This window comes from Bos indicus x Bos taurus, chromosome 17 (genome assembly GCF_003369695.1).
Source record: "Bos indicus x Bos taurus breed Angus x Brahman F1 hybrid chromosome 17, Bos_hybrid_MaternalHap_v2.0, whole genome shotgun sequence".
Lineage (NCBI taxonomy): Eukaryota > Metazoa > Chordata > Mammalia > Artiodactyla > Bovidae > Bos > Bos indicus x Bos taurus.
The window spans coordinates 12,704,777-12,766,269 of NC_040092.1; the positions used below are offsets into that span (position 1 = coordinate 12,704,777).

The 61,493-nt window shown below is 50.1% G+C and overlaps 1 protein-coding gene and 1 long non-coding RNA gene across 5 annotated transcripts; one reads left to right on the forward strand and one right to left on the reverse strand.

The window, feature by feature from the left end:
* Positions 1-6,391: 6,391 nt before the first annotated feature.
* TBX3 (T-box 3) lies at positions 6,392-19,763 on the reverse strand. Of its 2 annotated transcripts, XM_027566688.1 has the most exons (8): positions 19,213-19,763; positions 17,305-17,572; positions 16,342-16,401; positions 15,936-16,082; positions 13,614-13,690; positions 12,361-12,518; positions 10,277-10,953; positions 6,392-8,472 (listed from the first exon to the last, which is right to left on the reverse strand). In XM_027566688.1, the coding sequence occupies exons 1-8, from the start codon at positions 19,599-19,601 to the stop codon at positions 8,002-8,004; spliced, it is 2,247 nt and encodes a 748-aa protein (XP_027422489.1). In that variant the 5' UTR covers positions 19,602-19,763; the 3' UTR covers positions 6,392-8,001. The 2 variants fall into 2 exon arrangements, with proteins under 2 accessions (XP_027422489.1, XP_027422490.1); XM_027566689.1 differs by lacking the exon at positions 16,342-16,401 and having other exon boundaries at positions 8,002-8,472.
* Positions 19,764-22,617: 2,854 nt separating this feature from the next.
* On the forward strand, positions 22,618-46,915 carry LOC113907478. Of its 3 annotated transcripts, none has more exons than XR_003515201.1 (3): positions 22,618-26,620; positions 44,265-44,358; positions 45,841-46,915. It is a non-coding gene; the product is annotated as an uncharacterized LOC113907478 (long non-coding RNA). The 3 variants fall into 3 exon arrangements; XR_003515199.1 differs by lacking the exon at positions 22,618-26,620 and adding an exon at positions 28,310-28,414; XR_003515200.1 differs by lacking the exon at positions 22,618-26,620 and adding an exon at positions 41,062-41,382.
* The last annotated feature ends 14,578 nt before the right edge of the window (positions 46,916-61,493 follow it).

Here is a 61,493-nt window from a genome sequence, read left to right on the forward strand (position 1 = left end):
CCCACCCTGGTCAACACATACACATCTATCTTCCACAGTTTAGGTCCCTGATTCCACCAAGTGTGGTTTTAATTTAAAAAAAAAAAAAAAAAACATGAAAAACTAAGCCCTTAGCAAGATCTAAATAAAGATGAAATCTGCCAACTCCCCACGATGTACATGGAGGTGGCTCTAAGGGGGTGTAGATGCAGGGGGACCCCTAACCTGGACCCCAGTGTTCTCTCCCCAAAGGAGACTCCTCTGCGGCTCCCCTTGCCCTGGATTTTAAGGTGGGAGGAGGGTGTGCAGTAAAAAGCAATTTTGTTTTATGAAAAGTGGTTTCCTTTTATTACCTGTGATAGTCGAATGGGGGGTGACCTTAGCAACAGGAAATTAACACAGAATTCATTGGGAGTGATAATGACTGTTCATAATCATTGGGTTGATAAGTTAATATCATTAATTAGTCAGCTAATTAGACGCTGCCTGAAGCCTTCCGGGTCTGGAGGCTCAGCTTCAAAATAAGCCAGGATACAGTGTCCTTGCCGAAGGGGAGCAAGATGGATACACAGAGAGATGGAGCTGGTCCCCAAAGCTACATTCCACATGACCAAAACCAAACTCTCCGAACAAAACCAGAGTCTCTAAACTCTGGAGGTTTTCCTCCCCAAACCCACCCCCTATTTCTTTTTGTCCCTCAAGCACCGAGTGCACCTTAATTTGCTTGGGTTCATATATCTCTGAGAAGCTGAGGAAACTGTAGGGTTTCCTCCCTTAAATCTGTATATATATATACAAAGTACGAAATTTTTGTATATGATTTCTGGGGATCTGCTGAAGTCAGGAGTCCAGGCCTCCAGTTAAGAGCCCTCACCCTAAAGAATGCCCAGTAGCTAAACGATGTGCGCTTTCTGGAGAAGGGGCGCCGGGGCAAGGCCTGGTGTTGATTGGGGCACACCACTGGCAGCCACACGACAAACCGGCTCCTACCCTGGACTGGGGCGTAGGAGCGACTAAAATAACGGCCCGCGACAACTGGCGCTCCTCAGGAGCTCCTGAGAGAGGGGTGCCTGGTTCCGGCACAAAAAGAAAGGGGGTGGGGAGTGACATCGAATATGCCGGTGCTGGGGACTAGGGTGGGCGGCAAAGCGCAAAAGCGGGAGGAAGTCAGTGCCCCGAGCGTCAGTTCCGTGCCTGGGTGTCCTTGACACTTCGGGGACCTTGAAAGGGGCCAGGGGGCGCCCCAGCCTGGGCCCGCGGCGCCGGCGGGAAGAGAGCCTAGACGGGGGGTGGGCTGGCGCGGGCCCGGAGAAGCAGCCCTCAGCTCCGGGTGCCATTCGCCAACCCGAAACCAGAGCCCGGGTCATTAGCGGGAAACCGAAGTGGCGCGGGGGATCGCATTTCAAAAGCTCAAATAGACTGACTGACTCGGATCGTTGGACTGGGGAGGGCGAGGAGGTGTCGAGAGCCGGACGGCTTGGACAGGGCCAATGTCCCTTCTCTAAGTCTCCCCCGTACCCCACACTCTCACCCTCACCCTAACCCAGGACTGGCTCGAAGTTGCAGGATCCGAGGGACACAGGCCGCCAGACTTCATCCCAGCCGCGTGGGCAGAAAGCGCCTTGCACCTGGGGCGCACGGACGAGGGGCCCTTATTCCCTACCCAAGCCCAAGGTGGGGGTGCTGTGTTCACCCGTCACCCCCGCTCCCCGCCACGTCCTCGCCTAGGTTCCATCCAGACCCCGGCCTAGGTCCCCCGGGTGTTTGGGGCCTCCAGATGCCCAGGCTGGGGAGCCTGGGCCACACAGTTCCCTAAGCAGACACCCCCTTTCCTGAGCGGGACCGCGTCCTCGGTAGCCCCCTCTCCCGCCTCTCGGAGGATCTATCTCCCCACCTGCCAAGCCCTCGGCTCCCACCTGGGACCAATGAGTTCAGAGAACGAGAGAAAGTAAATTTGCTTAAGTTCCTGGAAGCTGCTCAGGATCGAACCAGAAAAGAAAAAACGATGCCTGCGCAGGGAGTGTCCCCACCTGCGGTCCCCGGCTTCCGCGCCTGGGCAGATGGAGCACCGCGAGGGCTAGGGACGCAGGTGAGGACCCGAGGGCGGCGGAGAAAAGCCGGAGTCTCGCCCTCCCACCCGGCGGGAGAGGGAAACGAGTTAGCGTGGTCACCCCGGCGCATGACCGCGCGATGGTAACGCGCTGCCCCTCTGGATCCGGACCAGAGCACGGTATCTACTTGCGTGCCCCGCCGCGTGCGTTTGTAAGTGGGGGTTTGTCCCCATTCCACCTTCGCTGCATCCGCCTGGGAACCATGGCCCCAAGCGTGGGGTCTCCTCCCTTGACCCGGGAGACAGGGCCAGAGAATGAGACCCCGAGATAGAAACTGCACTTTCGCCCTGCCGGACAGACGCCAGAACAAATGTAAAACGGTCTCTCGTCTGAAAACCCGGTGAGACACACACTAAAATCCGACACACCCGCCCATAGATTTCTCTACATCCGGGATATAAGCACACCTCCACCTGAACTAGATAGACTGAGTAGTTCAAGTGGATTCCGGGGCCCACTTGGTCTCAAATGCCGGCTCACAGTTTCCCCGGGCGCTCCCGGGTCAGTGCTTTCACGGTTCTGAGCCTCCGTTCCCCCTACTTCGTAAAACAAGGCTTAAAGGTCGTCCGCGCACACCATAGGGTTAATTGTGAGGCGGCGTTAAAGGCGATCTCTTTTGTGGGGCGCTGAACCCAGTGCCTGTCTCTTGCACGTGCCCCGGTCTGCCAGCTCATTTTATTATTGTTGTTTCGTGTACTTTGAACGCCGACATCTGCAACATATACATCTTGATTATACGCATCTTGATTATACAACAACCAAAGGCATCTACATCCGGAACTGTCTTGCGCAGCAACTTCGAAATACAAATTGGAAGAGACGTCTCCTGGTAGGGCACGTACAAGTCCACGCGGACGCACACGCATCTACTTCTAACACCTGTAGCTCCTGGCTCCAGAATGCCCAAAGAATTACCCATAGGTACGAACTTTCTAGAGTTCTGTATCTAAGAGCCAGGTCGCGATCGAGGCCTGGCATCTGCACCCCAACAGCCACTCTTTTGGCTGGCTGCCGTGAGGTCAAAATTGGAAACCAGCGAGGCAGAAAAGCGCACGGACGCGAAGCGTTTCAAGCTTCTCGCAGAGCCCAAAGGCGGCTGCCTGTCTGCTGGCTTATGGGAAAGGTCAGCACCAGGGTTTTCCTTCTTGGATGGAATTTTTGGAAGGGCCTACCCGCCGGGAACTTGCCCCACAAAAGAAGGGTGGGTTCTAGGACAGCTCAGATTCAGAGGGAGGCTCTACACACAGACACACACACTAGCACACGCACGCCCGTGAGCGCACACGCGGCTCCCTCGAGCTTGGTGGGACCCGGGAGGAAGGAGCGCAGGGTCGTGACCCCGGCCTCTGCTAGAGCGCGCCCTTCGGCCCCTGCAATTAGCGCCGGGAGGTCAGCAGGAACTCGGACGCCTTCACCCGCGGCTCAGAGCACAGCAAAAAAAGAAAAAAAAAGAAGGGAGAAAAAAAAAAAAAAAGAGCCTGCCCCCTCCCCCGCCGCCGGTCTCAGACGCCCGGGCGCAGCCAGGCTTGGAGCCGATCTTCCCAAGGGGCGGGGGCCGAAGGGCTCAGGCTGGCACCGGCATTTGTCACCTTAAATCTACAAATCACGAAATCGCTCGGCCCAGCAGGCTGCGGTAGCTGACCCCAGCCCAGGCCCTTTACGGACTGCTGCTCCCACGAGCCGGGTGCCTTTCGTCCCCGTAGAAGCGACCAGGGTAGAAACCAGAAAAAAAAAAAAAAAAAAAAAAAAATCCAGCGTTGTAAAATAAGGAAGAGATACTGCACCAGGCACAAGGGAGTTGCATCCAGGGGAGATTCTGAGTGGTGTAGACTGGGGAGCGGGGATCCTTTCTCTCTTTATCTACTGATAAGGAACTCGGGTTATGCCCAGCCCTACAGGGTCGGAGGAACTAGTGGAGGTTTCTACACGGATCAGCAAGGTATTTGGTGAGAAAATAATGAGAGGGTGTCCCCTTCACTGAATTTCCGAAGGCTCTTGGAAACCCAGAGTCGGGAAGGACTGTTTTTCTCATCTGAGGCCCAAACAGGAGTTAAAGTGATATTCAGGAAAGAGATGAAGGCGGCTTCTTCCGATGCTGGGGGGGTGGGGGGTGTGCTGGGGGGGTGGGGGGTGTGCTGGGGTGGGGCCCAGAGAAGGAGGAGAGCCCGGGCTGGGGGTGGAGAGGATGAGAAGGGGCAAAGATGAAACACCCCAGCTCCGGAACCCGGGAGGCTCCGGGGAGTCGAGGAAGCGGCCGTCACCGGGGCGCATTCGTGGGCCAGACAGATAGGTGGCACTCGAAGCCCGGGAAAAAAAAAAAAAGGCGAAGGCGCCGGCCCCGAGTGGCCTCCGCAGCGGCCGCCGCCACCATAAAGCCCGCGGCGAGATTGCGACCGGCGCCAGGTGAGTAATAGGCAACGAAATCCACAGAGATTGCGAGCCGCTCACCCCCCGTCCATCAGCGCCACAAGAGTTACTCATTAACATCACTATATACAAATAAGATACACGGGAGATTAAATTAAAAAAAAAAAAAAAGGAAGCACTGGGGTAGAGAGGCTGACCACACGTCTGAGCACCGTCCGAGAATTTGGGGGTGGGGTGAGGAGGAGGTGAGCAAATCGGGACCGAGAAAGGAAAGCATTCGTTCCCTCCTTGAGGCCGAGGCTGTTTTCTGCCTCTCCCCACCCGGGTTAGGGACAGCGCCTCCCGGGCACCCCCAACCGACTGCCACTTTCCCGGGGCGCAGGCACTGCGCTTAATCGTTGGGCCAATAAACAGCCCCGGTCAGCTGCAGCTTCTGCGCGTAGGGCGCGCGCCCTGGAGATCTTCGGGCCCTTCGGAGAGCTAGCGCCCCAAAGGCCCCCAGGCCCCGCAAAGCTCCCCCACGCACCCACCTCCGACCCCGGTGGTTTTCCCTCCCACCCTGGGAGACAGTGCTGGAGAGGCTGTGGGCTCCCCACGTGCCTGGTTGGAGATGGAAGGGGCTATGCCCCCTCTCCAAAAGGTCTCGACCTCGATCTCCTTCCAAGTACAGGATGGGGTGGGGGGTGGGGGGGTGGCGGTTCCTCCTCGCCGGCCATTCAAGAGGCCCCGAAGGTGACAGGGACTTGGGGCCGGGCTGGCGGGCTCCAGGGAGGTGGGGGGCGGGGGCGGGAATGGAAAGGCAGCCGCCAGGCAGGCTCCGGCTGCGTCCTCACGTCAAGGCCCCCCGGGGCAAGAGACGGCCTGGAGGACCTTTCCGTCCTCCAACCCCTGCGACCCCCACCCTACCCCCCGCCCGCCCCAGCACGCACGCACGCACACACACACACACACACGCACACACACACACACACACACACACACACACACACACACACACACACACCTCCGAGGCGAGGCTGGGGGTGGGGAGGCCAGGAGACCAAAGACTGTCACGGCCTCACCATTTTTTATTGAATGTTTCAAAGATAAATCGAACTTCAAAAGGCAACTCCCCAAACAGCCCCGGAGGCTGGTTGGAGGGAAGAACTGGAGGAGGGTGTCAGCCTCCTGGTGACTTTTCCCTCAGAGGGGGGTCAAATATGTGCCCTGGAATTACCTTTTGGAAACTGCCCTCCTCCCTCGCGGGACACAAAGTTTGCGCAGAGCTGGCCGCGCGTCGCACGCACAGTCCGGGCTGAGGACTCGGAGGGGGTACCTTGGGTCAGCCTAGTCCAATTTGAGACACCGGAGACTCCAGGGGACGTTCGAGTTTATCCCTTTCTCGGGCGGCCTGGAGGGTTGCTCCCTTGCCAGGCCGGGGCTAGCCGCGGGGAGAGTCTGCTAGATTTTTTTATTTTTTCTTTTCTGCACACTGGGGCAAGAAAAAATTGACTTGGATGGCTCAGATTGAAGCGCAGAGAAAGAGCGAACCCCAAACGAAAACGTTCGCGGTCCTCGCACTCATTTTTGATCGGATTCGGCTGGGAAACACTGACTTAGGGAGCGAACATTCTTTTTCCATTAAAACTTAAGTATCTGCAATTGCGATTCTATCCAATTCTCATCAGCCCCCCTTCCGCCTCTCGTTTTGCTTCCTAATTTCAAGGAAAAGTAATTTCAGATTGAAGCGGCTCCCTTCCGCCGGCCGAGTAAGGGACTTTTGTTTTTAGCTTTGTAACTTGACTGACATCTCTTTTGGGTTCAGTGGGGGCGGTCTTAACTATTTAAAGGCAAAGAGAAGGGGCTAAAAAGGAAGCTAGGGAAGAAAGACTTGACTCCACTTTCAGGAAAGGTCCCTAAAAAAAAAAAACCAAACACTTAACAGGAGGCCCAAAGACATTTCAATAAAAATTTATTGAAATTTCAATGAGATTTTTAAAGGGGTGGGGGGAGATACAGAAAACCAAAGAACTCATCAACAATTATAACACAAAATATACCTTCATGAATTTTTGTCTTTAAACCATCTCTCAGCACCTGACTTTTTAACTGTGAATATATGTCTCTAGAGGCACCAATTCAAAACATCAACACTGAGGACAGTAAGTAGTCAATTCCACTTTGTTTTGAAGAAATCAGAGACTAGCAAATACAAATAGGAAAGAAAAATTAGAAAGTCAAACCACAGCCTCTGCACTCTCCATCCCCCCACCCGCCCCAAGCAATCTCAAAAACACTCTTAGGAATTTCAGGTGGGGCTAGGAAGTGGCACCACCTCCCCAGTTTTCGGTAAAATGGCAAATAGCACTTTCCCCCAGTTTTGGACATTAGAAAAGAAATTTTCTTTGCAGATGACTCTTTTGAAAACTATGTTGGTGTCGGTGCAGAAAGTGTGTTTTCTACTTTTAAAAGCGATCCTGTGACCTTGAAATAAAACTGACTATAGGAAAACAAAACCACAAAACCTGACAGCTGCAATCCTATTTACATAGAGCTATATACAATGTCAATAAATTAAAGTTTAATTTTCTGAGCATTCATATTCCACCTATTTACAAGAGTTATCAAATAATTACATAAATACTTTGTCTAATAGTCTCGCTTCTTCTTTATTTTTTTTTTTAAAAACCTTGTTATTGCATATACAGGAAACAGAAAAGAACTGCCAGAGGGACAACATGAATCCTGCTACAGAACTTAGATAAAATAAATTCATTTTTGGTATCTTCCCCATCCCTTCCTTTTAAGCCATCCCCCTTAAGGTTGTCAATGTTCTAGGAAAAGATAAGGGGTCATATTTTCTCTCTAAAAGCAAGCATTCAAAAATAAAACCCACAAATACATTACTGTGGAACATGCAAGAGACCTAGAGCTCTTAAAACATCACAAGAATTATTAAAAAGACACAGATTTCCTTAATAGAGACTAAACAAGAATGGCAGAGACTTCCCTCCCCAAACAATGCTGCCCAGTAATTTATTTAGAACTGATATGCACGTCACTAGAAAGTTTTTAATCTTCACGAACAGAATCATGTTAATGTATCCATTTGTCCCCAGTATTTTTTTTTTTTTCAATTTTGTGTTTCCACTTGGGACGGTGAAGGAAAAAAAAAAAATATATATATATATATATATATATATCTTCACTGGGGGAGAAACTTTTCAACACCTCCCCTCCTGGGGCCTGGCTACCTCAGATCTTCCCACAGCTTCCAGAACAGCCCCCAAGGAGTTGCTCTGGCCGCCAAGGCTTTAACTCCTACCCCCAACAGCTCAATGCAACTGGGACGTTTCTGAGCCAGATCCCGGATGTATAAACCACAGCCAAGAAGACAGGGCCTGTTTCTAGCACATTCTCTCCAGGGAGTCCAGCACCCCTTTCCCAGACAAGGCTGCACAAAAAAGGGCTGACCTCACTGCACGCCCGGGGTTTATGTGACATCCCACAAAGTGCACTGCAGACTGGATTGGACTGGAATGAAGAGACTTTTCTGGGGAGGGGTTTACGGGGAGGCGCTGCGGGACCTGTCGGGCTTGGCTTCCAGGCCGCTGACCAACCGCTGGATGTTCTGCAGTTCGCTGGTGGCCGCCTCCTTCTCCGGGCAGAGTTTGGGCGACAAGGACACGGAGCTGGAGGAGAGCGTGGAGGAGCGGCTGTTGAGTTCCGAGCCCGAGTCCACGGCCACCGAGGCCGGGCTGGCGGCCAGGGCGGCGGCCTTGCCGTCGAGGGGGCCCGCTGCGGCGGCGGCGGCGGCCATGGACGGCAGGGCGGTGGTGAGCAGGCCGCTGCTGTCCGGCACCGGCAGGGGGATGGAGTACGGGCTGTAGCGCAGCCGCGGGCGCATGGTGTTCAGGTTCAGGAAAGGGTGGCGGTGCACGGAGCTGGAGGCTGCCGCCGAGGAGGCGGCCGCCGCTGCGGCCATGTACGTGTAGGGATAAGGAAACAGGCTTCCGAAAGGCGACATGGCCAGGCCCTGGGCAAGGAGGAGAACAACAGGACAGAGTGAGCAAGCGGGGCCTGCGCGGTGGGGAGGAGCCGACCTCATCCACCACCCCTCCTCCACCCCCTACCATCCCCTCCGATGAGTCCTTAACCTCACTCCCTGGGATGGGGGGCGGGGGTGGGATGGGGAGCAGGACGCTCCAACTTCTGCGTCTAGACCCAAATCTGAGCTGTGTTACTCTAAGCCAAAGTACTCCCTAGGCCTCAGCTTTCTTGTATGGCAAAAACGGAAAAGTTCAACACCTCGTATTCTTTCGGGGGACTCTGTGGGTATGAAATGAACTGCTGCCGCCTGCAATATGCTTCACATAAGGTGCTTGGCCATCAAGACTGCTGGAAATTCTCCCATCAGTCAGTTGTTCCACCTGTTAAATGGGGCTACAGTCTACCCCACAAAAGTAGCTGGCTGAAAACCAGAGGGCATAAACTATTGGACATATATTTCCACCCCCCCCCACCCCGCCAATTCTTGTTGCCCCACCTCACAGCCCTTCCACTCCATTCTAGAAGTTTCTAAAAAATAAATAAATCTGGGGAAGATCCTTAAGCAAAAGGCAAAGGGGTGAGGGTAAGTTGGAAGGGGAGAGAGTAAAGGGTATTTGCTATGAACAGAGATGGAGAAATCATCTAGCCCCAGATATGCTGGTGGAGCCCCAGATATTAAAAGTGGAGAAACTGAGGTAGGCCCCAGTATAGGAAGTCACTCAGCTAGCAAGTGGCAGAAGCAGAATTCAAATCCTGGGGCCCTGGCTTGGACCCATTGCCTCAGTAGTACTGTTACTACTTGTTGAGCCAGGAAGCCCCTCACCCACCTGTCACCTACCTACCAGTGATGGCTCCAGAAAGGGCTAGATCAAGAGATGGGAGGGATGGCAGAAGGGCAGAAGCCAGCCCTTTTCTGGTTCCCTCCTCCCTGGAGGGGAGGAGGCAAAAGGCAAGGGCGTGCAGAAAACCTCATAGAATCTTTTTGCCCAGGTTCAGAGCACTTCCAGCCGCCTGAAATGTCTCCCCACAGCTGCCCGGAGTCCCTACACAGCTGTCTCAGCCTTACACAGGCTGCTAGGCCTGCCATAGCCCCAGTCTGTCCTCTGACATTTCCCACGTGTGCACAAACTATTAACCCTTTGGGAAGCAGCTTGGCCTGCTTGCAGTGAGGGATGGGAGGGGGCAGGGAAGTAGCTTCATATTGGAGGGTACAGACTCAACTCATCTGCAGGGAGTCAGTTCCCATCCCCAAGCCATGATCTCTCCCTAGTCTTGGGGGAGGGCTGGCTGTAAAACATTTAAGAGACATTTCAACTCTGAAGCTAAAATCACAGCCCCTGGAAAAGGCCCCCAGAGTCTGAATGCCTAGGGCTAGAGACTCATGTCTACCACCTACCTACCAGCTGTGTGATCTTGGTTAAGTTACTCAACATTTCTGAGCTCTGCTCTTTCATTTAGAAGGTGGAGGTGATCATAGGATCACCGAAAAACAGAATAGATCAAGCACTGAGAAGAGCGTGCCTGGCACAAAGGAAATGCTGTGGAGAGTTATTATCTATTATACCACCTAGTTACTCTGCTAGACACAGCCCTTAACTTAGGGGGAAAATTGTTTTCTTAAGTTTTGAGGGGGTGGGTGTGAGGTTATGATGAATCAGTGAAATAAGCCTTGCCCCTAGTAATAATAATAAGTTATTATTAGGCAGGGAGACTTGGTGAGGGTCTGGTTCTAAAAGGCAGGCAAAGGAGAGTGCATGGAAGGAGGGGCTACAGAGGCAGCTGATAAATACCTGAGAGGCCAGAACGTGCTGCTGAAGATGGAAGGGCAGGGTGGCCGACGCCCCCGACAGTCCCTGCGCCGCGGCAGCCGAGGCCATGGCCGTGGAATCCAGGCCCGAGACGCCTGTGGAGGCCCCGGACACGGTGGCCAGCAGGGGCCCCATGCCTGCCGCCATGCTGGAGAAGGCGCCCCCCATGGCGAACTGGCCGGGGTGCAGGAAGAGCGGGTGCCCGTTGAAGAACTGCTGGCCGGCCAGGCCAGGGGCGAAGCCGAGGCCAGGCAAGGGGCCCTGGCCCAGGTGCGCGGCGGCTGGGTCCGTCTGCACGGTGAGCGGCGCGAAGGCCTCCTTGCCCGGCAGCACGCGCGCCTCCTCGGCGGCCTTGGACGTGGCCGCGCTGTCGCGGCCCGGGCTCCGGCGCTCCTCGGCGCCCAGGCCGCGGGTGCTGGACGAGATGGTGGCCGGGCTGTGGCGCGAGTCGGGCGACGCCTTGTCAAGCCGCCCGCTGTCCCGGGCTCGGCCGCCGGGCTCCGCCGCGAAGAGGTGCGCCTTGACGGCCGGGCTGCCCTTGTCCCTGCACGGATCCTCCGACGTGGTGGTGGATATCTTGGCCGTGTCACAGGCCTCAGGGCCGTGCTCCTCTTTGCTGTCAGCCTCCGCGTCGCTCTCCCCCTCGCTGGGACACAGATCTACCGCGGGAGGGGGAACACAAGCCAGGCGGAAGGGCGTTAGCTCTAAAACCTGGGCCAGCACAACTCCAGTGCCCCACTTGGAATCCCCAGCTCGGCCACTTCCCAGCTGTGCAACCCGGGGAAAGCCTCTTAACCCCTCTGCACCTCAGTTTTCTCATCTGCAAAGTGGGAGTGTGACAATACCTCAGACTTCGGAGGAAGGGTTCCACCAGCTAGTCATGTATTTCAAGTCTCTAGCTAGAGCCGCAATCCTCCCTGCAGTAGTGAATTTTACTATTTTATACATGTGGACTGATCTCCTACTAGGTCAGACAAAGCCTTTACTGGCCTTTCCCCCCCACTGGATTGCAAATTCACTTTAAAAAAAATAAAAACTGATTTACACTAAAATTCAGGGCAGGAACACTTTCTAGTTACCCGCTTTGTTCCCTGAATGATTGATTTCAGTCCCTTCCACAGATTTGTGGACTCTTTCAGGAAGATTTGTTTGGAGAGAACCCTGACGTCTGAATCGGCAGTGGCAGACTTGAACACCCATCCCCCAACACACACACTCCCCGGAGCCTTCTCTGTTTGCCTGTCTCTGCAGACAGAGATGGGTGATGGCTGAGGGAGGGCGGGGGGCTCACTGCCTGGAGACAATCATAGATTTTCTTTTGCTCTCACCACACCCTCTGTGGGTGTCCTACCAGAAAAAAAAGAAAAAAAGAAAAAGCGATCCCATTTTGTGTTTAAAGCTTAAACAGATTGAAGACATAAAGGACTTTCATTTTATTTCACTTAAACAGGTTTCTTCCCCTTGAGAGCATGTGTGTCTTTCCAAATAAATAGTTCTTGCTCTTTAAACACAGGAAATCAACTGAGGATCCGAGCAGCTCCTCCCCTTCCACCCCTGCCCTCCCCAGCTCCCACTCTCAGGGCTCCATCTCCTATCATAGGTCTAGGGTGGCTCTAGAGCTGAATTTTTCTCAGCCCCCTTCCCTGTTCCAAGTGGCAGAGAATCTCCCGTGCCCCCCACCCCGACCCCCCGCCAGCTCAACATGTTTTAAGCTAGAGTTCAAAGATACTAAAAAAAAAATCAGTTGTTACTTGGTTGGAGGTACAAAAGAGAGGGCTGCTCCAGCCCCCTACTCCCAGAGGGGACACAGGAACAGAGAGACCACCCCCTCATCCCTGCCAGACCAACGTCTGGGAGAAAGGAATCTGAGAGCTCAGACTAACTTTGAGGGGCTGGGGACACCCCTGATCACCCTTGGTGAGATTTGGCTTCCGTTTTACAAACTTCTAGAAGGATCTAAAGCTTTGGAGGGGCAGGTTCCCTGGTGGATGCTCCCAGGTCCCAACTCTTCATTCAAACCTCCAAGACCTGGAGAAATCTGAGACGTCAGAGGTGGCCAGGCTCACCTTTGAGGTTGGATGTTCCTACTGTGGACACGGCCGGGGAGGAGGACTGGGCGAAGCAGTTGAAGGCGGCCTGTTCGCTGGAGGACTCGTCTGAGGTGCCATTCTCCTTTTTGTGTCTGTCATCAAACACCCTCATGGACTGCAGGGTGAGTTGCTTTCTGTGGCAGAAGCCGACACCCGGCATTATAGAGGATGTTCCCCCCTCTCCAAAGCCTCACCCTCTCCAAAAGGTTTGGGCACACACACCTCGCCCGGCCTGCCCCCAGGATGACACCAATTCCCAGAAATCTCTGTGCCCCGGGGGGCGGCCACAAGGATCCAAGCATTGTTCGGGACCCTGGGACTGGGCTGAAGACTGTAGCCCAGAGGGAGGGAGGGAGGAAGAAGGCTTGTATTCAAGACCAGAGGGTTTCCCTAGGAAAGGGGCACTGGCTGGGGCTTGCTCTTTAAAAGCCAAGAGCAAGAGGGGAGATGGGAGCTGGCCAGATCGGCTGAGCAGCCAGCCTCACAGACCAACGAGAACAGAGGACTCAAAGTAGTGAACACAAACAGCAGACCAGCTCTGGACTGGTTGCTAAGATTGGGAGGAAGTGGTTATTTCATGGTGTACTTTACTGTAATCGTTTCACCAACACATTAATCGGACTGAAAAAGAATCTAGGTGAGAAATTATTTTTTAATGCCCACCCATTCCCCCAGGGGATAGGTTAAAACTTGGTGCTGATTTTCTAGATTTTCAAAATTCTTTGAAAGTGAGTGGGGAAGGGGAGAGCTTCTTTTATATGCCATCCAGCTGTCAGCTTAATGCAAAATGATACATGTCCCCACAGAAGGAGGGAGCCATATATGTCTCCAGGGGCCTAGGTTCTGTCTGAGAGTATTTGTAAGACAAGATTGCAAAAATTCCACAGCGTTTTGTGAATGGCTTAGTCCTTTCCTGGGACTTGCCCAGAATGAACTTAAATTAATTAGGAATTAATAGGGGTCTGTATATAATCTGTTATTCCTGATACTTTTCTTCCAGAGACATCTATGGGGGTGGCCTAGCTGACCTTCTTTAAGGTAATATGGAGGAAGAAGAAAAAGTAGTGTAGTGAAATCTATAGACTCTTGATCAAGGGGGAGTAAATTGTTTTCTACCCTTCCACCACCCTTCTCAAGAAAAGGGCCTGCATCCCACTTCTAACAGCTGAGTCCTAGGTCTCAGAAAAGTGATTTTCTAAATTGTGTGAGAAATGACTGCCACAGCTCACCTTTTTTCTCTCCTGCCATTTCCAGTGTCCCGGAAACCTTTTGCAAAAGGGTTGTTGTCTATTTTTAACTGAGTTATCTAGAGGAGGAGACACAAGCAAGAAAGAGATATTGGCTTCATTTTCTAGAATGTTCCCAGAGGTTGCCCCCCAACTCAAATGATCCATGCGAAACCTGACTTCCAACCGGAGAAGTCATTTGGATATGCCAGGTTAAAGAGAGAGAGGAGAACACAGCAGAAGTTTGAGGGGGCCCGGGAGGAAAACCAAAGGAACCTGTGCGATGGCTGGCATTGCCTATTGCTATTGCTAAGTCACTTCAGTCGTGTCCTGTGCGACCCCATAGACGGCAGCCCACCAGGCTTCCCCGTCCCTGGGATTCTCCAGGCAAGAACACTGGAGTGGGTTGCCATTTCCTTCTCCAATGCATGAAAGTGAAAAGTGAAAGTGAAGTCGCTCAGTCATGTTCGACCCTCATCGACCCCATGGACTGCAGCCTTCCAGGCTCCTCCGTCCATGGGATTTTCCAGGCAAGAGGACTGGAGTGGGGTGCCATTGCCTTCTCCGTGGCGTTGCCTATAGGAGGGCAAACCAGGGATTCTGGGCTGCAATGATCCTGCCTGGGCAGCCAACCACATGGGCTTAGAAATGGAAAAGTTGTCAAAAGGGTAACCTGTGGATCTTAAAATTATGCCTTCATTTTGATTTTTTTTATATATAGGGCAATTGATCATAAAATATGTTATGGTATATTTCCTGCCCAAACACATGCACATACATTCACACAGCACACCTTCCAACTTTTTCTGTACATCTAATAAAATGATTTATGGGATTTCACTACCTTTGTGCTGGACTGGGTTTGATTTTTTTTTTGCTGGGTGGGGGTGGGGGGGACGTGTTTGAGGAATTACAATATTGACAATTACAGATTTAAAAGGACCGAATGACTGCTGGAAACATTTGTTTTCATTTATATGCCCCTGCCACTGCCATTAGGTGGAGAAGGCCCGTGGCTGCTTTGATCAAAAATGCTATATTTTATTATTCCATTAACAACTTAGATTCACAGGGTACTGGGTCCAGAAGGAGTGTGCATTTTACATGCTAAGGAAAAAGTCGGATGTCGTCTCTCAAATCCCTTTCCTGGGATAGAGGCAGAGGAAGGGGATGATGTACACAGAGTTCGCTGGAGGTGGAAAAAGGGCCCCTGGATGGATTCTTGTTCTTGGAGTCAATTCCTGTTTGTACTTCTTTCAGGGAGAGGAGACCTTGATGTCTTTAGTCTTCAGATGAAGGAAACATAACTGCAACACCCCATCAGTGGGCCACAGAGGACCCACCCATAGTGAGAGTGAAATCAAAATGTAGGGCGGCGTTGTTTGGTGAGCTGGATTGGCACTGAGGACCAGGGTTCAGAAGTTGAAGAGGGGTCCTCAGGTGCCCCCCCCACCCCGCCCCCCTACCCTCACCCCTACCCCCAGTAACTGCCTGCTAACAGCCATGCTGGAGACTGGTGGCCTCGTAGCACTTTCTCTGTGTTGCTCTGTGCACACACCCATGACCTTCAGGCCACTATAGCTTACATACCAGGTGCTGTCTGCTCTTCCATTTGGGGGTACTCCTAATCCCCGGCCTCAGGCCCAGGGAGGGGAAAAAAAAAAAACCTTCAAATGAAGTGGTAACTTTGGTCATCTCATCTCAAAAGCCTCAGACAACTCAATTAGCATGACCCTGTGATCAGAGTAGTTTTTTTCCAAACACACACATACACACACACACACCATAAAAAACACAGCAGCATAAAAGGTAATAAAAACCAGACCAGCTACTCGAGATTTCTGGCTAGGGGAGAAAATCTGGTCTCCGCTGAGACTCCCCTCCCAAGATCCCTACCGGCTTTTGCCTTCAATTTTTAGCTGGTTCCTTTCTAACCTGATTTCTGGATCCTTCTTCCTGAATGAAAAGAGGAGGAATCTTGAAACAGGGGAAAGCTCGGGGTGGGGGTGGGGCAGGCAACCTTAAGGTGGTTACAGGAGTTTCTCACTGGCAGTGTTAGTTTGGCTTTTTTTTTTTTTTTTTTCTTCCACTCAGCATTGGATCCCTAGCTGGTTAAGTTTTTTTAGTTTTCTTTCTGCCTCTGCTATGTGCCACTGCCCCCTTCCCCCCAAGCTCCACTGAAAGTCAAATCACAAAAGAAAAATCAGACTCCCATTGCAATGCTCTTATAACTTTCTCATCCTTGCCCCAAAGCAGTTTAAGGGATGAGAGTGGGGGTGGGGAGGTGTTAATATCACCATTAAAAAGGAAAGCGACTTTGGTTACCTTATCATTCTGGTATGCAGTCACAGCGATGAATTCGGTTTCGGGGAACAAGTATGTCCGAAAAGTACTATAAGGAAGTTTTAAGATGTCATTGGCCCTCACGATGTGGAACCGGGGCTGGTATTTATGCATGGAGTTCAGTATAGTCTGCAGGGGCCGGAAGAGGAGAGAAACACATCACAAGAGGATTTATCGGAAGACCAATGGGTTCCTAGGACCCCTGCCAGGCTGACGTCTACCCCACCAACGGCACCAGGGAGCCCACCTTCTCGGAGTACCTCGGTGGGAATCTTCAGCTCCCCACATGTTACATTCTGGAGAATCCAAATTGCTCCTCAGTTTCCAAAGGGTGCCCTCCCCCCACCACCCTCACCATCTAAGTTTGCTTTGTTGAACCCTAGCCTACCTGAGTACCAAAACTATAATTCCCCTGCCACGTTGCTTGATCACTTGGGAAGGCCAAAGTCTTAAAAGATAGAGAAAAACATGCATTTTAATTTACAAAATGATTCAGTCCTTTAAGCGCCCACTAATTGATGAGCCCAATCCACTTAAAGCCCTGAAAGGCTGAACTCTAGAGAGGAATATTTATGCCTTAATCAAATCAAGGGCTTCAAATGCAATTCCTGCTTGCTGAAGATATGTCCATGCCATTCATGTCTTCCTGGGCCTAATCTTTCTGCTTATTCCTCACTTATCACTCTGTTTATTTTATTGAAATGTTGGGGAGGCGTAGGGGCAGGGGGCAAAAGGTCCCTTGCTTGACTTTTACAAGCAATCTAAGTCTCTGGAAAGTTTCTAGGGACTCCCGCACTGAATCCATATATATACTTGAAACACACATACAATTTTTGTACCGGGAGATCTAGGTCTCATTTCTGGTAAACCTGACCTTCACCTGAGCCAGATTCTTTTTTAGTCCAAGGGAAGAAAATCTTTCAAAATCTGTACCCACACCGTCTCACCAATGGAGTCGAGGTTTCAAACCTTAAAACCCTCCCAAACAATACTATGACCGGTTTCAAAATAGAAGTATGATATCGTAAAACAAATCCTTTACGAACACCTAACTTTAATTTTCCATCTTCACGATGGGTTTTTAACTTTCCTGTCAGGTCAAGCAGTTACCAAGACCTGGCCTTGCCACGGAACAGGAGCCGATAAAGTTCTCTCGCCCCTCACTTATTTTAGAACGCCAGGCCTTGTATTATCCGAAGAGAAACACCCCGGAATTCTCTGTGGATCGAACAAGTTTGCTATGCTTTGTAACTGAGAGCGAGGGAGAAACTGATTTTACCTGGAAGCGGAAAGCACTGCCTTTGCTAGGGAGAAGACAGGAAATTTTAGGAAGGCAAGCAGTGAAACTTACAAATCCGTGCTTGTCCGAAATGTTGTTGGTGAGTTTCAGTTTGTGGAAAGTGACAACTTTGGACATCCACTGTTCCCCAGTAGCAGGGCTGTCCGGGTGGATGTACATTCTCTTCGGCATTTCAGGATCAGCCTTTCCTGCTACCATCCACCGGGAATTGTGAAATTTATAGCGACAGTCATCCGCAGCGATAATGTCCATCAGCAAAATATATTTGGCTTTTTTATCCAGCCCAGAACACCTTACTTTAAATGGAGGAAACATTCGCCTACAAGGGAGAGAAGAGGGAAGAAAAGAAACGGGGAAAAAAAAAAAATCACTCAGAATCTTGGGTTTGATCCTCTATGCTAAAATACTTCAATTAAATTTAAAACTTTCTGTTACAAAGGATGATCTTGCACTGGTTCAGAGTATGACGACTGGGTGCAAAATTGCTTCCTTCAGCAACAGAAGAATTAAATACGCTTCAATGTCTCTATTTTAAACCGCCCAAGATTCAAAACAAGTAAATAAGGGGCACTGGGTTTCTCTACATTGTCTAATAATTTCCTTGTAATTTTTTGGTCCCCTGTGTGACTTTTTAGGTTGCCCTCCTTAGAGGTAAATTTTTGCTTATGCCTTTTCCTGCCGGGGTCTAGTTCTAAACAGCTTGGGGCAGGATTTTAGTCGACTTTGGTTAATCAAGGCTAGACTTTTCCACCACCCATGGATGAGAAAATGTTAAACGTATCAAGAAAAGAAATATCAAGTCGGGACCCCTCTCGGCTGTGGCACAGTAATCCCGATGCTGGCGAAATGAAACTACTTCGGTGAGCTCTCGAAAGGAATTCTGTAGACTGGGGTGGACTCAGAGGCCTGATCACCAGCCTGCCTAGCGCGCTGCTAACCACATTACCCCCACTGCTCGGGTCCAGACCCAAACTACAAGACTCCACCACCAAACTGGTCTTTATTTCCCTGAAGTGTTAGCATTCTGTACTTTTGACTTAAAAGGGAGCGGGGAATGCATCACTATGAAACTGTCTTCTGGGCTGGAGGATAAGTGGCAAACTTTGGCCTCGTTCAGCTTGGAAAGACACAGAGAGCTAAAGACAAGAGGAGATTTTCCTTTTATGCCTTCAACTGTATGCCTTGATAGACTTCAATGTCATTAAAAAAAAAAATCAGTGACTTTAAATGACAGGCACGCTTTGGTCAGGCCAGGACCTCTATAAACAGTATGTAAAATATAGTCACATACGAAACAGCAGTACGTGTCTCCCTTCTGGCTCCTTGGGTCTGCAAACACAATCTGAATCATCCAGAGTTGCCTGTTGAACTCTCCCTTTGATTACAGACACACGAAGCAGCATGGACAAGCCCCAAATCCCCTTCGCTTTCTCTCTAAACCTGGCAGGGGGCAGGCTCAGGCCCCCTCCAGATCCAGAAGCTAGGCTGGAGGGTTGAAAGGGCAGGGCAGTTTCAGCCAGGCCTCCCACTACCACACAAACAAAAAGAGCTGTTCAGTGTAAATGAAACAGACAAAAATACAACATCTACAAAGACACAGGGATGGTCCAGAAAGGTTTGCACAGTGAGTTTTCCTGCAATGGGGGTACTTTTCTTTCTTCCTGCAGAAGGTATCTGCGTACCACTGAAAAATTCTACCTATCCCATAGAGAATCCGGTATGCAGACCAAGTAGGAAAAACCACCCGCTGCAGACGCCCAGGTAAGCTGAAATTTCCTATCACTGGGGCAAGGCCGGGGAGGTTTCTGTACACAGTTCTGGGCGGAGGGGACTAAGTTTTCCTCTAAGTCAAATAACTGGTAAACCGACTGTTCTGGGAGAAGATAAATATAAGGAGAAAAGAAACCTCCAGTCGCTTAGGGGAGTTGTGGGGGCGGGGAGGGTGCGTGGCTTGCTTACCTTCCCGACTTGGTAATGACCATCTCCGTGCCCCGCTTGTGGAATTGATCCCAAAGTTCTTTGGCCTCCAGGTGTACCTTGGGGTCATCTTCTACTTCTTCTTCGGGTTCCATGGTCTTCAGGGGCCTCAGATGGGTCTGAGGTCCCAGGGACGAGAATGGGATGCCGGTCTCGGCCGCCCCCACCAATTGATCCATGATCGGCTTGGCCAGGGCGCCGGGCAGCGAGAGCGCCGCCGCGCCGTTGGGAGGCAGCGTCAGAGCGGGGAAGAAAGGCGGCTGATGACCCAGCACCGCGCTCATGGCGAAGTCCGGCGCCCGGTGAGGTAGGAACGGATGGTAGGCCATGCTTGTCCCAGGAATGACCGGATCTCTCATGGAGAGGCTCATCCACTCCAGGCGGGGCGCTGGGCTCCAGCCGGGGACAAGTCCGCAGCTGCTGTTTAGTTTAGTTTTTTTTTTTTTTTAACAGCAGCGCATAGTTTGGAGGGGGGAAAAAAGCGAAAGAAAAAAGGCGGTGGGAGGATCACAACGAAAGCACCTCAAAGTGAAGAGTGGGAAGTGTCTTTGGGGCAGGGGAAGGCCGCTTTTAAAGAGGGCAAGGCGAGAAATCAGGAGACATAGTCGCTTGGGTGACTGTCCCGGTGTCTGGCGTTTCCAAAAAGCCGCTCCTGGAAGTCGGTTTCCGAGGCGAGGGGAGCGAGCAGGGTCTGGACTCGCGCCGGAGCCCTGCTGCTTGGCTCGAAATAGACACGCCTGCCCTGGGTCCCGGCGATCGCTCCCCAGCCCCCAGTTCTTTGTTGCCAATGCGGACGGCTCTCCTAGGAGACTTTTTTTTTTTTTTTTTTTTACCTTTTCTTCTCCTTCTTCTTCCCCCGCCCCCCAGTCTCTAGCCTTTCCCTTTGGCTCGAGGGAGGCGTCTGCAGTTGCGCTAGACCGACTGGAACTGCGAGCGAAGAGAGAGGGAAAAAAAAAGAAGTCTCTCTCCTTAAAAAAAAAAAAAATCTCTGATGGAAGCCCTCTTCTACCAGCGCTATCAAAACTTGAACTGCACGCGGGCTTCCGTTCGCCCTTCTCCTCCGCCTTCCTCCGCTCCGAGCCTCCGGAGGGTGTCTGGTTTTCAATCCGAATCTTGCTGTGTGTGCTCTGCTCCCGCGCCTCTCTTCCTTGTCCTAAAACGTGAGCGAATTCCCTTCCTAAATCAGCGTCCAGACGCGCAGGGCTGGGAGGATTTAGGGGGGGAAGGAGGAGGGGAATGAAAAGAAGGGAGAGAGAGAGAGAGAGAGAGAGAGAGAGAGAGAGACCGGAGTGGGAGAAGGAGCGCCAGGAGAGGGAGGGAGCGAAAGAAAGCCAGCTAGAGCTCCTCGCCACCCTCCTCCGCCTCTAGAATTCCCCGGGCGTCTGCTCGGCGGTCTAGAAGGTCGGGCTCTGCTGTGGGCTGCGGGGAGCCGGAGGCCTCTTGATTGGCTCTTTGACGCTTTCGGACCAATTGTGTTGCTGCATAGGCGTGGTTTTCACAGGTCGAGTGCTGGGGGATAGAGCCGAGTTATAAAAAGAAGGTGTCGGAAACTGTAACGTCGCAGCGCCGCAACGGTACTACTGCCTGTCCTGTGAATATGTCAACATGATCAGAGGGAGGGCGGGGAGCCACTGGGGAGCGCGCGCACCGAGTCGCCTCTAGGTGGCTTATCGAGAGATCGCAGCAGCCCCGGAGCTCGCTCTCTTGCTCGCTCGCTCTGGCTCAGTCCATGTCTGAAATGCCTCAGTCATCCAGCCCGGGATCGAGGGAGGAGGCTGGGCAGGAGGGAGCACGGGGGAGGGAGGCGGGAGCTAGCGAGCCTGGCCAGGAAGGCGGAGAGCGCGCAGGGCGCCGGGCAGGGGCGCTCGCCTCTCGCGCGCTCGGCTCGCTTCTCCGGCCGCCGCGGGCGTTTCTCTCTCCCGCTCACCCTTTTAACTCGGCTCCGGGCGAGCGGAGCGGACGGCCCCGGCTCCCGTGAGCTGCCATCCGGCCGCCGGGCGCCGCGGAGAGGCGAACGCCGCCGTCTCCAGGCTTGTGCGCGCTCTCCAGCCCCACGTGGAGCCAAGCTCTTCCCGGCCGCCGCTCAAGGGCTCCCGAGCTCGGGTATTTCTCGTTGCCGGGCAGCAGGGCTCGCGCGCGGGCTCCCGAGCACGCGGGTGCGGCCAGATCTCAGCCCACGCGAGGGGGCTCTCTCCCCACCGCGCCCCACCCGAAACTATGCGCGGAGACCCAAACACCCCCAGCACATTTGTACGCGAACACGCGGCAGTCCACTAGGACTCAGCCACCCGCGGAAACCATATACACGCAAACACTGACCCAGCCTGCGCTGTAGCCCCTGGTCTGCGCTCAACTCACTCCGGAGGCGGATTCGGGCTTTTTTCAAATGGATTTACCAGCCCTTTTAGATAGATCTCGTCTTCCATTTGGACTCGGGCTCCCGGTTTTCCACCTGAATGTGTGTGAGAGCAGAGAGGGTATCTGAACAAAGTGAGCACAGCGAGGGACTAGGTTCTGGGCCTGTCCGCGTCCAGCCGTCGCCCTCCCCTCGGCGGTAGGCAGGGTGAGGAGCTGCTGGAATGGGGTGGGCGAGCTGGTGGGCGGAGGTGCTCCAGGCCCGTTATCTTCTCCAGGCTTCGCAATTATCTCTTGGTGCCTCAGTTCTTTTCTCCACCCAGAGACTTATCTCGCCATAAGTCGGGGGTGAATTTGTAAAACAAATCGTGAAACGCCCCCACCCCAGAGGCGAGGTGACTGGCTCCAGTTCAGGTGTGTGTGTGGGGGTGGGGGGTGCTCAGCAAGGGTGAAGGGGAGGGACGCAACAGGATCTTATCCATCAGACGTGTCGCCGAATTGGTAACTGTTACCGCAGGTCCCTGTCCGGGTCAGACCCACATTTCCCAATTCTAGGGGCCATCGCTGCTTAGATGGAGGGACGTCTTGGGGACAGTATTCTATTACCCTTCCTAAGCTGGGAACTTTCTCCAGTGGAACCAAGAAAGGACTAATTGCGGGGCCTAGGGGGTTAAGAACTCCCAGGCTCGGGTTGTTCTGTGTGTGTGACTGTGTGTAGGTAACCAGCAGAGCCCTTTCTTACATTTTGCCTCGTGTACCCCCTAAACCCTCAGCTTCCAGACTCCGAAGTAGGAGCAAGTGGGGGTGGGGGGTGGGGAAAAATGCAGTTCCATTGTGGGCCAACCGCGCGGAGATAGGGGCGGAACTTTTGAGGCGACGAGATTTTTCCAGCCTCGCATTTTTGACGCACATGGTTAAGAGCGCTTGGCGCCAGCGCTAAGAATTCCCTGAAGTCACCAGAGAGAATAAGAGTGGTTCTGCGAACTCCATCTGGCTTGCCATCTCGCCCCTTTCTCTCCCTTTAGGTCTGTCTTTCTCCTGGCCGGTCTCTCGGTCTCTCTCTGCGGTGGTGGAGCAAGAGCGGCGGGGGTCAGGGTGTCGGCTCAAGATGCCCCCTCCCGCGTCTCTGGCGGCCCGACCCCAGAGGGTGCGAGAAGCCCAGGCCTTTCCCCTTCTGACACCGACCACCGAGGTCACCTCAGGGTTTTCACCAGTCTCCGGAGGCTGAAACCCGCCCTTCCCCCACTCTGCTGGCCGCCGGAGCCTGGGGCCGCACCGCTGTGCTTCCAGCAGCGGCCCCAAACCCGGGGTCTGGTTTTGCCTGCACTCGCCGGCCAATCTCTGCTCCAATGCACCGAAGAGAAGGAAAGTAATTCTGCAAGCACGAGATGACCCCCAACACACATCCACATCCACCCAATCGGTGTTCTAAGCGTCCAGATGCCCAGGAAGAGAGACATTTTACTCGGTCGTCCGCATGCTGGCCTCGCTTCGGTTTTGGACTGTGGGAGGGGAGCTTGCTGATTTCACTTGTAAATATCTCAACTTGCCTTTGGCCTCAACGGTGGAGGTGGACTTAACCACGATTTCGGCCCCTTCTCTCACGTGCCTGTTTTTGCCCATAGCTCCACCTTAACCCTGGGGTCACCCCAGTTGCCACTCCTGACCCCCCATTGCCACTCCAGCCCGCCAGAGAGGAAGGCGGGAGAGGAAAGTTTGTGGGGTTCTGAACCGAAAATGTCGACATCTTGCTAATGGTCTGCAAACTTCCGCCAATTATGACTGACCTCCCAGACTCGGCCCCAGGAGGCTCGTATTATGCAGGGAGGCCGCAGTAACTGGGGATCAAAAGCGGGAAGGTGCGAACTCCTCTTTGTCTCTGCGGGGCCGCCGCGCCCCCCTCCCGGTGGGTGATAAACCCACTCTGGCGCCGGCCGTGCGCTGGGTGATTAATTTGCGAACAAACAAAAGCGGCCTGGTGGTCACTGCATTCAGGTTAAACATTGGCTAGCGCGTTCCGAAGACTTGTGCCATGCCTGGCGGCTGGGACAACTCGCAGACCAGCGCGCCACGGGTCCGGGCTTTTAGGCTGTAGCCAAGGGCTCTACCATGGTTATTTTTCCCCTCCTCCATGCAGACCCCTTCGATCTTCTCGGTCTCTCTCCCCGCCTCACGTTCAACAAAAGACAGACGGAGAAATACTGGAGCAGCCTAGCCTGACCCTGGGCAGAGCCTGAGAAACGGTGCTTTAAAAGAGCGGGAAAAGGGGGCCAAAATTTGAATCCAAGAGGAGGCGCCGAACTTCTGGTGTCCCTACAATATTCCTCCATCTATATTGCAAAGAGTATTCACCTAATTGTAGGCCTGATTTTTTTTTTTAATTCTCTCCAAATCTGGGATGTCTGAAGTGTTTAAGGTGAAGAATAGTATGAATGAGGATTTTAAAGTGGGCAAGGGGCGAGGAGGAGCCTCAGAATAAATGTTATATGTGCACACGCGCGCACACACGCACGCGCACGCAACCAAATCTTCTATCCCCAGGTCAGGCCACGCAAGAGGCAGAGAAGCCCCCTTTGCCGAAGAATCCCCCCCAGGAAGCCTCTGCAGCTCCCACTTTTCCCTAGGGCATCGTCTGCCTCCCACTCTAAAGGGGGGCAGATCGACCCTTTTGTGACCGAATGGTGTTTATCTGGAGTTTACAAAACCCGGGGGAGGGGCGCGGTGGGGTGGAAGGAGAAAGGATGGTGGATAGGCGGGGTCGTTTACTTTGGCAAGTTTGCTGTAAATATTCTTTTCAGCATGTGTGAGGTCTGGCGAGGGACTATTACACGCTTATTCCCCCTTAAACTTTCGCCCACCGTTTGCTGCGCGGAGCTGTTTTTCAGTCCGAGGTGTCGCTGAACTGGGAACTCTGTTGACATAAGGACATCCAGGGGTTTCTCCGGGAGGGTCTGGGGCCTAATTAAGAAGTTTACTAAGGAGGTCGGTCAAAACGTAAACTTTCTCTGGGGAGGGGCTTTCTGGGTAGAGACAGCTCCCTGTTTCTGGCCAGTGCCCCTGCCCATGGGATCCCAGGCTCTTTTGATATTGACAGACGTTGAAACTGACTAGGTGTCTGCTTCAGGACTCCCATAGTCCTTTGCGTTCAATTCCCCAAACCCTGGAGGTGATTTTTTTTAGCGGGCACCTCAGGGAGGCAGCTCCCCCGAGGTGAGGGCCTAGGTTAAGTTCCTCTAGCAGATAGCAGCCAGCACCCTCCTTTCCACATTAGCACCCCTGTGCTACCCCAAACCCTGACTCTTTCACACGCAGCTCTGAAGTCAAAGGAGGACTTCACGGACCTGGGAGGCTTGGTTTTCCTCCTGGAGTTTCGTATCTTTCCCCGCCTTCCCCCTGCAAATTTGCTTTAAGAACCTAGTGCCTCTCAGGTCTGGAGGCTTCAGGATCAGTCTTTTTGATGGAGAGTCAGTTTCCCCATCTTTCTTTCCCTCCAGAGGTAGGCACAAGAGTCTTGGTTGGACCAGACAGGACACCCATTTCTGTTTCTGTTTCTCTTTCTTCTGCTTGGGCTGTCCTCTCTCTCTGTCCATGTCTTTCAAGATTCCATGACTGCAGATCTGTGTTTTTTATTCTGTTTTCTTCTACTTTCTCTTCTCTTCCTGGCGTCTATCTTGTTCTCGGCTTCTATAACTCCTCAGCCTCTACCTCCCAGCCTTCACTTCTCTCATTATTTTTTTAAAAATTTTATTTACTACCTTTTCTGTTCGTTCTTCTTCTCTTCCCTTCCTATTTTCTCTGGCTTTCCTGGTCCTCTCTGGATTCTCTTCTGCCTTTCTATGTTTCTGTATTGCCTCTGTATCCACCCCCAACTCTTCCTCTTTTCCAGAAATCAAGACAGGCTGGAGTTAACCTCTCCCTGGGGTTCAAGCAGACACCTTCCCCTCATATTCCTGGCCTGGATGATAAGGTGTCCTCCAAGATAGAAGAATGCTGGGCCCATTTGTGTAGATTTGAAGTCTCGCTTTCTGCGTTTAGTATTCCCCAAACCACCCTTCGCCCAGGGCTGGCCTCTCACCTCTGTTCCAATGCTCCGATCTCCCATCCTTTCTCACTCCCCCTCCTTTCCAAGGCTGGAGCCCAGGGTGAAGGGCACCATGGCAGGTTCTAAAGCCCCAGTTCCTAGCCTCTGTCTGGCCCCAGCAACACAGGTCTTTCCTGTAAGGCACATTTCCCTGTCCTCTGACAGCCCTCTAAATTATTGATCAGGGCGATTCAGTGCAAGAGCCTGAAGCGTGTGTGTGTGTGTGTGTGTGTGTGTGTGAGTGAGAGAGAGAGAGAGAGAGGATTGTCAAAGTTGTCTAGCTTGGGGAAGCAGTATTTTTAGTACAGAGGTTCACTTTGGCGCCAGTTGGTTTATGCTGTTTCTAGAGCATCATTCGTTATATACTTAATCCATGCTTATCATACCTCCCTTTAATGTAAATATGTTTTTGGCAGAGGCAGAATGAAAAGATTTCACCCTCTGCATTATTCTTATTAGCACCCACCTTTCATCAAAGCAGATCACTCTACAAAATGGCAAATTTGTAAACGGCCAATGATTTAGAGAAGTTGGAAGGGAAGCAAGGAGGGAAGGATGAAGGAAGTAGTGTGTGTGTGTCTGGGGAGCGTGTTTCTTATACATCTGTGAAAGGTTTTTCCCCTCTCTCTCTGTCAGGAAAAGGAACTAATTGTGGTTTCCTAATTTCAAACCAATCTACATCTTCAATACTCTCTTTGTGTGTTTTACCCCATTACTTAAAAAAAAAAAAAGAAAGAAAGAAAGAAACGCGAGATAATGCAATGGATATTTCATAGTCCAGTCGAAATGAGTTCACTGGGAAGAGGCTGGGAATTTTTCCTCTCATCTTATCTGATCCAGCATCTGCAAGGCGCAGAGCCAGAGCTGACTTCGGCCTCAGGCACGGGGCACTGTTGACCACCCAAAATCTTTCTTCTTTCAACATCCTCTTTCCAGATGTCTCAGTCGAGACAGGTAAGGGTGTCAATGGCACTTCAGCAATATGTCCTAAGAATGTAGCCTCAGGGAGTGGTGGGAATCTCGGGGACAGAATATTTCAAAGGGTGAAGGGAAATAGACCGATGTATTCTCCAGTCCCCAACTGCAGACTAGGGGTGTCCACTGACTGAACAGGAGCCCTTAATTCTGTGACTTTCTGCTTTTGCTACTGTCCATTATTTCTGGTGTTGTTTTAGGTGCCCCGGGGTGGGGGGCAGTGGGGTCTTGCCCTTCGAGGGCAGACAAGGCGGAGGGAACAAGAGACTGCGTAAGTGAGAGGGCATGGCAAATCAGATAACTGCTACTACTGTGTGGGAAGTTGACAGGGCAAAGAAAGATCAGCTCCTCTAAAGCTGCTGAACTAAGTGTCCCCTAGTAGCCTCAGACACGTTTCCTCAATTTGAGCACAGTATCCATTACTATTTCCCATACTGGGTTTCAATTAAAAAGGGTGAGAGCGGAGAGGGAAGGCAGGAGAGGAAGGGACCAGTGAGCACCCAAGTGTGTGTGTCTGTGTGTGTTTTTCCTCTTTTCTTTCCATTTCTTTCTTGGAGCCTCTCCACTGCTCCTCAACAGCCAGCCAATCTGCCTGTGTTCCTAAAGGTAATGCCTTCCTGTCTCCCAAATCGAGTAGGTGAAGAGACAGGAAAGGAGGTAACACCGACAGAATCTTTTATCTCCAGGGAAGCCCGCAAAAGATATAGTTGTGTGTGTGGAGTGCCTTTGGGAAGGACTTTGCCTTGCCTATGTAGGCATGGGGTTTCAGATATGGGAGGGATATAGGCACTGAAGGTTCCAGCCTTTTCTGTCATATTGGAAACTGATCAAATCCCTCCTTCCTTGTACAGTCTTATGGGCAACCTACCCTTTTGCGGTTCTAAGACACAGGGTGTTTAGCAGCTGGTTTCACCTGCTTCTCTGGTATGCCTGGCAGGTAGGGGGCTTGCTACCCCAGCTTCCAAAGCCAGGATTTGGGTTGTGGATGCAGGGCCCCAACTCTAGGCCTTAGCCTGGCTCTCACTCTCCCACCGAACACACCTCTCAGAATTTGGAATCAAGCACCAGCTCCTTTTCTGCGTCTGTGTTCTCTGATCACTGACCCTCTACCAGGGCCACTCAGATAACTGGCCACTAGCTGCACCTCTGTGTCTTAATTACCTGACAGTCTGGGGAACCTTTTCCTCCATGTCAGTAATGACTAGAGACCTCAACAATGGGACCTCATTTTAAGTCAGAGATGTCTTGCTCCTGACCTAGTCATCCTGGCCCCCAAATAAGACATAAATCCTGCCCGAGTTTTTAGCATATCCAGGGAATGAACCAGTAGGAGCCAGAGCGACAGTTCTCTGGCTCTCAACCAGAGCTGAAGGCTTGGGTAACAGTTTTGGCCTTAGAGATGCGAAGAGCCTTTAAAACTCTCCAGCTTGGCCTTGGAATACAGAAGGGTTCCAGAAGTTTCTCTCTCTCTCTCTTTTTAACTTGCAAATTATCTTACTGTCCTTTATTAGGACATATAAGAACTAATGCAAATGTGATGAGAAATAGCTGTCAAGTTTGTAAAAGCAATTTTTTAACTCACTGTTATTCTCTTTTTGGATTTTCTTTCTTTTCTTTTTGTTTTTGAACTTTTAATTTTGTATTGGGGTAGAGCCGATGAGGTGTGAAGGACTGGGAAGCCTGGTGTGCTACAGTCCATGGGGTCGCAAAGAACCGGACACGACTGAGCAACTAAACAACAAGAGCTGATGAATACTCCTGTGACAGTCTCAGGTGAACAACAACGGGACTCAGCTATACAGAGGCATTCTCTTTCTTTTTAAATTTGTATTTCTGTTTTAGGGGAAGAAGAGAGAGCAAGGGAGCAGGGACACACACAGACATAGAAAGAGGGAATGTTTGGAATTATGAGAGAGCTTTCCTTAAGAGTTGCTTTTGCTGGCGCCCAGGCCTCGGTACGTTTCATCTCCAAGCCAAATACTAAAAATCCTTCTGGCGGGCGCTTGGGAGGGCAGACAGGAGCGGCCTTCCCGATCTAGGAACCAACCTGTCCCCTACGTTTCCTCCTGACGCCCTGTCCTCCTTGCGCTTGGGAAAGGAAAATTTCGGGCCCCAGGACGGAGGGGGAGAGAGTGACAACCTAGGGTTCCCCCTGTAAGGTGCTTTTGGGCGATGGTTTCTCCTCCCCTTCCCCCCAAGCGGGGGGTTTTCACCTACCGCCGCCCCTTCCCCTTCCCCTTACCCCGGTTCCAAATACGGAAGCTGGACGTGCTTCGCTGCGGCTCCAGGCCTCGCCTAGCGCGGTACCTGAAGACGCGCGCGGCCTTGGATTACGGGTGGAGGGGGCCCGGGGCTGCGATCTGGGGCCCCCCAACACCCGCAGCGGCAGGCGCGGAAGCACAGGGGTCCCGGACGAGGCTGGTCCGCCCCGGGCCTCGGTGGCGACAAGGTCCTGCCAGGCACTGGCTCCCCGCGCGGGTTACCTGACTTTCCTCTGCGGCGGCCGGGGCGGGGCGAGTCGGCTTCCCGGGTGGGAGGGCGGCCTGCCTACCCCGCGGAACTCACAAATTCTCCCCAAAACTAAGATCGCGGGGATTCAGTTAGGAACCCCTCACCGCGCACCGCCCCCGCCCCCCCTCCCCCCCCCCACGTCCGATGTGTCTTTTTGCAGCCTGGATTCCTAACTCCCGCCCCACTCCCGTAGAAAAGGATTAATGGGGGGCGGGGGGGCGGGAATAGTAATGACCTTGGGAGGGGGCAGTAACAAGGAAAGAGTCGCGTAGCACTCTCTGTCTCTCAAAGGGGTGGAAAAACCATTGCAAGGGAGAGAGCCTCCTGGGAGAAAAACCGGGCTCGGAGAGAACCAGGCTGAGCCTGGTGAGATTTTCTGCGCGCAAAGGGAGGGTGGAGTGGAGGGAGCCATCTCCTCTCCCACCGCTGGGGTGTGTTTTTACATGTTTTCTCAGCAGCAAGTTCTATAAACAGGTCAGCCCTATGCTGCCAGGGATCTCTGGCTGCCAGTGTAGACGCCTCTCTTTCCCCCTCTCCCCCTCTGCAAGTCAAACGCGCAGGAGATGCGGGTGGGAGTCCGGGCCGGGGGAGGGGCACCACCTTCCACTTCTGACTTGGAGGGTATATCTGCTTTTGAAATAGCTTCTCTTGTCTTCAGAGGGTAAAATATGAGTTCCCAGCATGTCTGAGTCTGGTCTTCTGGTACCTCAAGCAAAATTTGGGGAGGGAAGGGAAGGGAGGCTGTTCTAATTACCTTTGAGCTGAGCGGGGGGTGGGGCGGGGGATTCTGTCTTTTCAGTCCGGTCCTGCTGGGGTGCCCCTGCGTATTATTAAACCCAGACGCTCCATCCAGAACTTGGGGCCATGCGGAAAAGATTTACAATTAAGCCAATTGGGGCAGAATACAACCATCCAAAGTTTGCAGGTGTAAATAATGCCTTGCTTTTTTTGGCATTCCAAGCGACTTCATTTCAAAACCCACCCCCCTTCCACCCTACCCACCCATGGCTGGACTCTAGTTCTTTTAGGGGAGAGGGGGAGAGAGAGTAGCAGAGTTAGGATTTTTCTATTAGACAAGTTAAAATATGATGTTGCACTCACTTTTATGTCCGTGTATTAATGTCGTGGATAACCAGGACAGGCTCCTCTATTTCATTTCTCTGTCTAGAATTGAGAACTGTTGGAGTCAATGAAAGGCCTTTTGAGAGTGGGTTATGAATTCTTTCTTTTTTTTAAAGGAATGGAACAGATTTTTATATAACAGATATTAGAGTTGGATTATTTTACAGATTTTTTTTTTAGTTGTAGAAATTTGAGTGAGAGAGGATAAGAAAAAAAAAAAAGGAAATTGCCTTTAGTTGGCATATCAGAATACTGCCTGCCCCAAGCTGCATCTGGGGAAGAGGTGGTCTTTCAGACAGCAGAGCCAGATGCCTCCTAGAGCTTCAGTTTAGATCTTCCTAATATTTGGAGAAGGAAATGGCAACCCACTCCAGTACTCTTGCCTGGGAAATCCCATGAACAGAGGAGCCTGGTGGGGTAGAGTCCATGGTGTCCAAAAGAGTTGGACATGACTTAGGGACTAAACAACAACAGCGATTGGAGAGCTAGTTAAATGATGTATGGGCCCAACTTCAAGGCTACACTCCATTGCATTATTTAAACATAATAGAACGTGTGTGTGTGCTTCTAGGACGTTCTGTGTGGGTACAAGTGTGTATAGTGGGTAGCCCCACATAGGAAATGTGTAGCCCCAGATAGGAAAGGAAATCTCAGATTTAAAGATGCTTTGCAATCACACCTCACAGGCAGACTCCCATTTGATCAATATAGACAGAGTTAAATTTGTTTTGCTGCTACGCAGTTACTCCTTTTCTCTTGGAGCAATAGTCTGTTACAAATTACCGGGAAATTGGAGAATGTGTCCCCCACCCCAACTGTTGTTCAGTGTTTTCAGTCTTGCACTAACCCGCTCAATAATATATGTAATGTGTGTGTACACAGGCACTTTTCCAAAAAATTAGCGATAACATTCCAGCTGTATAAAGAGTGATGTTTTTTCTCCCTCTGCAAGTGGGACTCAGTCTGTGGCTGAGTTGCCACTCTGGAGACCTATTCCCTGGGGACTGACACCCCCGAGGATCTAGAAGTAGGAGGCTTTCCAGCCCAGGTTGCATGCAAAGGCAGGGAATCAAGGCGCCTGACTCCAGCCAGTATAAGGTCATAGGTGTAGAATTAGGAAGGCAGGACTTAACATGTCCGCAACAAAAAGAGAGAAAGCGTCAACTCAGCCTGGGGTGAAACCCCTGAGCCGGCACAGGAAAAGTTTCTAAGCAGTGGTGGAACAAACACTATTTTTTGCCTCCTCTTTCCTTTCTTTTTTTTTTTTTCCCTCCTTGAAAGAACTTCCCTGTCCAGTGCATATGTTGGGCATAAATAAAGAGGGGGTGGTGGGGGTGGTGGTGATTATTGAACGCTGGGTGAACCTGAATCAGCCTTAAGCAATCGGGGTGTGTGTGAGGAGGGTAGAAGATAGACATGTCCTAATTTGGAGTGAGAGGGGGTGGATGGAGGAAGGGACCGACTCCAGCTTAGAAACCTCGATCCTTGCGGCTGGAGGGACTCGCCAGGAACCTCTGCCCAGGGTGCCCTTGCCGTCTCGCCGCTGGATGGCGCTGAGGGGAGACAGGCTGGCAGGCACTCGTCCTCCTGTGCCCCCGCAAGGCCTGAGCAAATTTCCGCCAATGCGTGGGGTTGGGACCGTGGTTTTGAGCCAGAGCAGTGACAGTCCTGATGCACCAGGAGGCGGGAGCTGTTTTTGGAGTCGGGGGTGGGAGAGGGTCACCCAGAGTCCCACCAGGTCTGGAAGCTGGACAAAGAGAGTATGGGCAAGAATGGGGGTGTGTGAAAAGATGGTTCTCAGGGCAAACTAGTGCCTCATTTCTTGGGTGTCACCTGTTTACCTAGAAAGGTGTGTGTGTAGACGGGGGAATGGTCTGGACAGGAGGTCAGCTAGATAGGTATGGAGATTTGCAAAGGGTACAGGCTTTGCAGAACCTCATTGTCCAGTGTCACTTTTTGCAAAGGCCAATCTAATGGTCCCCCTCCCCCTGCCACAACCCCCTCTCCCCCTACCCAGGTATGCTCTGTCTAATTGGAGTGGCAGGCCTTCCCGGCTGGAATTGTATCTGGGATTGAGAATCTCAGGGCTGGGGTGCACTCCGATCTCAGGCTCCCTGGGGGCTGGCACATTGTCAGACTGACCTGAGTCCTCATTTGGGAGTGTCTGTCTAAAGGCACTTACGACCTCAGGCTGGCTGTTCCGCAGCCAAAGGAGGAACTGCGGGCTACAATTTGGAGAAGAATAAATTCATGTCGAACTTACTAAGCACTTACTATGCACCAGGTACTGCGTTAGATGCTGCGATCTTGTCAAAAGTTACTTACAGAGCTAGAAAAAAAAAAAACACCTTAACCAAAGAAGTTAATCACTCTGGGTGTGTGTTTGTGTGTGAGTCACTCAGTCGTGTCTGACTCTTTTCGACCCCCTTTTGTTCACGGAGTTCTCCAGGCAAGAATACTGGAATGGGTTGCCATTCCCTTCTCCAGGGGATCTTCCCGACCCAGGGATTGAACGTGGGTCTCCTGCATTGCATGCAGCTTTTTCACCCTCTGAGCCACCAGGGAAGCCCAATCACTCTGGGTAAGAGTGTCTAATATCAGTTCTCCACCTTGAAAGCTCCTAGAGAGATAAGACTCCTCACATCTCTAGCTCTGTTTGGGGGGTGCTCAATAAATCATCTTTCAATATAGGGACGAAAGTGAATGAAGGAAAGGAAAGAAGTCAAACTAAAGGTGATTTTCTGTGCATATGAAAAATAAGTGACCACTTCAAAGAGCACTTTAAAAAAAAAGCATCGAATTTGTAAGCTGTTCCCCCAAACAGATCCTGACATGAGAGTGAAAAGATGGTAGTGGGAAGAGAAATTGGGTGTAATGGATAGAAACATCCACTTGGTCATTCCACAAAATACTGACCGAGACTTCTCTGCCGAGCACAGGAGACACGGGTGAAAACATGGGTCTTCACCAGCTTGATGCTTATGGTCCTGAGTTTTGGTCACTATGGTTTAAAAAAAAAATAGAGATCATTCCCATTTTAAAGATCAGGAAAGTTGAGGCCGAGGAGAGATAGTGTCGGGAGAGAACTCAAGGTCTTAAAGCAGGAAGGCTGAACTAAAGTTGGCCTCAGCTCTTCTGTGCTCTAGGGAGGCAGACGGCTGGATGATTTTTGCTCCTGGGGAGTGTGGGGGCCCTGGGAACCCCAGCGGTGCTGACAAGCCACCTCGGGCTGGCTTGGGGGGACGACAGAAGTTTATACCCTGATGAGGTTGCAAAGACCACCCCAGCTCTGCTTGTCCCACCTTCAACCTTGGGACTATGATGAGGGATCTAACCTCCGAACCTCCCATCCATTGTTTCCCGTTTAGCGCGTTCACCTAGCCTAGGACGGAGCAGCTCTGCTGCTTTTTACAGACCAGAATTTGTGGGACAGAAAGCTAGGGAGTCTCGTCCAAGGTCGCCTGGCTAAAGAATGACAGTAAAGAAGACTTTACGACGACCCCTCCCTGCCAGGGTTTTAGGAGTCTGTCCAAACCCCTCTCCTCATTAGTACCCAATGCCCTGTGCGGTCGGGGCACCTGCGGTGGGTTCATCAAGTGTTGGCTGATTGAATAAACTTAGTTCTTATTTGGTTCCTTTGTTTTAAAAATTGCACAAACCAAAAAAATGGATCAGTGATTGAATAAAAGGGAGTGGATTGAGAAGCTCATTCCCCTGCCTGGCTGCCTGGCGGTGGGACAGCCTTGGGTCACCGGTGAGCCCTGGCAGCGGTAAGGCCACTTTCCACCAGCTTTACAAAGACGGTTGTGATTTCCTTCGGTCTATATTTTCGTCCTAGACTTCGTTGGGGTGATCGATGGAGGAGACAAGCTGACCCACTGTGAGGTCAATACAATCGATGCAGTCCTCCATGGACGACCTCTCGGAAACCGCTCCAGTGGCTGCGTGCTGGGTTCCACCCAAAAGCTTTCGGGATTTCAGATTTCTTACTCCCGTGCTGAAGTTACCGCACTGGAAGGAGGATGGGGGTAGGTGGGCAGGAAGAAGCCTCCAGCCTCACCTGAGGGAGTCTCTGGGAACTGCGGGTCGGGAGAATCTCTGCTCCCAGGCAGCCGGCCATGCTCTCAGCAAAGTCTGGTAAATTTCGTTCCGGAGCTTCCCGGCCTTGGAATCAGACACCCTCCAACTTTTCCCAGCGGGTCGGCTGTCCTTAGCCCTCGGTTCCTCATCTGCGAAATGGGTTTGTTACGAAATACTGTTTATTGAAGAGAATGTCTGTGAAATCCCCTTGGAGGATGATTATGTTCTAAGACCTTTCCCATACTTTGGCTCACCGAATACAACACTCTGAGGAGGCGGGCGTCTTTCACGGATCTCTGTTTCCCAGATGAGAAACTGAGGCATGCAGAGAGATAGAGACTTGACCGAGCTTGGACAGCTGGTGAGCCCCTCCTGGAGCTCTGGCTTTCAACAAGGTCACAGGTGCCGCCTTCGCGTGCACACACACACACACACATACAGTAGGTACACAAGGGCGATCTTTTTCTTTGCCCTTTAGGGAGCACACATTCCATGGAACCCTTTCCCAAGCACATCTCTAAATTGCTTTGATCCGTAGGTCTCTTCGTTCTGGAAACAAATGCAGTGGTGGTGGTGGTGGGTGGGGGGGAATGTTCGAGTCTGACAAATCTTCTTAAACTCAGAAATCCAGAGCTTTCAAGACATTTTTTTTTTTTTTTTTTTTGTACGAAGGAAGGAGGGGTACGTGTGTGTATGTAGAATCAATATGGGCCAGACAGCCCTTCACAAAGGGACTCCAGGCGGGCGCCTCGGCCGCACGGCCCCCGCCCCACCGCCCGCGGCGAATTAATTGGGCCCTGAAAGAAGGGGCAACGTAGCTTCCAGTTAATTAGTCAAGAAATGAATCAAGCCCCAGCGGCCTGGCAAAGGCCCCTGGGGCGCGGGTTTTGTGCAAGTCAAATCGGTCGGTGGGGCGCTCCCCTTTGGGTCGGGTGGGGCGCAGCGGGGAACTAGGCTTGGGCGCCTCTGGCTGCCCCGCGCCCGGCGCCTTGTACCCCGCGCCCCAGAGCAGGCTCCCGCGCTCCCTCGGGCTCTCGCTTTCATCATCTGTTTCCTTTTTCCTGACTCCCTCTGTCCGCCTCTCCTTTTCCTTTTCGTCTTTGCCGTAGCCCCTTCTCCCAGAACTTTGCTCGCGGTTTTCCATCCCGTCTCCCTGCTGCGTATGGCTCCAAGCTCTCCGTTTTGGGGCATCTTCCTCTAAAGCCCCTGCCTCCGCCTAGCACATCTGGGGCTGGGTGGTCAGGGAATGGTGCCTGGGATGTGGAGAAACCCGAACTTAGGGGACACAGGGTGGAAATGAGCCCTGGCTTTGGAGCCCTGAGGCCTGCTGTGTGTTCCTAGGTACACAGTCTTCATCCTTCAACCTAGGATCCAGGTCCCCGGCTCTGGTTAGGAGAACCCTCTGAGATAATGCAGGGCTTTGAAAGGGTTTTATAACCCATGACCCGTGTCCCCAGGCGATGAGGACTTAGAATTGAGGCACACCTGCCACACATAAGCAACTGTTGAGCTCCAGCAGTGTGTTTTCCTTACTTTGTTCCTCCACTCCTCCTCCAGTCACTCTGGGTAACCCAGGCAGCCAAGATCCCGGGTGTTTTCCATCAAAGCAGCTCTGCTGGAGAGGAGGAAGGGGAGACACAAATCGTTAAACTCAGTTATTTCAAGGTCTTTTTGTGCCATGTACCAGCGGTCTCTCCTGAACTAAAGGGACGGAACTGGGGGCTCAGAGATGTGGACTGATCCTCCTGGAGTCACACAGCAAAGGGGAGGCAAGGCTGAGACTTTCACCCTCAAACACGCGTTCGGTGCCTTGACTCGGTGCTGCCCTTTGAGAACGCAAAGAGCTCAGGGATCCTCAAAGGTCCTGCTGGCCTGACCTCGGCTCCGAACATTTATGTACAGGAAGAGGTTCGCTAGAATCACCTTGCCTCCTCCAGCTTGGAGCTAAGGCCCGAATCTCTCTCCAATTCTGCATTTCTTTCCGGTCTGTCTTTGTCTTTCGAGCTCAGTCTCTACTTTAGTCTCCCACCCACCAGTCTTTCTCTCTCCCCCTCGACCTGCCTTCGAATGCACAGGGCTGAGGTCAGAATCTCTCCCACTTTCTTCCAAATATCTAGGTAGTTGCTCACATCTCGCGGCTTGGAGCGGGATTGACACCCATCTGCCGCGAACCGCCAGGATCGGAGCCACGGACGCAGACTCGCAGACTCTATTAAATTCCATGCCCTTGCGTCTCTGCCGCCCGGCCCCCCATCCCCAGGCCCTCCCCAAGCCGCATCCACCCGGTCCTAGGAGAGACCCCAGCGGATGATTCGATGAACGCCTCAGTTCCACACAGGAGCCCCGAACCGCGTTTTTTAATTTCTTCCTTTGCTTGCTGTTGACCGACTTTGGCTTCGCTCAAGGCCCCGAGGTGCCTGCGCCGCGCTTGGCTTTGCTTCCTGCCTCTCGAGGCAAGCCGGGGACTGCGGTTTCCGCTCGCCAAGTCCCTGCCAGGCGCGCGCGCAGGGGCTTGGCGAGCTTGGCGCGCGCGTTTGGCGCACACTGCTTTGGGCCTCAGTTTCCCCGCCCCTTTCGGATCATACAAGCGCGAGACGAAACGGCTGGGACTGGAGGCATGGCCAGCGGATTGGGTGGTGGCGGGCACCGCAGTTTCTGTGTGTGGAGTGGAGTTAAGCCTGGAATCACGGCCGCCGCGCCTTCCCTGTTCCTCCTCTCCGCGGACTATTACCCACCTCCACGACCCCAGTCTCCCTCAAGTATCACCAGCAGCCTGGTGGAGCTCGGTTGGCGGCGTAGGGATGCTGGCTACCTCAAGGCGAGGGCGAGCCAGCAGGTGCGGGCAGGGCTGGTTCCCTGCAGTTGCCGGCTCCACAGTCATGACTGGTGGCCTTGGGTACATAGGCGGCCTCGGTCAAGCCTCCTTCCATCAAAGTGTTGGCACACACCTCCTACTGAGCTTTAAAAGGGGGCCTATTAGAGCCTTGGAACTTTGGAAGAGTCCCCTAACTCTTCTGAGCCTCAGTTGCCTCCTCTGAAAAATGGGGACGATAGGTCCTGCTGCGGAGGACGAAGGCAAGGAGTAAATGAGACCTCTTGTGTACATCACTCAGTCTAACCCCTGGCACATAGTAAGTGCTCATTAAGCATTAGCTGTTTGGGCACCCTAATCTCTCTGTCTCTATATATCATATAGCTATTTTGATAAAATAGATACACTTAGTATCTACTTAGTATATATGCATTTACTAAATGTATAGACTCAGTGCATACTTAGCATATAACGTGGGTGTGTGCTCAGTCACTTCAGTCCTGTCCGGCTCTTTGCCACTCCATGGAGTGTAGCCTGTCAGGCTCCTCTGTCCTTGGGATTTTTCCTGCAAGGGTACTGGAGTGCATTGCCATGCGCTCCTTCTCAGAATCTTCCCAACCCAGGGATCGAACCCCTGTCTCCTGCGTTGCAGGCAGATTCTTTACTACTGAGCCACCAGGGAAGCCCAGTATATCACATATACACTAAAAATATATGCTATGTATGTCTAGAGTATCTTTAAGAGATATTCTTCTTTTCTTAGACCACTACCGAGCATATATTAGGCCCTTTCTCTATTAGCATTGCTTTACCCAGTTCTTTAAAAAAAATTTTTTTTTTTTGGCTACACGACATGGCATGCATAACCTTAGTTCCTCCATCAGGGGTCCAATCCGTGCTTCCTGCTTTGGGAGTGTGGAGTCTTAACCACTGGACTGCCAGGGAAGTCCCTCTTACCTAGTTCTGTTTACATCTCAGCCTGAAGCCCCATTCCTTGTCCTCGCCCAAGTTGATCCTGTAGTGATCAAGCCTCCCACTCTAGGCTTCATGCCACTGCAGGCTACTTTCTGGAATCCCAGGATCTCAGGACTGCAAGTGACTCCAGAAAGTGTGTTCCCTTCTTGTCCTTGCACGGGAGTTCAGGCCCCAGAGGGGCTGGAGACCAGGTTCCAATGCCTTTTCAGCCCCAACCATCTCCATCTCCTGACAGGAGAAAAAAGTGTCTCTATCTATCTCTTGGGATCTATTGAGGGAAAAGCACTTGTGGAAAATAAAAGAATATGGTTGGGTGCCTGGAGCATCCTTGGGCAGAGACCCCAGGGCCGAGAGCTCTGTAAATGAGGAGATGCCTATGTGTGACCTGGGATGGAAGGGGTGCTGGGCCCCTGCGAGGGTTCCTTGATGCCTCCTGGCTCTCAGCACAGCTGTGTGTGGCTGACTCTACTCTCAGGCCCAGACTGCAGCTGCCCGATTGCTGATCATCAGCAGGAGACCACAGTCCCCTTCCTCGGTCCTCTAGGACATACTGAGACCGCTTCTTTTCAGCCTGAGAGTGAATGGCGTGGTCGGGAAGAGAGAGATGAGAAAGGAGAGATGGTAAGATGGAAAAGGAGGATGACTGGGAGTGTGGGGAGAAGTGAGTGAGAGCAAGAGAGAGAAGGGACGCTTGGGGAGCAGGGAGGAAGGAGAAAACAGAGGGAGACAGACACCCACCCGGAGATGGACAGAAACACTTCATACCTGGAGAGACTGGGAGAGGCAGAGAGAGAGAGAGAAACTCAAGAGACAGAGAAGCAACTAAGAGGCGCAGAGAGGGGACAAAAGAAGGAAGGAGCTTGGGAAGGAATGTCCCAAAGGAGACAGAAGCGAGCTGGTAGGGAAATGACAGCCCAGGGAGGCCTCCGGCAGCCCAGCCACACCCCCGGCCCGCCCTCCCGACATGTTATTTAACTTGCCAGGAGATTATCTAGTACAGTATAAATGCCTCCATTAAATCATGATTGAACTCCTCCAACCGAACAATTCCCCAAGTAGCCTCCAGCCCTAGGGGAATATGGTTTTCAAAACCCCTCGAAGCATCAGATACCAGCAATTTAGGAGATAAATTATCATTCACTAGGGGTTTCCAGGGGCCCCCTTAAAGGCCTTTGGGGTGGGGGTGGGGGAGTGTGTGGCTAAGAGCCTCTGTCCATGCAGGAAAAGACACCGCATTTCTCTCTCGGCCATCGGATTTGCCTGGAAGCCTCTCTCCTCCCCCAGTGCACAGCCACCCAAACCCACAAGGAAGGTTGGGCCCGTAGGGTCCAAAGTTGGCCAAGAAGACGAAACATTCTGCCGGAGTCCTCCAGATTCCCAGAGTGCATTGGGCGAGATGGAGAGGGGCTGTGCACGCAGTTTCTTAGCTGCTCCCTCTGGAGAGGGATGGATGGAGTGGTGATGGAGAATGTCCCCAGCGACACCTGGGAAAGCAGACTTTCATTCAACCAGGTGGGGGGAGGGGGGAGCGGTGAGAGACAAGGAGAAGGGTTAGATACTGGAGAAAAGCCTGGTTTAAGGCAAAGTCTCCCTACTTCTGCGTCTCATCACTCCAACTAGTTGATCAAATAAAGTAGGGCTCATCTTCCCTCTCACCCCATGGGTCTTCCTCACTGGTCTCCCAGTGTGCTGAGAAAGGTATTTTCAAAGGTAGCAAATAAAAAGATTTCCTTTTTATTCCTCTTCCTCCCAGTGCTTCCACCTCCTCTCCTTGCAAGGCTTGTTTGTTTTGCTTTAACAAACAGCTTATAGAGTTTGCTTTAAAGGAGCACTTAAAAAAAAAATTGTACCCCTAGGGCAGGCCAAGTGTTAACTGCTTGGGTGTGTGTGACTGTGTGTGTGTGTGCTTAGGCCTCCTGAGTGGGCTTGTAGTTATAAAGGGGACCTGTTTCAGGTGCAGAAAGCTGGGAGAGGGGAGTGGCAAGGAATGCCTGGACAGATTTACACCTGTCCTTACAGCTGCCATCGACAACACTTACAGCCTCCAGAAATGACCCTTGGTGCCGACTTGTCTGGAAGCCATCAGGGTTAGTTTTGAAGCAGGAGTCTTCAAGTGGACCAGAGGGTAAAGCTCTGCCCAGCCCCTCCCAGCCCATCTTCCCTGTTGCTGTCTTCAAGTGCTGCCCCTTCCCCTCCTGCCCACCAGCCCCCTCACCCCGCCCCCGCTTTCTCAGTTTCCTCTGTCAGACACATATCATCATTTGACTTGCTGATCCCTTGGTGCTACCGTCTAACGAGGGCGGGGCAGGGTGCAGAGCTTGCAGCCAGCTCATCGTGGCCAGCCCCCTGCTTCCCCACAAGGAGCTGGGTCTGGCCCCAGGAATCTGCGCAGGGGGGTGGGGTGGGGATTCCTGACTCTACCTTCCAGCCAGTTTCTGCCCCCTGCCACCAGCCCCACCCCAGCCCACCGGCCAGACAGTTTGAGCGACTGACTGATAATATCCAGACGCCTCTGGAATCCCGCTTGCAGTCCTCCCAGTGCTGCTCGGCCTGGTCTGCAGAAGTGGGGGCAGTGGGCAGCAGGCATTCAGCCGTGACACTTGTTGCCACCTCTCAGAGGCCGCTGAAAGGCCCACTCAGCCGGGCCCTTCAGGACGGTGGACCCTGGAGCCAGGGCACTCAGAAGACATGTTTGACACCCATGCTGGGAACTTTGAGTCCAGTCCCCGACTTTCTCTGGCTGGCCCTGGCCCTGAAGAGGTCTAGGAGGCCGAGAGGGGGGCAGATCACAGGCCATCGGGGTGGGGGGCGGGCAGCGCTGGGCGGAGGGGTGGGGAAGTCCAGCACTTTGCCTGAGAAGTAGCAGGCACTGGGCAAGTACCCAGCCTTGAGTCCCTCACTGGCAAAACTGGGAGGGGTGGAGGAGGGAGATGTGAGAGCATCTTCATGTTTATATATCCTGGTCTCACTTTCACAATGATTTCCTTAACATATATTTCAGGCATCTTCTCACTTTTTTTGGGGGGGGCCATGCTGTGTGGCTGGTGAAATCTCAGTTCCCCAACCAAGGATTGATCCCAGACCCTCTGCTGTGAAAGCTTAGAGTCTGAAACCACCCAACCACCAGGGAAATCTCCATCTGCTGACTTTTTTGAAACACCTATCTTGTCGAAATTGAAACCTTTATCTGGGTACCGTAAATCAAACTCAAGTCTCACTTCCCAGGAGTAGAATGAAAGTGGTGAGTTGTGGAAAGAAAACAATATGACAAGGCTCCGAGCAGGGCTAATTGTTAGAAGGGTGATCGAGACAGGTAGGTGGGTGCTCATTTGGGGCTGGACTTAGTCTGAAGGTCCAAAAAAGAACTGAAGTGGGGCAGTGGGGAGGGACCTCCCTGCTGATCCAATGGCTAAGAATTTTCACTTCGACTTCAAGGGGCACGGGTTCGATCCCTGGTAGGGGAACTAGGATCTTGCGTGCCACAAGGCACAGCTGAAAAAATAAAACAAAGGAATTGAAAGGGGACTGGCTCTTCTTCTGGGACATTTAGTCCCATTTAATGCCACTTTCAGCACCCTCCCTTGTACCCTTTTGACATTTTGGAGATGACCACTCTGTGCGCTCTCCTAGCACTTTTTAATGGCACCGAAAGCCAAAGCAGTCTTCTGCTCTGATTTGGGGTTTCTGATTCTGCCGTTCCATGAGCCTCAGGATCATGGTTCAAGCCCTCCCTTCGTTTTCTCCATCACCACTAACGGCTTCACCACCTTTCTGGGCCATGGACTCCTTGGGCAATCTTGTGAAGCCTATGGATACTGCCTCAGAATTCTTTTTTTTTTTTTACAAGAGATGGGATAACAATTTTGAAGAAAAGAAATATTAAAAATATAAAAGTATCAGGACTTCCCTGGCGGTCCAGTGGCTAAGACTCCACACTTCCAGTGCAGGGGGTCTGGGTTTGATCCCTGGTCAGGGAATTAGATCCCACAAGCCGAAAGCAAGAGTTTGCATGCTGCAACTGAAGTCCCACATGCTGCAATTAAAGAAACTGCGTAAGATCCCATGTGCTCCAACTAAGACACAGTACATCCAAAAAGAAAAACATAGTAATATATGTGTACCAAATTCATTAAATCAGACAATCTAGCCATGGTCCTGATACTGTGTATTTGAAATCAGGATGAGCAAAAGAATATTTGGGGGTCTCAGTCATGCCTGTAATATGGTTATGAAAATACCTGTGATTGCTATTGGACCATATCACAGCCAGTGCGAGTCCTCCTGGGGGTGGTCACCTGGATTCACAATGGAAGAAAATACTAATTTCAGTAAGTCATCCAAGTTCACAGATCCTGGAATTCTCTCTAGGGATACCCCTGGAAGAGTTCATTGGAGAACCCCTGAAGTGCAGAGGGAATAAATTGGGCTCTTGGTCTCTGTGAGGGACAGAAGGAGGTTCTCATGGGAAACAGGCCAGCTTTGAGAGCTGATGCAATCGCCAGATACCACAAGCTCGGGCAGAAAGGAAAGGCATTATCAACAACATTTCAAGGAATATTTCTCAATAGGCCCAGAGGCGAGAGAGAGGTCTGGCTTGGGACGGTTTGTCTCAGAGAGGGGAATTTTCTCCCCAAAGAGGCCACTGTCAGTGTCCCCATCGTAACACACCCACGCTCCGCCTCTGGGGTGATGTTCTGGGCAACTCTGTAACCTTCAAAACGTCTGCTTTCCTACCTACTTAACGGATCGCTGCCTTTCCCCCTCCACCAACACTGTAATACCCGCACAGCTACCTTGCCCCAAAGGATTTGTGGACAGGTCTGACCTTAACATCGGGTAACCCCTTCATAAATGTTAAGACACAGGACTGGTGCATTTTCTGCCTTTAGACAAAGCACTTAGTCAAACCTCTGTGATCAGGGAAGGGAAGTTGCAAATGGCCCCAGGACGGTACTTGTTACCGTCCTTGGCGAAATACAGTTTAAAGAACTCAGAGTTTCTCGGACAAGTACTTGGAGGCCTGTTAGGGGATAACCACAAACCGGAATGCTGGAAACCGTCAAAACACCCTCACGTAAATTGAGTGTAGCTTAACACTGAACAATGTAACCTCAGCAGATCCTGGGGTCCCAGCAAAAGGAGAACAAAAGCATTTATGGACCAGCTACTCTGCGCAAGACCTGTGTTCTGTTCTTGGCTTGTGTTACCTGAAGGTCTCATTACCAGGTCTAATATTCATTCATTCAACTCATTCCTTCAGTTAGCAAATATTTACCAAGGGTCCACTATGTATGTGTCTCAGGCTAAGGATATAGCAGCAGCCAAGCACATAAAATTGTCCCTGAGGACCTTCTAACAGGACAGCAAATAATGAGAAACAAAAACAGGGAAAATAAATGTCTGGTAGTGAGAAATCAAATGGAAAACAAACAAAAAATCAGAAAAAGGAGTTGTGAGTGGGGGATGGGGGCTTCATTTTTATTTTAGTTATTTATTAAAAAAAAAAATTATCCATGACATGCAGCATGTGGAAAATGAGATCTTAATTCTCCAACCAGGGATCAAACCCATGGCCCTGCATTGGAAGTGCAGAGTCTTAACCACTGTCAGGGAAAGTCCTTATTATATTTTACTTCTTTTTTAAAATTTTATTTTATTCTTAATTGGAGGATAGTTACAATATTGTGATGGTTTCTGCCATACATCAACGTGAATTAACCACATTTTACTTTTTATTTACTTTTCTTTTTTTGGCTGCAATACGAGGCATGCGGGATCTTAGTTCCTTGAACAGGGATCAAATCTGTGCCTCCCTGCAGTGGAAGTTCAGAGTCCTAATCACTGGACCACCAGGAAAAGTCCTGGGGGCTTCATTTTAAAGGAAGTATGAGAGAGAAGACAGGTGTGGGAGACCCAGCTTTAACTGAACACCTGGTGTATCCTGGATTCTGAGCCGGGCACCCTCTATCCGTCATCTCCATCATTCTAGGTCTTTCTTATTTTCATCCCTGTTTTATTGTTGGGGAAGGTGAGGCTCAGAGAGGTTAAGTGACTCACGAAGGCCTGCCTATTGCAGAGTTAGAATTTGAACCCAGGACTCAATTGCTCTTTCTTCTATCTCAGGCTGCCTCAGACACATTCCCGGGAAGACAGAAGAAAGGAAGAAACAGGAAGGTCATGGAGGAGTGGCAGAAGACCAATGAGTAAACTTGACCCTGTGAGTCCTCAGCTCTGTTTTCTAAGACTGGGGAAACTGAGGCCCAGACAAGACAAGTAATTGTCCAAGGTCACAGAGGAAAAAAAAAAAATCCCAATAGCTACATGACTTGGCTCATCAGCACCTGTTCTTTTCTTGGGATCATATGGCAAGTCACTTTGGCGGTCTGGGCCTCAGTTTACTTATCTGTAAAATGGAGCCAAATAGATCAATCACCTGCAGTTGATCAACAAGAAAGACAAGATCCCTCAGGAGAGATAATTTATCCTAATACTTGGCACAGAATTGATAAGCAATAAGTATTAGATTTTTTCACTCTTTCTCAACCAACCTGATCCTTGGCACCATTTGGTCCAGAGTAGAGGGTCAAATATCTACCTGTTTTTGTGGTCTGAGTTAGTGATCTCTAAACTTATATATATATATTTAAAATTTTTATTGGAGGATAATTGCTTTACAGTATTGCGCTGGTTTCTGTCATACAGCAACGTGAATCAGTCACAGGGATACACATATCCCCCACCTCTGGAACCTCCCTCGCATCTCCCACCCCATCTCACCTCGCTAGCTTGTCACAGAGCACCGGGTTTGAGCTTCCTGTGTCATATAGCAAATTTCCACTGGCTATCTATTTTATATACGGTAACGTATATGTTTCCATGCTACTCTCTCAGTGTGTCCCGCCTTCTCCTTCCCTCGCTGTGTCCAGAAGTCTGTTCCCTATTGTCTGTGTCTCCTTTGCTGCCCTGCAAATAGGTTCATCAGTATCTTTCTAGATCCCATACACATGCATCCAAATATTTTTAATGAAAATTTTCCAACATAAAAGAATAGAGAGACTACAGCAGGAATTCCCAAATACCCACCACCAGTTCAATAATGATCAACTCATGGCCCGTCTTGTTTCATTGATATACTCTCCCTGGATTGTTTTAATGCAAATGCAGACAGTATATCATTTCATTTCTAAATACTTCAGTATGCAGCTCCAAAACACAAGAATAAAAAAATTTTAAAAACGGCCACAAGACTGTTATCACACACGGACCCCATAAGCAATCACTGACAGGTTATTGTGAAATAACCTGTTAGTACTCAGTGTTGCCCGACCATCTCCATTCTCCTTATTTTATCGCAGTTGGATGGTTGCCGTTGGGTTCCAGTTGGGTCTACACTGATTTTGATTTTATACCTCTTACATCCACTTCCCATTTTTTCCCCTGAAAAAAATTGTAAATGGAAATAATGGACTCATTCTGGCTCCTACCGTTTGTCCACCCATAGACTCATTCTTACATTTCTCTGTCCCCTGTATTTCCTATAGACTAGTGGGTTGCACAGAGTCGGACACGACTGAAGCTACTTAGCAGCAGTGGGTAGAAAGAGATGTTTGGTGAGCTTCAGAGTTGAATCTTTTGGCAAATCTGCTTCATGGATGACAGTATGTACTTCTGCTTTTACTATTTATTTATTTTTGGCCAGGGTGCGTGGCTTGCAGGATCTCCCTGACCAGGGACTGAACTGTGCCCTCCTCCGTGGACGTGCAGAGCCCTAACCGCTGGACAGCCAGGGCACTCCTGGTGGTGTGTACTTCTACCAAAAGACTCACAAAATTGCTTGTATTTCTCCTTGGTTTGTGAGCAGCTGCTGAAGACCATTTTCGGCGTGGATCCATCATTTCTTTAAGGGTTTGCACAACAGTGATATTTCGTGTCTTTCATTTCATCTTCATTATGTGAAATACTCCCAAATTTCTCAAGAGGACACCACATCACTAAACGCTAAGGTTTGAGCAGACATCGTCCACTATCTACATTTTCACGCTTTTCAGTGATAAACCTCTTCGACTGAATTTGACATATGTTATATCACTGAACTGCACTCAACTGGAAATTAAAAGAGATAACCTTTGAAAACAAATGTGCCTAGAATTTCTTCCTGCAGTCAGTGGTCAGTCCATTCCTAATCCGGGGGCTGTGGGCAACTTTGTCGGGAATTTCTTTTCTTTCCCTTTTAAAAATTTTTATTGGAATACGGTTGATTTACAATGCTGTGTTCGTTTCAGGTGTAAGGAATTTATTTCTGCATTCAGTCAGGAAATTCAATTTGCCTCTTGCAAACAAAATGAAAAAGGAGCCTGTGAAGCTCTCTGAAAATGTTGATCGATCCGTGGGACCCTCCCCCCACCCCCCATCTCCCCCTACTTTTCACCAGCGCTGGGAGAAGGGAAGGTCGGTTTGGGAGAATCCTGAGCAGAGAAGGTTTACAAACTGGAAGCTGCTTTAGGGAAAAGTGCATTGTTTCTGCTTTCATTTTTCATGTCAAAGTCCTCACGCCATCAGAGCACACAGGAGACTTTAAACAAACCACATTGCCCCCAGGTCTGCTTCTTGAAGGAGGGGATTTACTCTTTACCCCTCCCCCTGACGAGTGTTAACAGCAGAATTAAGGCTGGGGAATCTGGCAGGGGCTCGCTTGCAGCAGGGAAGGTGTGTCTGGGCTTTTTTGCAAGGCATTAATCACTTGTTTATAGAGGGGGAAGAAAAAAAAAAAAAAACAGAAGGAAGACAGTGGGGGCTGTTCCCTATTCTGGGTTCCCTTCCAGGCAAACCCTCTCGTGGCCACAAGTGAAAGTCGATCAGTCGTGTCCGACCCTTTGAGATCCCATGGACGATACATACAGTCCATGGAGTTCTCCAGGCCAGAATACTGCAGTGGGTAGCCTTTCCCTTCTCCAGGGAACCTTCCCAACTCAGGGATTGAACCCAGGTCTCCCGCATTGCAGGCAGATTCTTTACCAGCTGAGCCACCAGGGAAGTCCACGAATACAGGAGTGGGTAGCCTATCCTTTCTCCAGGGGATCTTCCTGATCCAGGAATCAAACCGGGGTCTCCTGTACTGCAGGCGAATTCTCTAGCAGCTGAGCCTCCAGGGAAGCCCTTGCACCCGCCCTCCGTTCTCCGGCGACTGGCTCAGCTGGTCTTGGTCCTGGGGTCCAGGTTGATCCCCTGGGGAGGTGAGCATGGAGGTGTATCAGTGGTGAGGGCCGGGCTGCCCAACGCGTGCAGAGCTGCAGGCCTGAACTACCTTTAAGTATTTAGAGTCTCACCCCCACCTCCCCACACACGTATACCCCTTTTCAAATGTACGTCAAATCACCATATTTCCCAAGTTGACTCTCCATACCCATGTTCTGAAAACAAAAACAAGAACACTGTTATTTTCACATAAATATTTACCTAAAGACACTGGTTTTCTGTGCGGAATTGAACTTGGAAACCAGAACTGGAGGTGAATCTACTTTCAACTGTAAACTGGAACTGTGTCATCTATGGATGTATTCGTTACAAAAGGGCACATGTTTTTTTTTTGTTTGTTTGTTTTTCCTGATAAAAAATTTTAAATATGTTTATGGGATAAATATGAAATCTAGAGAAAAACTTAGTAACAAACTCTAATAATAATCACTTTCCTTTGTCACCCCCCATACATATTCTTAGAATAAATAAAAGTATTGTTTTCTTTTGAGTGGGTTTGTGTGTATATGTGCGGGCCTTCATGCGTGCTCAGTTGCGTCTGGCTCTTTGCGACCCCATGGACTATAGCCCACCAGGCTCCTCTGTCCATGGGATTCTCCAGGCAAGAATACTGGAGTGGGTTGCCATTTCCTTCTCCAGGGGATCTTCCCAAACCAGGGATCAAACCCACATATCCTGCGTCTCCTGCATTGGCGGGCGGATTCTTTATCATTGAGCCACCTGAGAAGCCTTGTGTGTATATGTACAGGGTGTCAAATCTAGGAGGTACAAAACGGGAGAGTGAAAAGTAATATTCTTTCCCATAACTCTCTCCATAACTCTATTTCCTCTCCTCATAAGTCACCATGGTAACAACATGTATCTGAGTGATTAATACACATGTGTATCTATATATACTAGTGTATGCATAATTTTCACTGACGTATCACTTTCGTCTACTTTTTAAAAAATATTATTCATGCCAGAATATGTTTTTTTCAGGGTCCCTTTTTAAATACATTAATATAGTGGAATGTTTTCTTTTAATAATTTGTATTTCATTCAACACAGAAGGAATCATCCTTATCAAAAAAGAGAGAGTGAATTAGACGGAAATGGGTAATCCGCAAGGAAATGGTAGCACGTGCAGCTAGAGGTAAATCACAAATATCCACTACGTAAACAGTAAACCTGTTGGGCCAGGTGTTACCCAGACACAAGCCATTTTTCGTTTACTTTTATCAATAATAAATGCGGTCCCCCATCAGCTGGACCTCAAGACTTTTGCCTACCCTGCAAGCAGATCTTGCTAAATGGACAGAAACGGCCAAGCTGAGCAAGTGTATTGAAAACATTTACATATTGAAACCCTCAGCAATTTGGCTACGTGTTTAAGAGTGCGGGCCCCTGAAGGTTCCAGTTGAATCTTCATGCTCTTCTCTGACCAGGAGCGGCTTTACTGTGCCTGTGATGCTGGACAGGTCTTAAAACAAGTCACAACAGTCCCTCCGTGGTCAACAGTCTACTGTTCTGCTGTCTCAAATCCATTTGCAATGGCTGTAAAACGCCGCCCGCTGATGCTAGCTGTAAATCTTGCCCTCTCATTCAAAAAGGCTGACAAGAGAGAAACAGCTTGAGTTTTCACCCCAGCCTGGCAAAGTCGAAATCCTGCTGTGCCTGCTTGTTTCCCTGGGTTCGACAGTGCATGATCTTTTCTCACCCCCTCCGTATCCCTCCCCCATGGTGGCCTAGGGAGGACTTCAGCCATTGAGTCTGAAGTGTGGTCCCATAGTAGTGGAAGAAAGTCAGATTGTATCTCCTGCTACTTGGGCTGATGGCTGTTCAAATCACACGGCCCCCTCTCTTTCTGTGTCTTTGTGAAAAATGGTGAAATTTTGCTGGCAAACAGGTTTTTCTGGCTGATTACCCTTAAGATGGATGTTTCCCTTGACTGAGGGAAGCCAGGGACTTTCAGGAATGTTTGTAGGTGTTTGGACGAACCCTGGGACCTGGATACAGACAGACCTGTTTCTGAACCCACCTTTTAGAACAGTCACTGCCCCACCTGGTCAAACAGTCCTAGCAAAACAGCATTGGCTGGACTTACTGATGGGAATATATCACCAGGTCAGACAGGAACTGGCTGAAAAACAAGCCATGGGTTTTGAGTGCAAACCAGCTTCAGATTCATCCATTCCCAATATTGTGAACAAGTCAGCCAGACAACCTCCCCAACCCTCAGCATCTTATCAAAGGGGGCTGAAGCTTCCTGCCCTGTTTTCTGGGGCCCATGGATGAAATCCTCAACAAACTTAAGATACAGAATGTTTGGAAACTGGTGTTGTTCTGACGGCAATCACAATAAGAGACACACCTCTTGGGAATGAGATGAGTTGACACTTGTAAGACAGGTGGAAACCTTCCTGCCCTCCATGCTGTAAAAGTGTGACTCTCGGGGAGCTTGTGAGATGGAGCCATAGAATTGTTGTACCAGTTGTACCAGAACTTCCCTGGTGGTCTAGTGGCTAAAACTCCATGCTCCCAATGAAGGGGGCCCAGGTTCAATCCCTGGTCAGGGAACTAGATCTCACATGTCACAACCAAGAGTTTGCATGCTAAAAGATCCCATGTGCTGCAACTAAGACCTGATGCAGCCAAATAAACAAATAAGAATTGTGTACTAGTCAATGTGCAGACAAGCAGTTCTTCAGATGTGTGGAATGATAAATCCTAGGTTACCACCTGCTCCAAGGGAAAACTGGGTATGTAAATGTGGTGGCAGAAACACACCCACACATTCCTACACACACAGGGTCAAAAGCTATAGGGCATATGGGATTTTTATCATTTCATCCCTTTGTCCAATCTGCTTCCTTGTAGCAGCCAGAGGATGACTTTAGAATCCAAAGTGTCTCATTATTCACCATCAAGCTGTATGTATTTCCGATAACTTTCCATTATTCTTATGAGAAAGACCAAATATTTTCCATAGACCCTCAAGGTCTTCTCTGGCTCAATTCATCTCAAGTTCTCAGTGATTTTTTTCCTGCTGTTGCCTTGTGGTAGACTGAACTATTGACCCAGAAACCTCCACACTCCTATATCCATGCTCTTTGCTTGTATTTTGGTGGTTTCCCTTAAGAATAAAGTTTCTTCCTAGACCTTGAGCTTTTGGTATGCTCATGTGACCTGCCCTGTCCAATCAGAATTGGGCAGAATTGACAGTGGGCAATGTCTCCACTTGTCATCTTGTGTGTCAGTGACTGAAGAACTTTCAGCTTCTGCTCCTTCAGGCTGACTCCACTCAGACTGAACGAACATGGATGGATCTGCCTGGACCCCAACCTGGGTTTGGGAGCTAAGCCCTGTCGGACGGGCAGCTTGAAGCTGAGAAGCCTAGCTGAGCCTAGTTAAGATCAGCCAACCTGAAAATCATGAAATACCAAGGCTTGTTGGTGATGCCAGTGAGATTTTTGTGGTTGCTTGTTTCACAGCAGTAGCTGACTGATACAAGATGCACAGCAGTCCTCCTTGCCAGACTTCTTGGCTACAGGCCCCTGGTGTTCCCCTCCTTATCACTTGAGTAACTCATGCTCATCCTTCAGATCTTAACTCAAAGCTAGCTTCTCTTGAGAAGCCTTTTCTGACCCTGCAGGTTAGGTACAAACCCTCTATTATATATCCTTCATGGCACTTATCAGAGTTGTACCTTTATGGGAACATTCAACTGTTATCTGACTTCTTCCCTAAAGTTCTATGAGCATAGAGAAAACCTTTTTTTTTTTTTTTAATTCACACTGTATCCCCTGTTCCTAGCACAGAGCCTTCCCAGGCATGTAGTAGATACTCAATACATTTTGTTGAATGAATCAATGGATAAAGGAGTTGAATACAATTTCTCCAGGTTAAAAATATTATAAGTTTAAGACAAACAGCTTATACAGTCTAAAAGACCAGCACAGAAGGAAAGAATAAAGACATGAAACAAAGAAAAAATTATACACAGCACATTAGCAAAGGTGACTGAAAATACGATTGGATTGGTTACATTCATTCATTCATTCATTCAGGTACTGGGCTTCCCTGACAGCTCAGTTGATAAAGAATCTGCCTGCAACGCAGGAGATCTGGGTTTGATCCCTGGGTTGGGAAGATCTCCTGAAGAAAGGCTACCCACTCCAGTATTCTGGCCTGGAGAATTCCATGGACTGTATAGTCCATGGGGTCACAAAGAGTCGGACACGACTGGGTGACTTTCACTTTCACTTTCATTCAGGTACATGCTAGACCCTGAGTGTCTGCTACACTGTCAGGGAATACTTCTAGAGTGAGTGATCCTTAGGCTGAGTCCCAAAGATTCTAGTGTCAGAACATGAAAAGCTGTGGAGATCTGAAGGAGAAAATGATGAACTCTGGGGCCATAGTGGAATGCTTTGCTTGAAGGAGACTTTTGAACTGGACCATGTAGGTGAGTCAAAGTCCCCACATCAGATTGGAGGGGAAAGGAGATGTTCAAGACAGAGGGAACAGCAGACAGAAAGGTGGATTGGGGCATGAAAAATTTTAGAGGATAGCAAATTGTTTAATCATCCACTTTCACCATCAAGGAAGTTGGTCCTGTCATCTACCTGTTTTATAGATCAGAAAACTAAGGCACAGAGAGGTTGAGTAACTTACCCAAGGTCACAAGAGGAGGAAGTGACAGTTTAGTGCAACAATCCCACAACAGCCTGTGGATCGCTGGGCTTAGCAGTTAGGGCGGTGTCCTCCTGAGCCAAAGCAAACCACAGAAGGTTTTACACAATGGAGCATGGTGGCCGGCAGAGGCACCAGTGGGAACTCGGTTAGGGACAGAAGCTCAGGGAATGCACTGGTTAAACTGAAACAAACAAAAAAAGGGGGCTCAGGACAGGAAGTGATGACTCAACCTAGTCTGAGGTCAATTTCACCAGTGTCAGAGCTCTGCTGGAAAGTTCTAAGAAGTGGGACAGGAGAGGTTGGCAGGTTGTAGGAGAAAATGAAAGGAACAGTGAGATGCTTGGGAAAAGATAAGGGGGATCTTAGTAAATATCTGGATGCTGGGGTAGAGAGAGGGGTATGGAGTGTTGGGGAGCCCAGTGATTTTTTTTATGCCCAGACCTCAGAGTAGGAGGGAAAATCCATTGGGAAAATCCATAACCTGGGGTTATGGAGTATGGGTGGGGAGAAGTCAGATGGAAAAGATAGAAGTATCAAAAGGAAGGGCTAATGGAACCATACGGGAGACATTCAAAAGTAATAAATCTGGCAGCCTGGATGGTATTTACCCAGAAATTCTGCAGAGGATGGTTAACTCTTAGAACTCTGCTCACCTGGGGTTGGAGCTGGAAGAGACCCACGAGGGCTTCCAATAAGAGGTCTGGATTAACCCAGAGGAGAATCGGATCTGAGAAGAGGTGTGTTTTTAGGCTGAGTGCCACCCAGGGAGTTCTTGGAGCTAGAAGGGAGCTCCAACTTGTGGGATACTGGGCTGGCAAAGGGGCTCCATCACCTCACCCTCTGGGGAACACTCTGCTGAAGAGTTAATCAGCCCGTGGGAAGGGAGAACCACAGGATATAATTTATTTACCTACTCCCCGCCGAAATCCTTCCCAGAAGACCGTGGAGGCTAATTCTCTGTAATTATATCTCCTGCGAGGTTCCGTAGGCTCTGAGACATGTTAACTCATTAGAGTTCATAGCACACCTAGGACAAAGGTGTGGGGAGAGGCAAAGACTGACCTCACCAGCCAGAAGGGGGAAACCGAGGCTCCCCGTGGGAGGAGCAAAATTAGAACTGTGATTCCCTGAGTCCCAAGGGAGGAGAGAAAGAGATCAGACACTGGGGCTTGAGTTCTATTTCTTTTTTTCTCTGTGTGATCTGGGGGAGGTCACTCAACCTCTCTGGGCCACGGTTTCCTGATCTGTAAAAGCAGAGAGCTGGGTGCCATGAGCTGTACGGTTCCTGACTCAAATGACCGTTTGCTTGGAAGTTTAACCTCCCTGAGTTATGAAGAAATAGCGTTGTTGTGTAATAACGAGGGTGGGTGTAGGTTAGACTGTAGGTTGAACTGCTGTGCTGTCCATTGTTCACCATTTGAACTATGGTGATGAATTCCTCACGGCCTTCAGAGGTTCATAAATCTGAGATGAGACTTTTCTGTGAACTGAAGCGACCAGTGAGGGACAGCAAAGTTGGGATGCCAGCCTGGGTGGAGGACTGGAAGAGGAACCGGTGGATTTCAAAGTTGCTTGCAAAAATCCCTCCCACAGTCCTTTGCACTGTGTTTTTTGCCACTTCTGCTCCAAGAAGCAGGAACTGTTTGCCCTCCCCTCTGGGCTGATCCCATGACTTGGTTTGACCAATAGGATGTGGCAAACATGATGCCTGCACACATCTGAGGGTGGGCCTTCCAAGAGTTTTGTTCTCACCGCGTTGGGGCCCAGCCGCCACGGAAAGAAGTTCCCACGAGACTTTTGAGAGCACTTGTGAAGGAGACAGCTTTTAGCTGTTGCTGCCAAGCTCCAGATATATGGAGGAGGCTGTCTTGGGGGACCTCACCCCCTCAGACTCTTCATCCCCAGCCCACCCACTGAAAATATTATGCCATGGTCCTTTGAAGCTATTACCTTTCTGGTGGTTTGTTTCAAAGCAATGAGTAACTGATCAGGATGGTTAATAGAGGTTTGGGTAATAGAGGTTTTTCTGGTTTCTAAAAAACCTGATTCTTCTGGCTGTTTGATCTAAACGCTGATGCCTCCTGCTCTTGATTCAGTTGCTGGAGACAATTGTAAGCCGTGTCCTTTCACCTCTGAGTTTCAACTTGCCTGAAAGCATAGAACAGCAACCCTGTAAGTTGTTCTTCAACCATGATGCAATCCTAGTGTGTTGATATAATTTTTTTTTTCTTGCTTCCTTACTGATTGGGTAAAAGAGAGGAATTTAGGTAAAGGAAGAGGGAAACTGGAGAAAGAGGATGAGAAAGAGACCAAGAATTTTCCACGTACCTACCTTGGTACTATATACGATGTGATTTGCTTTCCATCCGCTATCCTGTCCACCCAACAATCCTATGAGGTGGACGTCATTCCCATTGTGGTGCTGGTTTAGTTGGTAATTTGTTTCCGACCCCATGGGCATGTAGCCTGCCAGGCTTCTCTGTCCATAGATTTCCCTGGCAAGAATGGAGTGGGGAGCCATTTCCTTCTCCAGGGGATCCTCCCGACCCAGGGATTGAACCCGTGTCTCACGCATTGCAGGTGGATTCTTTGCTGCTGAGCCAGTGGGGAAGCCCCTATTCCCATTGTACAGATGAACAAATTGAGGCTCTGGGAAGTTAAGTGGCATGTCTGAGGCTTCCTAGTCAGGCTGTGACAGGCAGGATTTGATCTAAGGTCCTTTTGTAATAGATACAATGACCATATTTAGTCCGTTCTCTCCCTAGGTTGGGAAGATCCCCTGGAGAAGGAAACGGCAACCCACTCCAGTATCCTTGCCTGGAAAATTCCATGGACTGAGGAGCCTGGCAGGCTACAGTCCATGGGGTTGCAGAGTCAGACACGACTGAGTGACTTAACTTTCTAGCTTTTCTTTCTACGCTGGCCTGAGCTTGTCTGAAGAGAGCTGGAGGGAGGCAGTGCCTGAAGCCACGGAAGATCTTTTGACTTCTCCTTTAGCTTCACCTGAAACTGGCTTTGGAGAGACAACTGGAAACCAAGATCTCTTCCTTTGAGTTCCACCCCTGATTTCAGATCAGGCAAGGTCTTCATAGGAAACAGAACTCATCCCAGACAATTGAATTCAATTCAGTTCAGACATGGGCTATTTACGAGGGGCGGGGGGATGGGGAGCAAGGTTAAAGAAACACAGAGGGATGCTGAGGTTCTCAGGGGCTGGCCACAGTGGGAGCTGTCACCACCCTTAGGGCTGCAGGGGCCAGGGGGCGGTAGATGGAGCCAACGAGGGCTAGAACCATGGAGCTAGGCTTTCCAGCAGGAGCTCCGGTCACAGCGGGTCACTTTCAAGAAAGGGCAGGGAATAGATACCCAGACAGGACCTCTTAACCCACCTTCCCTCCTATCTCTACCAGTGCTGCCCAGAAGGCAGAGGGCAAGGAGCTGGCGTTGTATCTGCAGGGGACCTCCCTGGGTATGGGGCAGAGCAGAGAAGATGGAATGTGAATCTGTGCGTGTGGATGGGGTAGGGGGTACAGAATCAGCAGCACAGACCTGATCCCACCCCAGTCCTTTTTCACCCTCCAAATGGGGACACATTCAGTGACCTTGAGGCCGTTTTCTTCAAAGAAAGGGGACTCTTGGGTGCCTTTTAGTAGGTGTGCTGGGAATTTCCCGGAACGGTTGCATGCTCACCGAGCCCTGTACAAAACACTCTCTCCACCTGTCAGCACCCAGATAGGTTCAAGTGCGTCTCTGTCGCACTTGGAGAGGAATTTGGAGTGTGTGTGTCTTCCAGCCACTCTCCAGTCCCCCTTTAAGGGGAGTCTTATTTTAAAGATAGTGTTTATTGGCTTAATCTGTTGACTGTGTTGTTTCCCAGCTGTGTGACTTCAAGGATGTCAATGATGTCTCTAGGTCTCAGCCTTCTCATCTGTAAACTGGGTTACTAAGGAGCATTGAATAAGAATCTCTGTGGATAACACTTTGAACAATGCCAAGTGCCTATTAAGCACATAGAGGTTGGTAGTTCTTTTTCTTCTTTATCCTCTCCTCCTCTTCCTTCTTCTTCGTCACAGAGGACAGTGTGTATCAGGGAAAACAACAGAGAAGCCCTATCATGGATATTCTTTCACCAGGTTGGAAAAGCACAAAATAAAAAATAAGGGAGTTCATAAATCATCAGATCTTTCCCAACGTGCTGTGCACTGAGATGAGCTCTGGATACATTCAGTTTCTATCTTTCACAAAGCTTTGGGAGGTAGATATTTCCATGCTTCTGGGCCAACCAAGAAACAGAGGTTTAGAGATTGAAGTTGCCCAAGGCCACCCACCTAGGAAATGGCAGGACTGAGATGGAAGCCCAGGTCCGGCTAAGCTGCGGTAAACCCTTTACTGACCACCTACTATGTGCTGGGGGAAAACAGGTGAAGCCACGGGAAGCTGGGACCCTGCTCTTTGGATTCGAACAGGCCTGTGACAAGACAGTTGCCAACACCACGCCACCTTCTGTGTGTTCCACGTGACTAAACATGCTTCCTGGGTGTCCTCTTCCTATTTGAGATGGGCCAATACTCCACGTATTCAACACCGGAAATTGGTGGTGGGGGAACACCTGATTGAGCCTATAACAACGTCTTTGTTGTTGTTCTTCTTCTTCAGTCGCTCTGTCGTGTCTGACTCTTCACCACCCTGTGGACTGCAGCACCCGAGGATTCCCGGTCCTCCGCTATCTTGCAGAGTTTGCTCAAGTTCATGTCCATTAAGTCAGTGATGCCATCCAACCATCTCATCCTCTGCCACCCCCTTCTCCTTCTGCCTTCAATCTTTCCCAGCATCAGGGTCCAAACAATCAGCTCTTCACATCAGGTGGCCCAAGTATTGGAGCTGCAGCTTCAGCACCAGTTCTTTCAATGAGTATTCAGGGTGGATTTCCTTTAGGATTGACTGGTTTGATCTCCTTGCACTTCAAGGGGCTTTCAAGAGTCTTCTCCAGCACCACAATTTGAAAGCAACAACGTCTTTATTATTATTTTCTTTTTTTGAAATTCTTTTTAAAAGTAATACCTTTTATTGAAGTATAGTTGATTTACAGTATTGGGTTAGTTTCAGGAGTACAGCAAAGTGACCCAGTTATATATACATATATCTCTTTTTTTTTTTTAGATTCTTTCCCCTTATAGGTTATTACAAAATTTTGAGGACAGTTCCCTGTGCTATATAGTAGGTCCTAGAATTATTATTATTTTTTTTATAGCTAATAAAAGGCTGAGGCTCTTATGGTTCAGATTGCTGATAATCAAGGCTTTGTGATCTGGAACAATGAAGACTTCATTCAAAGCCCATCCTTCATTCCCAGTGGGGGACAAAGACACATGCATGCCCTCCTGGCGGTGGTAACAATGCAGTGTCACTCTGTGAACACCAGAAACGAGCCTGCAAGCAAATGGCTCGTGGAAGAAGAAAACCAGCTAGGCGCTCTCTCAGGTCTAGAACTGGATCTCTCTTGCCTGCCTCACATGCAGTTTTTCTGGGCTGGCAAACCTGCTTTCTTGTCCTACACTTGTATACAGCACATACCCAACCTGTGTGTCCTGCCGTATGGCAGTTCACTTCTGGGGGTAGGGAGCAGAGATAAACTGGGAGTTTGGGATTAACATACACACACTGGTATATGTAAAATAGGTAAACAACAGTGACCTGTATAGCACATAGTATAGTATAAACTATCCTCAATATCTTTTTTTTTAAACAATTTATTTTTCATTGAAGAATGATTACTTTACAATGTTGTGTTGGTTTCTGCCATACATCGACATATATCAGCCATAAGTACACGTATGTCCCTCCCTCTTGAACTTTGCTCCCACCCCTTGAGGTTTTCACAGAGCACTGGGTTGAGCTCCCTGCGATGTACAGCAAATTCCCACCAGCTGTCTGTTTTATAAATGGTAACATGTATGTTTCCATCCTACTCTCTCCTTTCGTCCTGCCCTCTCCTTCCCCCATGTACCCAAGTGAACTCTTTGGCCAATCCAATAAATACAAGTATAAGTGAATCACTTGAAACTCATGTAACATTGTAAATTAAGCATACTTCAATTAAAAAATGCATTTAAAAAAATAAAAAGAAGCTCACGTTCTTGTGAGTGCCTTCCTCTCCTCCCCACCAGGTTAATCTGTGTTCCACCAAAGATTTCACTATGGAAGAGTCAGCCAGCTTACCCACAGAGCAGTGGCTGTCAGGGTCCAGTTCAGTTCAGTCGCTCAGTTGTGTCCGACTCTTGGCGACCCCATGGACTACAGCACACCAGTCTTCCCTGTCCATCACCGACTCCTGAAGCTTACTCAAACTCATGTCCGTCGAGTCAGTGATGCCATCCAACTATCTCATCCTCTGTCACTCCCTTCTCCTCCTGCTCTCAATCTTTCCCAGCATCAGGATCTTTTCCAATGAGTCAGTACTTCGCATCAGATGGCCCAAGTATTAGAGCTTCAGCTTTAGCATCAATCCTTCCAATGAATATTCAGGACTGATTTCCTTTAGGAAGGACTGACTGGATCTCCTTGCAGTCCAAAGGACTCTTAAGAGTCTTCTCCAACACCACAGTTCAAAAGCATCAATTCTTCGGCGCTCAGCTTTCTTTATAGTCCAACTCTCACATCCAGACATGACTCCTGGAAAAACCATAGCTTTGACTAGACAGACCTTTGTTGGCAAAGTAATGTCTCTGCTTTTAAATATGTTGTCTAGGTTGCTCATAGCTTTTCTTCCACGGAGCAAACATCTTTTAATTTCATGGCTGCAGTAACCATCTGCATTGATTTCGGAGCCTCAAAAAATAAAGTCTCTCACTGTTTCTGGGAGAAATATCAATAACCTCAGATATGCAGATGACACCACCCTTATGGCAGAAAGCAAAGAAGAACTAAAGAGACTCTTGATGAAAGTGAAAGAGGAGAGTGAAAAAGTTGGCTTAAAACTCAGAATTCAGAAAACTAAGATCATGGCATCTGGTCCCATCACTTTGTGGCAAATAGATGGGGAAACAACGGAAACAGTCAGGGTCCAAGCATCTCAAAAATACAAACTTCTTCCTTAGGGTAGCCCTAAAAAGGGGAGTGTGGTCCTTATCCCCATTTTACAGATGGGGAAAATAAGGCATGAGAGATTGTATCAATACAACTCCCCTCCAGTCCTACATGCTAGTAAGCACTCTTAACCATTGTGCTCCACTGCCTTTGGCAGGACGGGTAAATCCAGCTGGGGACATCAGAGTGAGGATGTGATGAGCTCCAGCTCAGGCAGGTCATGGAGGCAGGATCTTGTTTTTCCAGGGTCCATTCAAGGAGTGGAATTCTGTATCTTAGACCCAGATTTCCTCCAGTGCTTGCTGTCTCTCGGGCAGCCCGTGTATCTGTGGCCTCTGCTAGGGGACTGGAAGTGACAGCTGAGACCTGCTCTGTGATGTGACATCATGGGAATCTGAGAGCACAGAGGCTCTGAGGGTAATGCCGTGATAGTAATTACTGGCCTCAGAGCATGATGGGGAGGATGGGTGAGGTAGCACAGGAGCGAGGTTGGCACGGTGCCAGGCACTCGGAAGGCACCCAGCATGGTGGTGATGGCTGGTCTTGTTGAGTGTTCTGTTATCTGTCAGTGTGTAGGACTAGAACGCAAATTCTATACTCTAGGGGTACCTGATGGAACTGGTTTTTGCAGGAGGGGTGGGGAGCAGGGATGAATTAAGATTTGCAGAAACATGTAATGCAAGCCAGGCACCCCGGGAAGCACTTGATATATATCATCTCAATATCTTTGCTAGCAAGTCTAGGACCATGACACCCACTTGACAGATGAAGAGACTGAGGTTTTGAGATAAACTTGCTCAAGGTCATTCAGCTAGTAAGTGATAGAATTGGTTCCCATATGGTTTCCTGGTTTCTCCTGCTTCTTTCCTCTCTGTTCTCAGAATGCCAGCCACAGGGATCTTGAGGGTGTAAATCTAGGTCAGGTTATTCCCCTACAAAAAATTCTCCTGTAACTTTTCATCGCAATTAAAGTACAATTTAGATCCCTCCATGTGCCTAGCAAGGTCTTCCATGATTTGGTCTTTGCTAAGCCCTTGGTCACTACCTCATGCCTCTCTTTCCCACATAGATAAAGGTTAAGTCTTGCCCCCAACCCCTCCCGCTTCAATAGTGAGCATCGTATCAGTTAGCTATTGCTGCCACAACTACTGAGCCCATACGCCACAACCATAAAGTCTCTGCCACAACGAAAGATACTGCACTACACAATGAAGACCCAAGGCAGCCAAATAAATATTAAAAACAAAAAAACAATTTATTAAAGTTTCAGCTACCATGTCTGCTGGGGCTGCAATCATCTGAAGGCTTGACTGGGGCAGTAGGATCCAATTACAAAATGGCTCACGTGAACAAACGATAAATTGGCGTTGGCTGTTGGTTGGAGGGACCTCAGTTTCCCTCCACTTGAGACTCTCTGTGGGTTGCTTGTTCGTGTTTATGACAACAGGCAGCTTCCTTCTGGGTGAGGGATTCAAGAGGGAGCGAGGTAGAAGCTACCGCGCCTTTTATGGGCTACCCTTGGAAGACGTGGCCGGTCCATCCTTTCTGCCATACTCTAGTCTTGAAGCAGGTTGGCCCCATCTGATGTGGGAGAAGACTCTACATGGTGTGAATACCAGGAGGCGAGAAGCACTGGGGCCACCCTCTTCCTAGATCCCTAACCCTCTTTTCTTTATTTGTGTCTTACTCATCCTTTAAACCTCAGCTTTTGAGCTCATCTCCTATAAGAGACCTTCTCCAACAGCCCAATTTACTCATTCCACAGTTATTTACTGAACGTCTCTCAGGTACCAAACACTATTCCAGGTTCAAGGATATAGCCGGCAGAGGTCCCACTGGACCTATTTCCAAAAATATCATATATTCAGAACTTCCTTGGTGGCTGGGAATCCACCTGCCAATGCAGGGGACACAGGTTTGATCCCTGGCCTAGGAAGATCCCACATGCTGCGGGGCAATAAGCCCGTGTGCCACGACTGCAAAATGCACACTCTGCAGCTACTAAAGCCAGGGAGCCTAGAGCCTGTGCTCCACGACCAGAGAAGCCACCGCAATGAGAAGCCTGCACACTGCAACTAGGGAGTAGCCCAACTCCCCGCAACTAGAGAAAAGCCCTTGCAGCAGTGAAGACCAGCACAGCTAAAAGCAAACAAACAAGCAGCCCTGGAGTAAACAAACACATCCCACTCCCCCTCCAAACTGGGTGCTCTTTCCATTACACCTGAATTCTTTTCTGAGCATCACACCCTGTATCTTTTCAACAGGGATGGATTACATCATCTCAGTCAACTTCTTGGGCTTTCTCAGCGGGTCGCATGCAATAATGGATGTAAG

Excerpts from the sequence above, each read along its gene's own strand:
- TBX3 (XM_027566688.1), bottom strand. The coding sequence starts at position 19,601 with ATGAGCCTCTCCATGAGAGATCCGGTCATTCCTGGGACAAGCATGGCC. Across the intron at positions 16,402-17,304 it reads TTTCGGACAAGCACGGATTT|ACTTTGGCCTTCCCAAGTGA; the intron begins GTAAGTTTCACT and ends CTATCTTTTAAG. Across the intron at positions 12,519-13,613 it reads AATGGCAGGAGAGAAAAAAG|AAAGCAACTCACCCTGCAGT; the intron begins GTGAGCTGTGGC and ends CTTCTGCCACAG.